The sequence below is a fragment of the Mesoplodon bidens genome (assembly GCF_964165515.1).
Source record: "Mesoplodon bidens genome assembly, chromosome: 5".
NCBI lineage: Eukaryota > Metazoa > Chordata > Mammalia > Artiodactyla > Ziphiidae > Mesoplodon > Mesoplodon bidens.
Window position 1 is genome coordinate 12,460,008 of NC_138161.1, and position 72,089 is coordinate 12,532,096.

Sequence of the window (72,089 nt, forward strand, 5' to 3'; positions counted from 1 at the left end):
GGGTCTTTGCAGACGTGATTAAATTAAGGATCTTGAGTTGGGTAAGTGAGCCCGGATAATTATCTGCGGCGGCCTTAAATGCAACGACAAGTGTCTCTATCAGAGAGAGTCAGAGGGAGACATACATGCAGAGGAAGAGCAGGTGATATGATTATGGGGCAGAGATTGGGCTGATGCTGCCGCAAGCCAAGGAATGCCGGTGTTTGGAAGAGGCAGGAACAGGTTGTCCCCTAGAAACTCTGAAGCCTTTTTCGACACATTAAATTCAGCCTAGTGATACTGATTTTGGACTTCTGAAGTCCAGAACTGTAAGAGAATAAGTTTCTGTTGCTTTAAGTCACAAATTTTGTGACACGTTATTATGGCAGCCACAGGAAACTGATATAAGGGTGGGATGGGATTCACTTATTCCTGGTTCACCTTTTACAGGGTAGCGGACGCTCTTTGGGATTTCAGATTTATGGGGAGGCCTCCTTTACGCCCCACCTTGAGTGAGCCCAGAGCTTTCTCTTCTGTCCCCTGAGTCCTTGTGAGGGGCTGAAATCTACAGGGTTTGTCAAATGCCCTCAAGGTGAAAGGTGGTACTTGACAAACTTCTCTAGGTTTCGGCCTCTGAATATTCCTTCCTTCCTTGCTAGGAAACATCTGAAGTGTTGTTTTTTAAACATAACATCCAGCATTTTAGTTGACTTCATCTGAGGGTCAGGGAACTTGCCATCCTGCAGGACAGGGAAGTCTAGATGTAGTTCCGAGACTGCTGACATCTTGGGGGCCAAATGGTAGACATGTCTCCTTCTTATTCATCGTGCAGAGACATGAGCAGATTTCATCATTAAAGAGGTGATCAAGAGACACACGGGGGCTTCCCTAGTGGCGCAGTGGTTGACAGTCCGCCTGCCGATGCAGGGGACACTGGTTTGTGCCCCGGTGTGGGAAGATCCCATATGCCGCGGAGCAGCTGGGCCCGTGAGCCATGGCCGCTGAGCCTGCGCGTCCGGAGCCTGTGCTCCGCAACGGGAGAGGCCACAAGTGAGAGGCCCGTGTACCGCAAAAAAAAAAAAAAAAAAAAAAAAAAAAAAGAGACACACGGAGTCATGAGGAGGATGGAATACGAGGGAGACCTCAGCAAACATCCATCCATCAGTGGTGGGAGTTGGGGATGTACGCTGGGGGAGGGCGGAGGCACTCAGACAGTGGACAGTGCATCTCTCAGTGTGGCTAGAGAGCCTGGTGGCTGAGATGCCTCTGATTCCACTCCCACAACACAAAACATGGGGCAGGCCAGGGCAGCACCTCGGGTCAGCTCCTGTGCCCGCCTGGGTGGGCTTTTAGGACTGGGAGATCCACATCCACTCTGTTTTGCTTTTGGAGGCCTGCTCGGGGTTTTAGTTGCAACCACTGGAAACTGACTCTGGCTGATAGAAGCAGGAAACGAGGGTCTCAACCTGACCTCGGGGAGCTCACAGAATCTCAGGAAGGGTTGGAGGAACAGCCTCGGGAGGACGCAGGCAGGAACAATGTCCAAATCAGACCTAGTCTGTTGCTGATGCTAGTTCTCCCTGGCTACTGGATGCTTCTGCCAGAACCCCTGCCTCTACTGCTGCCCTGCACCCACCTCCCCATCTTCCAACTGAAAGCTGGGCTGGAGCCCCGGTTATATGCCTATAGTCCAGCAGCAAGGGGGCTGGAAAAGAGCAGGTGGCATTTTGAGCCCTTAAAAAGGGCTGGAAATGAGCAGGTGGCATTTTGAGTCCCTTCACACTTGCCAAGACGGAGATTCCTCAAACATATGAAGAGGGGTTTAGGCAGGGACTGGATGAATAACGGGGTATCTCCTTTCCTTCTCTCCCAAGTCAGGTGCATCTACATGTGTACAACTTGACAGCCCTCTTGTCACGCCTCCTTCAGGGAGGAAGAGCTGAACTGGGGAAGAGAATTAATTTCTCCCTTGTCATAAGACTAGCCCCAGATTAGAAACAGGGGCGCTAAGAACCCAAAACACGGTGATCTCTCCCTCACATTATTGAAAGAAATTTAAAAATACTGAACGGCTCAACAAACTTCTGATCTTTTCCCCCATGTTGTCTCTATTAAAAAATGTCAAATTATTTCAAATAGTGGTTTTTCTATTCGGGGGACTTTTGATGGATCTGCTTTATTTGTCTGCTAGGACATTTGCTGCTGACTGAGGTTTGTGAAGTCCGTCATACCCATGAGATGATGTAGCTGGTAAGGCCAGCTACCGTTTATTGAGTGACTACTATGTGCTGGCACTGGGGTGGGCATTTTTCACCAAGTGTCCCTAACCCTTACATCCCCAGGTACAGATGAGGAAACTGAGAGGTTACAGGCTAGTAAGTGTCCGAGGTAGAATTCAAAGCCCAGGGCCTTCTGTTCTCTGAAGCTTCCCAGATGTTGTCAGGTCCCCGCACCTGGCACAGCCCCTGGTTGACAGCAGGCAGGGACTGAGGAACATCCCCTGAATCAATGAATATTAAAGATGGCACACGAGAGCCTGGTTGAATCTGACAATCACACAGATGTAGTGTCATTAAACGAACCCAAATGGATTAAACAGAGAATAAGACTTTAATTGAGCACCAGCACTCTCTATATATAATGTGTCCACATAGAAAAATAAATCCAGTCCAAGTGTCCCTGAGAATCCACAAAGTCTGCGCTCTGTACATGTACAGTGTTTGCTGAGGGTTACTTTTGAGTCGAGGCCATTTTTCACATCAGTCTATCGGCACTCTGGTCAGGTTTTACAGCATCTTGGTTTTTATTCCTCATTTTAAATATTTTTGTTTCTCACCATTTAAAACTTGTTTTTTGTTTTGTTTGTTGGGCCGTGTGGCTTGTGGGATCTTAGTTCCCCGACCGGGGATTGAACCGAGGCCCCAGCAGTGAGAGTACCGAATCCTAACTACTGGACCGCCAGGGAATTCCCTGGAACTTTTTTATACTGAGTGAGAAAACGAGGCTGAAAATCACACCTTCAGTGGCTAACTATTTTTTCAAATCATTAAGGCCTTTATAAGGTGGCTAGTTCCCAAGATGGAGGATTTGTGCCAAGTGAGCCTTTAAAATCCAGCTCCTTGGTGGTGTGGACGTTGTCCCAGCGTCTGAGGTTCTCAATTTGGGGGTTACTCAGCTGGTCTCAGCCCTTGTTTGTCGGTTGCTCTGATCACCCTCAGAGGCAGGTGTGAGAAGGAGGGGGTCGCTGGGCCCGGCTGAGTGTGCTTCCTCCTTGGAGACCAGCTCAGAGGATCCCTGCCCAGACAAGGTCCGGAGGCTGCAGCCTGCCCCAAGGTTCGGCTTGTGGCTTTCAGACACTTCTGTGATGACGCTCAGTTTGTCAAAAACTTCATTCTCATCAGACAGTGGGAAGGAGAATAAGAGAAGTGTGCTGTGATGAGGGTGGTTCAGAAACTGCAGGAGAAAAAGAAGAGTTACTTAGCAAATTTCTGCATTTCTTTTTCTGGGCTCAGTTTTATACAGAACTCCTGGCTGGAAAACGCTGTTTTAAAAAAATGTGGCAATAACAGTATGACACTTCCTCAAAAAATTAAAAATAGAATTACCATATGATCCAGCAATTCCATTTCTGGGTATACACCCATAAGAACTGAAAGCAGGGGCTCAGAGATATATACATATACCCGTCTTCAGAGCAACATTACTCACAACAGACAACGATGGGAGCAGTCCAAGGGCCCATCCATGGAGGACTGGATGAACAGAATGTGGTCTAGCCATACAATGGGATATTTTCTGCCCCAAAATGTAATGAAGTTGATACATGTTACAACATGGGTGAACCTTACGCTAAGTGAAATATGCCAGACAGAAAAGGACAAATGGTGCATGATTCCACTTACACGAGGTACCTCGACTAGGCAAATTCACAGACAGAAAGTGATGGTGGTGGCCGGGGCCTGGGGGAGAAGGCAGATGGGGAGGTTTGTTTATCGGATACCGTTTCTGTCTTGCAAGATGAAAGGAGTCCTGTGACTGGAAGGTGGTGATGGTTGTACAACAATGTTAGTGTACTTAATACCACTGAACTGGACGCTTAGAAGTGGGTAAGGTGGTAAATTTTATGTTATGTGTATTTTACCACAATTTAACAAACGCGACAATAAACCTGCATCTCATTTGCTAAGTGATTACAGGTCCCCCTCTGAGAGTTCCTCTAGTAAACCCGGAGGGAGACTTTTAGGATGATCCTGCTGCTGTGGGGCTGACACAGCCTGGGCATCCTTGCCTCTAGGAAGCAGGGATGCTGTGAGCACGGGGTAGATGTGTCTTGGAATAACAGCTAGTCTCCTGTGCGTCCTCAGGCTGAGTTGGGGGCCCGCTTTGGTGCTCCCCAGCAGCCTGTGTGTCCCTCTGTTTCAGCCCTCAGCTCCATGGCGTCCAGTGTGGCAGCCACCAGCCACTTGAACCCTGGCTGGTCTGGATCTACGTGTGCTGGAGGTGTGAAACACATACCTGATTTTGAAGACTTCGTATGAAAAAGAGAATGTAGATATTTCAACAACTGAAAAATATAATTGAGTGCATGTTGAAATATTTGGGTTGCATAAAATGTGTTATTAATATTCATTTCCTCTGTTCCTTTTTACTTTAAAAATAACTGTGGCTACTAGCAAATTTAAAATCTATGTGCTTTGTTTCCTTCTAGCCCGTTTTACGAACGATGACTCCTCATGGTGTGTCCCTCCCAGCAGATGGGCTAGTTACAGACAGGAACCAGAGTCTAACCATCCCTGTCGCTCCAACACTTCAGCCATGAAGATGCCCATGTATGTTTCCTGAAATATCTGCTGAGTGCATGTTCTCCACTTTTCATCCTTGTAGGTTCACCCAGGCTCTTAATCTTCAGGACAAGGTGCAGAAACATTCCTTAAAGCGTGGCATTTTTAACTTCTTCCCCTCAGTTGGTTTCACCTTTAAGGGATCAGTTAAGCCTTCGGAAAGTAATTTTCATACCTCAGCCCTCTGAGACGACTAAATTCTACCCTCCCCCACCCCCATCAGCCCACTGAAGGGAAAGGCAGGGGTCAGAGGAATTTCGCCCAGATCCGTTGTGCAAAGGCGGTAGCTGGGGGGAGGAGGGACCTCCCCGAATGCTCCTGATCCAGCGGAGCCATGGGAACAGACTGGAAGCTACCCTTGACTCTCCTGGGAGACAGGAGAGGAGAGAACAAAGCAAGATGCGCTAAATGTCAAGAAAGCGCAGAGCAGGCTGGTGGCAGGCTCAGGGTATCCGTGGTGGGCAAACCTCCCTATGGCTTTTTCAACTAAAAGTCTCCATCCCCAGCAAATCTCCCTCAACTCAAAATTAGCCTCTGGGCCACGGTTAATGAATTCTCTGCATTTTGAGTCAAACTGGGGAATTTCATGATCTGAGGACCCTGAGCTGCTCATGGCTTCCTGGCACTTCCTTCGCCCTCACTCCGCTGGCCCCTCTCCAGCCTCCCCCGCCCACCCATATTTCTCACTGGTCCACAGTCAAGCCTGCCAAGTCTTCTAGCCTTGGAGGCCAGAGCTCCTGCCAACTGACCCCTTAATTAAACTCGTCTCTGGCTTCGATTGGCCTGATACCACACTGTTGTCCCATCTGTCCTTTCCTGTCTGATGAGTCCCTTTGATGGTGAAGCCAGAAGCAAAAAAGCAGGTACACAGTTCCGCTTCCTCTTGGCTCTCCGTTTACAGAACACCTCCGATGCAGAGCAAAGGGTCCGCCCTTGTTTGTTCTTCCTGCTGCGAACAGGCTTCTCAGAAGTGCACCTCTAGAAGACGCGCGTCTCATCCTGCTGCTGCAGTCTTGCTGGCACTCTCCTTAGAAGGTTCTGGCCCCTCTGAGTCTCTTGCCTACAGTCACACGGTCCACGTTCTATCTGTGTCAGGAGCTGTGCTGCCCACACTTGTTCACTGGAGCTGAAACAGCTCCCAGCCAAGTCCCCGTCCAGGAACTGCCCTCCGCAGAAGGGAGCTGCCTCGTACGAGTCCTTCCCAGGGGCAGCCCGGACAATGGACTGGCCGGTGTGGGAACAAAGGCCCGACATCAGCTACCACGACACCACGTTAACAGGCCCAGGAAAGCAAGAAGCGGCGAGGCCTCCCTAAGACACGCACTTCAGAGGGTGGGGAACTCACCCTGGGAAGAGTCAGGGACCTGTCACGTCAGTTTTAGGGATCCCACGGAACAGGGAATGCCAGGACATCCTCTCCAAAGGAAGGGACCGTCATTGTGTCTTTCCCGCCACCCCTACCAGGGAAGCACGATGCGAGGTGGGCCTCTTTGGGTTCTGGGGTGGGGGGGCCAACACGTTCCACACCAGGAATATGGTTCCTGGTGTGAGTGATACAGAAGGCCGCCGGCTCTGAGGGGGGCCTGGAGCAGGAAGGGGCCCCAGAGAGGGTACGGGCTTTGGAGCAAGCCGTCCTAGCCACACCTCACGCCGGCTGATGCCGGGGTACAAAGGCCCGGCCTCACCTCCCAGTGACATCTCAGCTGAACCCAGTGAGAACATGAAGAGGCCGTGAGACCCGGCAGATCCTTGGAGGGTCTGCGGTGGGAAAAGGGGGTGAGTGGAGTTTATGGCGAATCCCAAGAGGAGCGTCACTGTGTGATCGCTACAGTTCTGAGGCCAGGTTGGCCACCTGCAGCCGAGAATTATACCCTGTTTGAAAAGAGCTCTAGGAGTATTGGCCATGGGGACTTGGGAGAGACAGAACCTTGGGCCACAGGACCCCAGGTGACCGTGCCACCTACAAGTGACCCTCACGAGGCCTGTCAGACCCACCAGGTCCTGAGGTGGGGTCAGAGGGCACACGTGCAGGCGGCCCGGCCTCCCCTGCTGCACCAGCACACCTTCCTCTGTTCACACCATGACCGCGCCGGGGGACGGGGCCTCATGACCAGGAGAAGTGGGAAGAGGCCAAACGTGGCTCACAGGGAGGTCAGCGTGGCACATGGGCACAAACCAAAAATGGCCCACAGCTGCACTGGAGCCCCAACTGGGGGCCCTGAATGGCCGTGGGGGGAAAGCTCCCAAGAGGCAAAGCTCCGGGCTGTGCATCTGGTCATCCCCTTTGTGTGGAAAGAAAAGTGGCCCAAGATCAGGTACTCATGGAATCTGAGGCAGGGGCCGATGGCGAGGCTGGTGGTCAGGGGCCAGAGGAAGGGAGACTGGAAGGCCAGCACAGGGGAGTCTGGAAAGAGGCGCGTGGATGGACTATGGGAGCAGCTCCAAGTGGGGAGGTCTCTGGACCACATATGAACTCCGAGACCCAGAGCGGGGCCCTCTGCCAGTGGAGCTCTGTCAGGCCTCAGCAGTGCCGGCCATGGCCCTGCAGGATAGGGACAGCCAATCATTCCCGAAACAGGTGTCAACTCCAGTCAGAGCGCACTGGTGCCCCTTCCAGAGTCTATGCCTCAGAAGGTGACTTTATTTGGAGGTAGGTCCTTACAGAGGTAATCACGTTAACGGAGCTCGTTAGGGTGGGCCCTGATCTGATCTGAGGAGATTTGGACACAGATGGGAGAACGCCATGTGAAGATGAAGGCAGAGATGGGGGGGGGATGCTTCCACAAACTAAGGAACCAAAGGTTGCCAGCAGCCACCAGCAGCCTGGGGAACGACCTGGAACGGCTTCTCCCTCACAGCCCTTGGAAGGAACTGACCCTGCCGACACCTGCATCTTGGACTTCCAGCTTCCAGGACCTTGAGGCAATATGTGTCTGTGGTTTAAGTCGCCTAGCGTGTGGTACTCTGTTACGGTGGCCCGTGCTGACAACACAGACCTCACATTACATCATGTCAGGCCATGGGACCCAATGACAGCAGAGGAGGCCAGGAGTGCAATACCCTGATGGTATCGCATGCTGGGCCACCCACCCAGTGTCTGACAGCCTGGAAGGACGACAGCTGGCCGCTGAAGGTAGGGGGGTTGGGGGGGGATTGGGGAGTGGCGCCAGCTTGGAGACAGTGTTCTGGGAGGACCGGGCATCGTCCTCCAGCACCAGGCATGCACTGAGAATCAATGACAGTATGTGACAGTGTGTCCCCAAGAAGTAGAGTACAGGGGTTCAGGGACCTAGGGGTAGAAGTAGGAATGGCCCGCCTGCCATGACTCCTGCTGACCCACTTGGGGAACTGGTATCCATGCAATCTTAGGCTCCGTGAGCTCAGAGCGGGGGGCAGCAAGCTATGGCCCAGGGGCCGAAACCATGTTTCTTTGTATGGCTCAGGAGTTAAGCACGGTTTTAGAGTTGTAAGTGATGCCATTTAAGTGGTTACATAAGTATCTACATAATATCTCAAAGCCTAAAACAGTTACTATCCCAGTGGGGGACGTTTCCACCAGGAGACACAGTAGGGATCCCATGGAACTTTAAGTGACAGCTGCCACCTCGTCATGCCAGGATCCTTGTGCCAAGACACTAGCCAGCAAGGAAAGGAGTCGCCACACGGGTCATCAGGAGGAGAAAAGGCTGCTGCTATATGATGGGGGCACCCAGCTGGGTAATGGGGCATCTCATGGTATTGGGACTTCCCCGACCCAATTCTGATGGCAAGTGGATAAGCACAAGCGCCCAGATCTCTGGTGTCCTGTGACCAGGGGCTCAGTCCTCGCAGAGCGGAGGGTCTGAGTCGCCCCATCAGGTCAGTAGCCTATGTCAGCAGCGGCTGGTCAGGGGAGAGGGGCCTCTAGAAGGGAGAGCCGAGCAGAGGGTGTTACTTGTGCCCGTGGGACCAGCTGCAGTGATGGGGCTGGACCTTGTTCCGTTAACCTTACTCTTGTACCTTCCCCGGGGGAAGAGATCGACTTAGCTCCTCGAGAAGCTGCGCCCGTGGGTCCCGGTGGTTTACGGGGTGGGCTGGAGTGGACGCTGCAATGCGCCACCCACATGTCCTTCAGCAAGGAGGAACTTGCTCCCCTGGCTGCTGGGAGTGGGGCTGCCTCCCCGCCGAGTGTCTCCCCCAAGGTTCCCGGGGCTGAAGGAGCTGCCACATCTAGTTACACCTCCTTCCTGGGGGCGCCCACACCCAGCCCAAGGGTAATGTGGGCCCACAGGCCCTCTAGCCTCAGCCCTGGCCATCTCTAAAGAGCCACTCCAGCTCCAGAGCCCCTGCAGGACTGGCATCGTATCCCTCATCCCATCCTGCTGCACTCTCTCCCGTAGAGGTGTTACTCCCAAGGTTACCTCCACTAAGACTTCTGAATGCAAATCTCCATTTTAGAGTCTGTTTCTTGGGGAATGAGACCAAAGACAGGATCATTTGGGGCTGAGCCTGGCATATTTTCATTTCTAAGTGTGAGAGTATAGCCAGGATGATTTCATTTCTTAAGGCCACTTCCGTCCTACAGTCTCTATCCAGGTACATCCTTTCTTCTTCCCAAATCTTTTGAAAATAGCTTTCTTGAAAAAAAAAAAAAAACCTGCTTTCCTAAAGTCTCAGACATACATCCCATAATTCCAGTCGCTCTCAGATATCCCACAACTGAAACCGCTCCTGCCCCTCCTCCCATCCTCTGCCCATGGCTGTTCGCTGGCACTCAGCCTACAGTTTTCCCTCTCTCATCTTTTCTGCTCCGAGCTCTGCTTTATCTCTTCCTGTCCCAGGACCATCACCTTTGCTCCCTGATGACTTGGGGCTCGGGGCAGGGAAGGTCGGAGAAGGAACAACGTCCAGGTTGGAGGGCGGGATTCGGAAAACAAACCTTTACCCCCTCCCCTGGGCTGTTCCATGAGCTCAGACTTCCCTGAAGTGGCACCAGGGATGGGAGCAGTGTGCAAGGTGCGTGTCATTCTCCAGGAAACCACGCTGTGCTGAGTTAGGCGGCCCTGACTTAGAAGGACAACTTCCGGTCAGCGTTTTCGAATCCACACCTGGCTCCATCCTGCTACCTACCTCTTTCAGGTGCTGTGGAAGAGAATTCCTCGGGGGGATGGCATGCTTGGCCTTCTTGTAAACGCACCGCAGCAAGACGAAGCAGCCAGTGAGCATCAGGAGGGTGGTGCACACCGAGGCTCCCAGGACCCCGGCCACGATCCAGGAGGGGGCGATTTCTGCCAGGACAAGGGGCTGGGTCATGTTCTTGTCAGGCACAGACTGGCTGACAGTGACCGTAACACTATTTTCACCATCACAATCCAGTGGTAACCCCTGACCGTTGGGGGGACCCACACATTTGTCTCGGAAGGCATGAGGAGGAAACCCAGCAGCTGTTCGAGGATCCAGAGGTTTCCAAGTCTCACCCTTTCCTGTCTTCCTCCAAGTTGGGTTTCTGGCATGATTGCTGATACACACAAAAAGCAGCAGCCGCAAGAACTCTGATCCACTTTATCTACTCACAGGGTAGCAATCAGCTCCCTGGTGGGGATAAAGCTCTTCTGCCTTGAAGCAGAAAACAGGACTCCCTGGGCCCCAGAGCCCCAGTGAAACACAGGCGTTACAGCGTTCTGAACTGAGAACTGCACAGATGACCCCACCTGATCCCCTGCACTCAGAGACCTCCCCAACAGCTAGTGTGGTCGCCAGCAGCCTAAGGCTGAGCTCTGGGGCCACCCAGCACCCCCTTGAGCTCCTCTCTGGAAAAACTCAAGGCTTCCAAAAGAATTCACCTTTGTTCAGCCAACTCTTGACCTTCCTCGCTTAGTACATTTTCACAAAAAGCTCGGGACTGTAAATCTTTCCTCTGTCCCTCTGGGACCTACGTGTATCTCCTACAACCAAGGAGCGTCTTTCTCAAGGACCTGAAAGCCATTTCTCTGAAATGTCATCATCGGGAAGGAGCGAGCCCCCGTCTAAGAGTTCCAGTGGGACCTACCCTGACATGGTTGGTGACACTATGATGAAGCCCTGGGGGACAGTGCCTGGGTCTCTTTGGGTCTCCAACCCAGACATTTTAGCATCTTAGACAAGGACATTCCACAGGCACACCTGGTTGATGTTGACAAAATTCAAAGGATGCTTTTGTGACTCACCAAGAGGGGGAAATGGGGAAGGAGAGCAGACACTGTTTTACACAGGCTGTGAATTGTGGGAGAATCTAGTGACCAACACCCTCTCTATAAGGCTTTCTAACTTGTTTCAGTCTGTCTGATCATGCTGTCAGGTGGACTCCCTTTCTGTTTCACTCACAGGGAAATCGTGCCTTTGCTTACCTATGGGATTAATCTGTAGGCAGTGGGCTTAGATGTTCCTTCCTTCCTGTCATTGACTAGCTGAGCAACTTTGGGCAAGTTACTTCACCTCTCTGGACCTTCATCTTCCGTCTCTGAAAGGGGAGAAGAGCCTTTCAATGCTCTCACTGAAAACTTGTGAGGTTTAAATGAGAGAACTATGTTTAAAAAAACATAAAATGATGTTTGACAAAAGCAGATTCTCGGTGGGCTATACTTTTCCTTTCCTTTTTTTAAAAAAAATATTTATTTATTTATCTTCGTTGCTGCACGCGGGTTTTCTCTAGTTGCGGCAAGCGGGGACTACTCTTCCTTGCGGTGCGCAGGCTTCTTATTGTGGTGGTTTTTCTTGCTGCGGAGCATGGGCTCTAGGCACGCGGGCTTCAGTAGTTGTGGCACGTGGGCTCCAGTAGTTGTGGCACGTGGGCTCAGTAGTTGTGGCACGTGGGCTTAGTTGCTCCGTGGCATGTGAGATCTTCCCGGACCAGGGACCGAACCCGTGTCCCCTGCATTGGCAGGTGGATTCTTAACCACTGAGCCACCAGGGAAGCCCTACTTTTCCTTGTCTTTTAAAAAATGTTTGGATTTTGTCAGTTAATGGGTGCTCACTTAAGAGTCATGAAATATTTGAAATAGTTCTCTTTTTGGTCAAAGTGTGTGCCTCATGCCATGTTTCATGACATAAACCTTAAGGAATATTTAAATGTATGATTTTAATAATGTCCTTATTAATAACGGTAATGACACCTAACCCATATTGCGGGCTCACTCTGTGCCTGGCGCTGTCCTGCGTGACACACTTTGATTCCCCTCATTTTGCAGACGAGGCGGCCAAGGCACCAGGCAGTTCAGGATGTGCCCCACACCACTCGTTATGTTGGGAGTTCACAGCAGGGAAGGACGGGACACAGGACAACCGGGCATGTACTCAGGCTTGGGGAAAGCAGTTGGCAGGTGTTTAGAGGAGAGAGGGATGATTCCAAGGTCAGGGATTCTAGTGATTCAAGCTGGATGGGGATTCCCAAAGCACAGAATTCTGATTCAAGCACAAATGATTCATGAAAGGAATAAAAAGATAAGCTCTTGTTATTTAACGGTGCTGTTGAGAGGCTTAGCCACCGCAGGAGGAACACAGGCAGGTCGGCTCAGCCTCAGATAGAGGCGTGGCACTGGACAGGGAACTACAGAAAAAGAAAGGAGACGGACAGAGAATTCCCTCCAGAGAGACAGCAAGACTTTCCATCTTCTACATGGCTCTGCATTCCTGAGAATATTTGCTTAATATGATTGTAGAACAGCTTCGGGTGGCTGAAAAGATCACGTGCCTGGGTGAGGTGAAAGATTCCTAGATTCAGGCAAGTAATTTGTGCGTTTACAAAACGAGGGAGGGCTTCCCTGGTGGCGCAGTGGTTGAGAGTCCGCCGGCCGATGCAGGGGACACGGGTTCGTGCCCCGGCCCGGGAAGATCCCACATGCCGCGGAGCGGCTGGGCCCGTGAGCCATGGCCGCGGAGCCTGCGCGTCCACAGCGTGTGCTCCGCAACGGGAGAGGCCACAGCAGTGAGAGGCCCGCGTACCGCAAAAAAAAAAAAAAAAAAAAAAAGAGGGAAAAATACCCAACAACAAGATTCAGGAAACTCCAGGCTGGAAAGCTTGATGTGATATCCAGAAAAAAATACAAACATTCTGGAATGGATGGTTAAGTGGCTAATTACAAATACTTAAGAAAGATAAGGACAATAACAAAAAATAAGAACATGAGGACACCGAGAAGAAATTAGCTCCAAGTGGCTGCCTTTCCTTTTTTGGACAGGGTTACTTGTTGGTAAATTATGGCACATTATGGGCTGGTTTTTCCCAAGCTGTTTTCCTTGGAATGCTCATCCTCAAAAAAGATGTTGAAAGATCAAATATGCTAAAAATGCTAATATATAGGGTGACTTTTCTGAGAGAGAAATGCGGCGTACCATCATTTCCAAGCACATCTGACTACCGGGCTCTTGTTTTGAGACATATCCCATAATCACTCATGGGACACAGTTGTGACAATGCTGCACTTGGCACTGGGTGTCAATTTCAGCTGATATTTGCCAAAGTCTTTCATGGTGACTTTGTGGACAGTAAAACAAAATAGCTTACATAATAATCCACTATATTCAGATGGATTGGTGACCAGTAAGCAACTAGTTAAGCGGTCTAGAGGAAGGTATATCCTAGACACACCAACAGTTTAAACAACAAACGGGTAAGGATCCTGAACCTCCTACCAGCACACCAGTTGATGAGACAAAGCAAAACAGGGAGAGAGATATGTTCAAGGACAAAAACCAACATTCACGAAGAACGTGATGAGCTGAAATGATGAATCACTGTGATAACAGCACTGCATTTGCCTCAGAACTGCAGTGACACACAAGATGAAAAGTTTTGCTCTCTCTCTGGAGGGCATTCTTTATTACTCTCCTTTGTATTTCTGTAGCCCCCAGATCAGCATCTTGCTTCCAGGAGGGCCTCCGTACATGAAAATGGTCAGGAGCGGACCTGCATGTATGCATCCTTTTGTGGTCTGAGCTGGTGGAACCTCTGGACATCCTTAAGTAACAAAAAGGCCCCAAAAGGCCTGACGTTGGTACGCAGACACCTAGGCCACAAGTTTTTATCATTCTGGACGCCCATGCAAGGCATCCGTACAAAATCACTCAGTGTCTAGGCCAACTGGTGCCCTCCCCCTCCCTCTTTTCCTCCTTCCCTTCCTCCTTCTCCATGTTTTTTTTTTTTTTTAAGAAACACCAGGCGTAGAGGCACTCTGCTAGACACTGGGGTACACATCATATGTGGGGGACTGCGTTGAGGTCCTGAATTCACGAGGAACCCTAAAACCGGCTTGCTGAGCTCAGTGAAGGGGTTTCCAAACCCCTCCCCTCATGCGCCTGAAGGAACTGGAGATGCGCAGCCTCGGAAGGAAAGGCTTCTGGCGGGGGGTGGGGTGGGGTGTCAGGGCTCGACCTTGGCTGGGTGGGCTTGGGAGGACTTGCTTCAGGGAGCCCAAGAGGATAGAACGAGCACACTGGAGGCGGACGCGTGGAGGGAGGCCTCAGCTCCCTGGACGGGAGGATCGCCCATCAGTCCCTTTGGTCTAGGAGTGAAAGAGCTGCCTCAGAAGGTGGGGTCTCCTTCCCAGCGTGAGGCGGTCAGTCGCGGCTGAACTGGGTGGGAGTTGGAGCTGGATGATGATCTCTAAGGAGCCTTCCGGCCGCCCTCACACTCCCGGGGAGTCTCTAAAGCTACTTAAGATGCTCAGAGGAGGAACCTCCCTGGAGGTCCAGGGGTCAGGACTCCGCGCTTCCACTTTAGGGGGCGTGGGTTCGATCCCTGGTCGGGGGACTAAGGTGCCACAAGCTGCATGGTGCCCTCCCTTCAGAAGAAAGATGCTCAGAGGACACAGAACTGCAGACGGTGCATCTCGAGACTCACCGTCAGCGGCTGTTTGCTCACAGACAGGCTCACTCCACTCCCCAGTTTTGTTCCGATCAGGAAGAAACCCTCGAACTTGAACGCAGTAAGTTGTCTGTGACTCAAGATTTCGGAGGACCTCGAAGTCATACTGACCAGTAAGTGGAAACTAGTAACAGAGACAAAAATAAGAACGTGCCTCAGCAGTGAAGGGATGTCATCTTTTCTTCTCCCCCACCCCACCCCACTTACTGGTTATAATCTCTCCTTCAGGCTCAAAATAGGAGGAGGAAGGAAGCAGGCGCTCCTCTTGGGTCGTCTCAGGGGCCCCGGAGACCATTCTGAGGTCGGGGTGGGCAGGGCAAGGACTGACCACGGTCCTGCCAAACCACTTCATGCCCTGAATTCTCCAGTTTAAATGACACGCAAGCCATCCCGCTTCCTTTCTTTTTAAAAAAATAAACCAGTTGTATGGGTTGAATTTTGCCCCTCCCAAATTTGATGTTGAAGTCCTAACCCCTAGTACCTTCGGAAGTGACTTGGTTGGATAGAGGGTCTTTACAGATGTAATCAAGGTAAATGAGGTCATTAGTGTGGGCCCCAATCCAATACGACTGGTGTCCTTATAAGGAGAAAATTTAGACACAGACGTGCACACAGAATGCCACGTAAGGGTGAAGGCAGGGATTGGGGTGATGCCTCTATATACTAAGGACCCAAAGATTGCCAGCGCCCACCGGAAGCTGGGCGAGAGGCCTGGAACACATCCTTCCTCATGGTCCTTAGAGGGAACCAGTCCTGCTGACACTTTGATCTTGGACTTCCAGCCTCTAGAACCTTGAGACAATACATTTCTGTTGTTTCATCCACCCAGTACTTTGTTAAAGCAGCCCTGGCAAATGTACACACCAGTCATCTACAGTAAGACTCAGTGTGATTTTCTGGCGAATGAACACACAAGTCATCTGCAGTAAGGCTCAGTGTGATTTTCTAAGTCCAGAGCATGTTCCTGACAAGGCTGCCTGGGGGGTCTCCTCTGAATCACTTCTCCGTTCACGAACCTGAGCTGCCCGCCCCCAAGCGGATCCACTCCCCTTGAGGGCACACCCCTCAGCCTAACTGTGGTGGGGGCATCCCAGACTCATCTTAGTTTAATTTAAATATATCATAATTGATGATGTATTTCTGAATTTGAGAAACCAAAATAGTTTACAGCAAAATAAAGGGAATTAAAAGAGTACATACTGCCTGTATTTCCAGCATGGTTACAATTTCCTCACTGGAGGGCCTTATGAAAAATCTGTTACCTGAATAGGATCTGCAATAGAAAGTGAGCACAGACTCTGTTTTTACTTTAGTAATTGGTTACTTTTCTTTGGGGGCTGGGCCTGATGACAGCTTGATTCCTTTATTGTGTAAGAAGCGAAGCTCACTGAAGGCCAGAATTGGATTTTACCAACTGAAAACATGAAGAGTACAGTATGAATTCTAATCATTAAAAGCAGAAATAAAAAACAAAAAACACCTGGCTTTCATTTCCAGGAACCCAATACTTCTAAAACCTTACATTTTTTTCAAGGCTAAACTCAGAGGCTGACACATCAGAAGCATACATGGAAGAGGGTGGCATGGATGTGAGGGCTTTTCTAGCCTTTTTTCACTTCTGGACAATTTCTGATTTTTTCTCACTTTCTCCCATCAGGAAGAAAGAATTTCTAAAAGCTTTTAATGCTCTTAGCTCGGCGACCTAATATGGCACTCTCTCAGAGACACCTGCATTCTAAAAGGGAACCACTTAATCTTATTTCTTTCAGGCTGCTGTAACAATACCAATGACTGGATGGTTTATCAACATTTATTTCCCACAGTTTTGGAGGCTGGGAAGTCCAAGATCAAGGCAGTGGCAGATCTGGTGTCTGAGGAGGACCTGCTTCCTGGTCCATAGCTGGGTCTTCTCAGGAGTCCTCACATGGTGGAAGGGGCAAGGGAGCTCTCTGGGGCCTCCTTTATAAGGGCACTAATCCCATTCATGAGGGCTCCACCTGTATGACCTAATCACCTCCCAAAGGCTCCACCTCCTACTACCATCACATTGGGGATTAGGTTTCAGAGTATGAATTTGCAGGGGAGTGTGGGTGGGGTGGGGAGAGGGGGAAGGGAACACAAACGCTGAGTCTATAGCACCTATAAACTGGTAAAAGTGACCCTGCAGGCACAGTGAGGGAGGCACTGGGGAGCAGGCAGCCTTTCCAACACTCTGTGTGTCACACCAAAGTCTTCCACACTGCAGGCAGAGTGAAGGCACAAATGTGTAACCATATGCCTGTCCTGAGGGCACATTCTAGATAAGAAGCTAAAGAGATAAACTGGGTTTTGAATTTCATGCCTGGAGCAGGAGGCACTCAGGCCTGGTAACTGTGGAATCTGATCCTTGACCACAGTAGGCTGCTAGCTCCAGGAGTTATCTTTGCACCCCAGACTTTAGCAGGGACACTTGCATTTGATAAGTGACCATAAAACTTTCTGTGTTGCTTCCTAGGCACACAAATCCTGGGGTCTTGACTGTAAGCAAAATCATCTATTCTGTGAAGAAGGCAGATACCCTGCGTCAGTTAACGAAGCATTTTTAAAAACTGAAGTATAGTTGATATACAATATCTTATTGGTTTCCGGTGTGCAACATAGTGATCTGACATTTATATATGTTAGGAATTGATCACAACAGAGCATTTTTTTGGGGGGGGGGAAATTAACTTGAGATTTTGGGGGGGCTACATAGTACGTAGATGTACATTTAATTACATCATTCCTCAGACAATACACACGGGTGACCCTTTCTTCCCAAACGCTTGAGAATCAGTGATAAAATCAACATTTAATGCAGAGGAGATAACATACTCATAACTTAACTTACATAAAATATACGTAAGTTAGTTTAGGACCACAGATAGCATTCAACTCAGAAGCACTAAGTGTAAGAGTTAAACAAAGATGAATGAAAATAGCCTTAACACATCTACACAAGGGGACGGGAACCTCACGTATTGACCACACCCATTGTTCAGGTAATGGGACAAGCTTACTTTTTTCATTATGTCATTAAATTCCTCAACAATCCTATAAAGTAGGTTATTATCCCCACTATATTAATGAAGTGGATTATATGCCCATTTTGCAGACCTGAGAAGCTGAGGTCAAGAATGTGACTAGAGGGGCCTCCCTGGTGGCGCAGTGGTTGGGAGTCCGCCTGCCGATGCAGGGGATACGGGTTCGTGTCCCGGTCTGGGAGGATCCCATATGCCGCGGAGCGGCTGGGCCCGTGAGCCATGGCCGCTGGGCCTGCGCATCCGGAGCCTGTGCTCCGCAGCGGGAGAGGCCACAACGGTGAGAGGCCCGCGTACCGCAAAAAGAAAAAAAAAAAAAAAGAATGTGACTAGAGGGCTTCCCTGGTGGCACAGTGGTTAAGCCTGCTGTTGCAGAGGACACGGGTTCATGCCCCGGTCCGGGAAGATCCCACATGCCGCGGAGCGGCTGGGCCCGTGAGCCATGGCCGCTGAGCCTGCGCTTCTGGAGCCTGTGCTCCGCAACGGGAGAGGCCACAACAGTGAGAGGCCTGCGTACCGCCAAAAAAAAAAAAGAATGTGACTAGAGTCACACAATGGCGGGGGCAATGTTCCAACAAGATCTTTCTGCTCCCAGCCCATGTTGTGAAAGGCACTGTCCCCGGAAGAGGAGGAAAGCAACGGGGAAAAGTGGGGTCAGTCCAGTAAAATGTGACATCCACCATTCATCCAGGGCTGGGGCTGCCCTGGACACGGACTTGACTATTCTGTGGTGTACTGGGGCCTCATGCCATGTAACAGTAGACGTTCACTGATCACCTGACTCCGCTGACTCCAAGTTCTGGCAGCCAACAGCTGAGTCAGCTCCGCCTTCTCAGGCAACTTCCCTTTGGGGAGAGAAAGGCCTGAGCTCCTGCACCAGCACCCAGGAAGTCTGCTCTGTGCATTGCCCTTGTGGACTGGGAAGCGTGACCTGACATACCGGCCATCCCCCACAAGGGGAAGCTTCTGGAGCTCAAAGGACCAGGCCTGAGATCCTCTGGACCAGCGGTCCCCAACCTTTTTGGTACCAGGCACCGATTTCGTGGAAGACAATTTTTCCAAGGACCGGGGGCGGGGGGGGTGGTTTTGGGATGATTCAAGCCCATTACATTTATTGTGCAGTTTATTTCTATTATTATTACATCAGCTCCACCTCAGATCATCAGGCATTAGATCCTGGGGGTTGGGGACCCCTGCTCTGGACCATAAGGTGCTGCCACCTGGCAAAGCCTCCCTCTGACCGACACTGAGCAAAGGAGAGGGAGCTTACATCTGCAATGCATGTGATTTGCCATGCTTACCTTTTCATCTGAGCCATTTTTCCAATATTGCACATGATAAGTCCATGAGTTATAAATATTCCTCATGCTCCATGTTTCAGGTTCATTCTTAATTTTCGGGGCTAAGAAACGCATATGTAAAGAATTAGCAAGTGCTTCTACTTGGATGCTGGGAGGTCCGATAATGGCTAAGTATGAGAACAAAGCAAAATGACAATCAAAATTCACATGTTAAAAACATCAACATTTACTCTTCATAACTGGGCAGACCAACTGGGCTACTGAAGTACTCTGCCCTGTGATACACTGCTGAGGTGACGCTGACAGACGTGGCTAAGGAGGATTCTTGGATTTTGTTTCTTAAAAAAAATAATAATCTTTTAATCTTTGCCTTCATTAATCGGGTTTAGTCCGTTTATGTTTACTGTGATTTGATATATTTGGAATTATTCCAACTATATTACTTTGTGTTTTCTGTAAAGAGTCCCTTCCTTTTTTTTTTTTTTTTTTTTTTAATGGCTTATTCCTCTCCTCTTTTTTTCTTTCTGTTGGGTTGAATTTTCTTTATTTCCATTGCTGGGTTGGAAGCAACAGATGGTATTTCTATTTTTAGTGTTGAACCTATATAATTAAACCACTTTCCAGAAAATACATTTTCCAACAAAGTCTGAAACTAGATCTTCCCAGACCAGGGCTTGAACCCATGTCCCCTCCAGTGGCAGGCGGATTCTTAACCACTGCGCCACCAGGGAAGTCCTGGGCAATCCTTCTAATGCATCTCTCGATCTGCTCTTTGGAGGGCTGCACTTGAGTTTAGTTCATGAGGTTCTTATGCTCCTTATTCTCTCAATTGCTATCTGGTGGTTTAATTAGTTTTCAATTCCTGATGTTCTAATGATGTTCATTTCGTGACCTCTGGTGGGTCCCCATGACCTTCCAGCTCTAACCCGGGAATATTTTTTTCAGTGCCGACCAGCCAGCCTGACCCAACCCATCTGCCATCAGCTGTATCCGTCCCTCTGTCCTTCATCCTGGGCCAGCTGGTCTTTCTGTCTCTACACCTGCCTAAAGTCAGTCTTTATTCTTCTGCTGATTGTATAACATTTCTTTAAGTCATGATTCCAAACTGACTTCCTCCTCCAAAATTTAACACACAAATCCTTCTAGTTTTTCTCATTAACAGCACTGGCCCCAATTCGTTTTTACCCTCGAGGCATTAAAGTCATCAAATTTATATTTAATTATCTTATTGCTTTATGCCTATCCTGTCCTATCTCTCCCACAAACTTCTTTAAGGCCACAGCCCTCTTTATTACATTCCCTAAGCTCCTTGTGCAAGGCCATCCACTTGGTGGGCACTCAAAGAATTCTTGCTGACGGGCCAACCAAGGGGGAAATAATCAAGGCAAGATGATGACATAACAACAAAATAAAAACCAAGATGGCTTACTGTCATCCACAGGACAGAAGGTGATGTTTATCCAGTCTGAATGCTCATCTTCAAATTGAGCCCTGACCCTCAAGGTGTGGTCACCATACTTGGAAAGACTTGAGAAATCACATTCCGTCAAGACAGTACTTGTGCATATATCTTGGAATTTTCTATAACTACAAAATCAGAAGAAATCATGAGAGTTCTAACCTCGGTTGCTCTGAGGCTGACTGGTGCTTTATTCTTCTGCTACCAAAGGATAATGGAGGATCATGTGAGAAGAATAAAGCAAATTCTTTACTGTCAATTTCAAAGAATACTATGTATCATTCATACGAGCATTTTCCAAATTGTGCTCCATGGAACCTTAATGATCCTTGAGGTATCATAAGACATTTCAAAAATAATCCATCCCACAGTCAAACAATTTGGGGCAAAAACTGGGTGAGACATGAATAGGTGTCTGTCTTCACAACAGAACTGCTCAGAGACTTTCATATCCTAATAAAACGTGTCTTTCCAAAAAGGGGTTGAGTATTCAACATATTTGACCAAGAAAGCTGCCTTCTTTGACTATGTATTTCTGAAACTTGTGGGGCATGGTTTGTGCAATGTTGATATTCACAGATTAGCCAAAATAAGTGTATCACAATGATTTCAAATAATGTCTTGTAAGTGACTATTGTTCAGTTATGCTGGAAAAATTATAAAATTCGTTGACCTCAGATCTCCAGCCCTGGCACCAACCCCTGAAGGGAGGGTGGCAGAAACATGAAGTGGAAGGAAAGGAATGTTTGAGAATACCTACCAGGTGTGTGTAACTTAATGTCACAACAGCCAGAGGAGCTATAATTAGCTCCCGCTGATGTAAGGAAATCCAGGCTCTGGTCTTGCAAAAAGTAAGAATTTTGTCTGACCGGCACCTTCCTGTCTTTGTGCCAAAACCAATCTGGCTACCCTAAGAGGTAACAATGAAGGTGATGGTGATAAAAATAATAACAGCCAACACTTGTCAAGCAGGTAGGTGTCAGGTAGGGCACTGATTTCGCAGTATTATCTCACTGAATTTTCACAACCCCAGGAGGGCGGAACTGACGTCACTCCTATTTTATAGATGAGGCACAGGCGTAGAGAGCCTAAGAAACTCCCCCATGGGACTTGGGTCTGCTTGACTTCAGAGCCCATTGCCTCAGGCACCACTCCACAGTCCACTGCATTCTTAGGAGGCAGAGATAATTGGGCTTATTCTATTTCACTGTCTGCTTTTTTCCTTAATACACCACAAACATTTCTCTAATCAATCAACTCTTTGTGGCTGCCTAACATCCCATCATTGGGGAAATCCAAGGGTCATTTCATGAAGGGGGTTTTCTCACATGTGGCCATTTCTTTCCATGCATTTAAACTAATGCATGAATTGGGTGGAACACAGAGTATTGCAAGAGTTGTTCTGCAATAACTTCCCTTTCACTAGGTCATTTTTATTGCATCTACAGATAGTTTTCTTCCCATTAAGTATCTAATAGGATCTATTCCCCATATTTACATCTAATTGTTTTAGATGTTTCCATATTAAAATCACCAAGCCATCCTCTGAAGTTCCCTCCACCACCGGCCAGCCCTACCCAATGTACACATACAACAAGAGTTTGTGCTATGCAACTGCTCAGGTTAAATTCGAATCAAACCTTTTCCAGAGCCACAGAAGGGTAATCAGATTTTTCAGATCAAGTTTCTTCCACACCCAGCGCGTGTTTTGTTTTCCCCAGCACAGGCCACGCTTGGTCTGCACGTCTATGCTGAGGAGACCTGGAACCCAGGTATCCGTTCTTGGTTATTGGGGGCTCGCATCTCAAAGACAAACACCTAAAACCAAACACCTCTACTGCAATGGCAAAGAAGCAAAGAACAGAACAACAAGAAATAAACCACAGGGGAGAGGGACAGACAGAGAGGGAAGTTCATTTTCCACAGTGAAATCCCTAGAGCTGTCAAGACAGAGTGGAGAAGACACAGAGACGAAATTATAAAACCAGTCAGTGCTAGAAACTACATCGCAGGAGAAAAATAAATCTCAGAATGATGCTTATTAATTAAGTCCTTGGGGAAACTGACAAAACTGGAATATGGACTTAAAGGACTGTATCATTGGTGAAGCTACCAAATCTTGATAACTGTACCACAGTGATGTCAAAGGTTATCCTTGCTCTTATGAAGTACACAATGAAATGTTAAGGGGCAAAAGTAAGAAAATGTGGCGAACCTTAAAAATTGGTGAATATAGGCTCTTTGGAAGTTCTTTGTATTATACTTGAAATTTTGAAATGTTTTGTTTCCTGGGAATCATTTCGAACTAAAGAGTTTTTTTTTTTTTTTTTTTTTTTTTTTTTTGCGGTACGCGGGCCTCTCACCGCTGTGGACCCTCCCGCTGCGGAGCACAGGCTCCGGACGCGCAGGCTCAGCGGCCATGGCTCACGGGCGCAGCCACTCCGTGGCATGTGGGATCCTCCCGGACCGGGGCACGAACCCGCGTCCCCTGCATCGGTAGGCGGACTCCCAACCACTGCGCCACCAGGGAAGCCCCGAACTAAGAAGTTTTAAAAAAATGTAAACGAGGATTATCTTATTCATCTTTCTCCTTCTTCTCTGACTTAGCAGGCCTTGGATATGTTTGTAAAATAAAGGCCGGGTGGGAGGAGTGTGGGATCCATGGCATCTGAGACCCCCAATTCCTCCCTCCTCACTGAAGGAGTTGTCTGCCTTTGACAAAGTTTCTGAGTCACACGAGAAGCAGGTGTGCGGCTCACAGGCCTTTGGCTTCCTGTTGCTGTCTGCACTTGACACAAAGGTGCGTCATCTGCACTCCAGCCTGTGCTGTACAGTGGCAGGCTGCCAAGGGAGGGCTGGCACGGGGAAAAAACAACAGGCCGGGCAGGTCCTGGGAGGTCAGAGCACCACTGAGGCAATCGTGGTTGGTGATACCCTTCCTTCATAAGCGTCTGCTGTCTTCAGAGGACACAGCCAACAGCCAGCAGCTGTCTTACAATCAATTTCAGAGTAACTGAGTGCCCACTATGCAAATGATCTGCACCCCGCAGCACTGGGGTGTGCAGTTTGTAACCTACCTGAGGGGGTCGGTGGTAAGCAAGCAAGGGGCTTCCTGCCTGCTTTGAATACCTCCGTTTTCTTGGATAGCTTCCACTGTTGACTTCTAGCAATACTACTCTAAGAACTGGAAGATGGTCACCACTGGCATTTGTCTCTTAAAAAACATGAATAGTGACAAGCCCGATATGTTCGCATTGCGGTAGGCTGCCACAGTGGCCGGTGACACTCACCACCTACGTGATAAAATGTCTGTCACACCATGAACCATCACAAGAAAAAGGAAAAAGGATTTTACTTGTCTGTTTTCAGAGAACAGAGCTTTCACAAGAATTTCTGGGACAGAAAGAAGAAGGCCAGGAGAGGCTCCCCCTGGACTGTCAAGGTCACTGGGGTAACAGCAGCCAGACTGTCTCCTTGGTCTGGCCCAAGCTGGGTGACCAGCCCAGCCAAAGCCACCATCCTCTGCCGAGAGCACCCCAGGCTTACCTCTGGTACTGAGCTGTGAAAGTCAGATTCCCCTTGGGAAAAGCAGGCGATTCCCACTGTAGAATGTTCCTGAAATTAACTGAATTCATTCTGACGTTTTCAGGAGGTGGCACCGTTCCTAGTGCTGTAAAAATAAAGGGGAAAATGTTGGCAACTCTCTTCCTCTAAAAGGCTGTCCAACAAAATAACCATATCCAATACTCAGGTCTTCCCTATGGCTCCAAGTCTTCAAATGGGCATGTGGGTGAAGGAGAGACATGCTTTAGCTGTGCTGAGGAGTCTGGATTGTATCCGAAGAGAAGAAATTGCTAAGGGGAGGAGGATAGTTAAGAGTGAAGTGGGGATGGCTGAAGGTGACCTGGATTTGGGTGGTGGTAGAAAGGTGTGAAGGGATGGGGAGATGGATTTTAGATATATTTCCAGAGGTATAAGACCTAGGCTTCCTGATACATTTGGTGTGAAGAAGTAGATGTTAATATCCATTCCTGGCTTAAGCACCTGATGGCCTGACTGGGGCTGGGGACAGGGAAATCAAGAGTCCCAGTTTGGAATTTGCATTAGGTTTGAGATGCTGAAGGCTTCGTAAGTCGGTATATCAGAGACAGCTGGATGAATGAGCCTGGGGCACAGAATATAGATTTGGGCTAGAGACAGAAATCGTTGTTAAACTTTTTAATAGAAAATGCCAAACATACACAAAAGTACAGAGAAGAGTATATTAAACCGCCACCGGCCCATCACCCAACTAATGCCAACAGATATAAATTTGTGAGTCATGAGCCCATAGCTGGTATTTAATGCTAGAGTTCTGCTGATACCCCCCAAAAGGGATAGTGTAGGGGAAGGAGAGGAGAGGGCTCGGGCATGAACTTGGCTGTATGGAGATCTGGTAGAGCGGGGGAGGAGCCCAGATAGAAACAGGCTGGTAGGTAGGAGGGAAACCGGAGAGCAAGGTACCCTGGAAGGCCAGGGATGAGCTCATCAGAAAGGAAGAAAGGATACATAGTGCTGTTTGAACCTGGGCTGGCAATTTAGAGCAGGACAGGAAGGGTTTCACTGGATTTAGAACTCAGAAACCATAGAGCTGCAGAGTTGAGGGGCAGAATTCAGATCTTGAGGTGCTGGGGACTTAGTGGGAGGCCCTGACAGCCCGCCCAGGCACTTAGTCACTTTGAGTGCGCCTCTGGGGTCCGCTCAGGGGTCGTCTTTGGGGCCATCGCTGCCCGACGTCGTAGCCGGGCCCCCTGGTTCCCGAGCGCACCTCGGGTCGGGACGCAGCGCCACGGCGGGGCCGGGTCTCCGCGCAGGCAGCCCGGCTTGGGAAGCGCGCTGGGCGCGTGATTGAGCCGACACTCCGGAGAATGCCCGGCGTCCCCTCCCAGCAGACCCCTCACCTGACACCAGGAGGCAGCCGCCCAGCCAGCTCCGGAGGCTCTGCGCCATGGTCGCGCATGGAGCCCGGGAGGGCGCTCGGGAGGCCGCGGGCAGCCGCCGGGCAGCGGGGTACGCGGCCCTACGCCCGCTTCCGCGCCAGCGTAGGGGAGCTCCGGCCTCCCCGCCCCGAGGCTGCTTCCGGGAGCCGGCGGGGCGGGGCGACACGAAGCCCCGCCCCTGCCTCGGACCCCGCCCCCGCGCGCCTGTCTCGAGAGGCCGCTCTCACCCGATCTGCAGGGGCAGGGGCAGAGGTGGAAGGGCGTTTTCCTCCTCCGGGCGAGTGGAAAACAGATTGTAAAACAGATTGCAAAACTGTACGTGCCGTGTCCCCATTACATCAAATGCGTGCTTTGAAAGGAGCCGCAAGTTAAATAAATACACTCCAACGCCAACCCTCCATCCAGGTGATATCTGGATGGTGGTGGTTTACACCATGCAGTATTCCCCAAGTTTTCTCCAGAGAACGGGCACGGCCTCTGTAATCCCCTCTCCCCTCAAATAAACTGATTTTAAAGCACTCCATTAGCAAATCCAGTTGAGAGGGCCTTCTTTACCGTAACTCCCCCCTCCCCCCAGGGATAAGCAAAAACACAAAGCCAAGTCATTTCTTTGGCAATAATCGTTTCTCTCACAACACTGCCGAGAAAGCCCTGATTTCCTCTTTTTCAGCTTTGTAGTGGTGAGGTTGGAAAACCCAGAGCAGGGTAAGTACCAGGGGGTGTAAGACACTGCCTGACGTCTGTCGCTAAAACACCTCACGTGAACTTGAACGCAGGGAGGGAGAATGTGCCTTTGGCACCCACAGGCCACTGCACAGAGTTGGAGAGAGTTTTGTGCAACCTAGAGATGCCAGCAGAACCACACATCCTCTGCATATATCTCCTGTCTAATAAGAAACAACTCTGAAGACATTCCCAAGTTTATATTAAAAAGCGTGTTTTCTTTTTTTTATCAACCTCCAACCATTGTACAAAATTAAATCTTAAAATATGACACAGAGATTCTATCCCTCTCCCTTATGCAAACGTTTCTGTATTAGTCACCCGCCCCACACTTGGTGTGTCTGTCTTCCTCACTCAGATTGAGGAGGGTTGTGCAAGGGGCTGAGAGTTGAATTTTCAAGAGTGTAAGCAACAGAATATCATCTGGGAGGTGCCCAAGACTTGGCTGGACCTTCCCTACTTCTTTTTTTTGACATCTAATAGGCAACTTTATTTTTTTATTATTATTTTTTACATCTTTATTGGAGTATAATTGCTTTACAATGGTGTGTTAGTTTCTGCTTTATAACAAAGTGAATCAGTTATACATATACATACGTTCCCATATCACTTCCCTCTTGCATCACCCTCCCTCCCACGCTCCCTATCCCACCCCTCCAGGCGGTCACAAAGCACCGAGCTGATCCCCCTGTGCTATGCGGCTGCTTCCCACTAACTATGTCCATGCCTCTCTCTCGCTTTGTCACAGTTTACCCTCCCCCTTCCCCATATCCTCAAGTCCATTCTCAAATAGGTCTGTGTCTTTATTCCTGTCTTACCCCTAGGTTCTTCATGAGTTTTTTTTTTCTTAAATTCCATATATATGTGTTAGCATACGGAATTTGCCTTTCTCTTTCTTACTTCACTCTGTATGACAGACTCTAGGTCCATCCACCTCATTACAAATAGCTCAATTTCGTTTCTTTTTAAGGCTGAGTAATATTCCATCGTATATATGTGCCACATCTTCTTTATCCATTCATCCGATGATGGACACTTAGGTTGTTTCCATTTCTGGGCTATTGTAAATAGAGCTGCAATGAACATTGTGGTACATGACTCTTTTTGAATTATGGTTTCCTCAGGGTATATGCCCAGTAGTGGGATTGCTGGGTCATATGGACCTTCCCTACTTCTAACCCAACCTGAAGCGTGTGCTTCTGTTTCCTGGTGTGTGCCCCTCCTTTCTCTCCTGCAGCCCAGTCTCCCTCCTCTTTTTTTGCTGCTTTCCAGCTCTTCCCTGGAGCCTGTGGAAAACAATGCTGACTGCTCCTGCTATAAACCCTGCTCTTTACGCTGGGAAACATGATGCAGAAACATTAGACACCCATGAGAATAAAGGGAATGGGCAGGGCCTTTTCCCTTCAAAGCAAATCACTTTGAACTGGTAAACAACACAATGAATGATAACAGAATACTCTGTTTCCCACCTCCCCTTCCCCCAGACTGGGAATTTGCACAGATGATGTCACCAGTCTCCTAATCCTTCCCTCGGAGAACACTTGGAGACCCCAAAGGAGCAAGTGCGGGTGCTGGGAGGGACAGCACCGGAGGTAGCAGGCGTCTAAGTTAATTAAATATTTCTTGATTCATTCATCTCATTACATAACCATCCCCCATGTCAATATCCGACTTGGAAGTGTCACTTTTACCAAAAGGAGCATCTTCAGGCCACGGGTACTCCGCAGAGGGGCCGGGGAAGGGCAGTTGTGTCCTTTCTCCACTGGCCACCAGAAGAAGGTTCAATTCTGTCTCGTCAGGGTCCTCTAGCACAACTGTCTCTTCTGGACCAGATGGTAACACTGGAGTGACTTCTGAGTCGTCGTTGTCCTCAGGGGCCCTCACGCACACAGAGTTCAAATCCACATTGAAGACAATTCTCTCCCCTGACTCCTCCGCGGGGCTGCTGTCCTCCTCGGAAAAGGTGTCCTGCAGCAGGTTCCCTCTCCCCTGGTAGCCCCTGCTTGTGCATTCTGACTGCCAGGGGCTGGGCCCTGGTGCCCTCAGGGCCTCAGCATCAGCCTCGGGCTCGGGCAGGTCACGCTCCTCAGCAGCCGGGTCACTGCAGTCTTCCAAGGTGGCCGAGGACACAGAGGCGGGACACAGCCTGCCCGTTAGTCCGTGCGTGGTGTAACCACCTGCGTTTATTCGGGGGGCTGCTTCATTATCGCTGTCACTTTCATCATCATAATTATAATTCCACACTTTCTTCTTTCTGTTGATGTGAATGACCTCCACAGTAGCCACTTTTTCCAACGGAGGCAGCCCGGGAAATACCCAGACTGACAATGTATAAAAATTCTTTAAAAAAAAAAAAAAAAAAACAGAGGGTATCAATTCTGAGTGTTTGTTCTTTACTTTTTGACATCATAAAACTTAATGAGGTTTAGCTACACAGTGATGGGGAAGGTGGTGATGAGGATGATGACAACAACAACAACAAAAATAATGGCTAATGGTTACATAGCGCTTACTATGTGCAGGGCACTGCTTTTAGGAATCTACACGTTATAATTCATTTTACCCTCACAACCGCTCTGTGAAGTAGGCTTACTATTCTTATCCCCACTTTACAGATGAGAAAATGAGGCAGAGAGGTTAAGAAACTTGCCCAGGTTTCACAAGTTTCAGGAATACTAAGTGGTGGAGGCTGGGTTTCAAATTAGGAGGTTGCCTGCAGCAGAGACTGGTCCACTCCTTCCTACTGCTGTTTCCATGCTGCTTCTTGCTTGTCAGGGGGAATCTATCCATTTAGTCTGGATAGATTTCAGCCCTGGATTGCTGACATTCTTAAGCGTATCAAGGAACTGTGAGTAAGGAGAGATTCTAGGGAGCCGATTCCACTGGGGTCAAAGCCCTCTGGACTGGAGGACCTTAAAGAGGCAGGTGACCCCTAAAGGGTCAGAGATGAGAAGAGCAGGGAGACTGCAGCTTGCTCTGATCCAGCACCTCCAGGACACAGAAGGTGAGGTGGGCTAAGGAGACTGGCTACAATGGGGTCATGCTGAGGAGGGTGGTCACGAGATTCCTTTCACAGACCTGGAATCATCAATGACATCCTCCTCCTCTCTATTCTCTTGCTCAGGCTGCCCAATTTGACAAGCCTACTCTTCCCTGACTCTATCCAGACCTAGCCTTGGGATGAATTGTTCCATTGGGTTGTTCATCATTTTTCTTATTGATTTATGGGGGCTCTATATATAATCTATAATCTAGATGCCAATTATTTGTTGATTATTTATGCTACATGTAATTTTCCCCAGTCTCTGGTTTAACATTTTACTCTCTTTATGATAACATTTCATGGAAAGAAGTTCTCAATTTTAATGTAAGAAGATGTATCACTTTTCTTTCTTCATGGTTTCTGCTGAATCTTCCTTGCCCCAAAGTAAGAATCTCCTTTATTGCCTTCTAAAACTTTTAACAGTTTTGCCTTTCACATTACAGTCTTTAATAAGCCTGAAATTGATGTTTGTGTATGGTGTGAGGTAGGGATCCAATTTCATTTCCCCCCATATAGATAACATTTATTGACCTGTCAATCCTTTCCCCATTGCAATTCCTACTTGTCATTAGTCATGTTTCCACATATGTGGGTCTGTCTCTGGGATCTCCATTTGACTAGATCTTTGTTAATGTTTTTCAATAAGGTTAGATAATTTTCTCCACAATGGGCTTCTGACATCTTCTGTTAGATATCTTCCTTGTTTTTAAAGTATTTTTATTACCATTGTAATGATATTATAAAAACAGTGTGTTTTCATTTAAATCGCATTATTCCATTTAACTGTATGATTCCAAGTTCAGAACCAGGTAAAACTAATCTATGCTGTTAGTAATCAGGAAAGTGGTTATCCTGAATATGGGCAGTGACTAATAGGTAGGAGAGACTTCTGGGGAGGCTGGTCATGTTTTCTTTCTTGATCTGGGTGTGAGTTATGTGGGTACATTGAGTTTGTGAAAATTCACAGAGCTTTTTGCTATGATTTGTGTACTTAATTTCTTGGATGTTGAAAAGCAACTTATATAAAAATATATTTGTTTTTTAAGTGATTGTTGCTAGTGTATAAAAATGCAAGCATTTTTATATTGATTATTTTGTGTGTAACACATTGCTAAACCTATTAGTCCTCATACTTCGTCTCTAGATTCTGAATTTCTTACTTAGCCAGTCATATCATCTATAAATTATCATTGTCTCTTCCCCCATGTTTCAGACTTTAAGCTCCATAAGGGCACATTTTTTTCTTTGCTTTATTCACATCTAGATCCCCAGCACCTATAACATGTGGACACACAGTAAATACACAACACATATTTGTTAAATGCAAAAGAGGAGAAGGAGGGGGAGGGGAGGGGGATGGGAGAGAGAGAAAAGACAATGTTTAAAATTTTTAACATCTGTTCTTGATTAAACATACATACACAAACATACTAGACCTAGGGTGTTCTGTTTTACTATTCCTAGAGTTTTTACTTAAACACAGAGTAACAATTTTTAATGGAGAAATACCAGGCAGACACAAGATAACAATACCTCCTGTCATTACTTGGGGTTAACACAATAACAGGTATAAATATAATTGGCATATAATTTGGGTGCATTTTAAGGATGGGGAGAGCCCCAGGGAGACTGGGAGGAGGGTTAGTAATGAGTTTAGGTAATTCAGGCAGAAGACTACCTAGGAGGTGATAGGTGTGGTGCTAGAGGCCTTTATATCTCAAGGCTGCATGAGAAATATGAATTGGAGTGGGATTTACCTAAGACCTCAAGGCCAAAGCAGTACATGGCCAACAGAAGAGTTGGAGTAAAGGCTGAGAGTAAACTTGAAACTGAACACTAACATAAAAGATTCAAAGTATACATTGTTAAAGATACAAAGATAAAAGTTACACTGATAGATAAAAACCAACCATTCTTGCAATACAGGGATCATAGTGTGGATGAAATCCAACACAGAGCAATTTACTTCTCATAAGCTACAACCAAATGCCATCTAGGTTCAAATACTAATTGTAATTAAAAACTCCAAAAGCACCCCTCCCCCCAAACAATCCCTCCCCCAACCCAACCTGAATAAGAACAAGAAAAAGAAGCACACATCATCCATAACAAAGAATGAAATAATGCTATTTGCAAAAACTTGAATGGACCTAGAGTTTATCATATTAAGTGAAGAAAGTCAGAGAGAAAGACAAATATCATATGCTATCACTTATTTGTGGAATCTAAAAAACATGATACAAATGAACTTATTTACAAAACAGAAATAGATTCATAGACATAGAAAACAAACTTATGTTTACCAAAAGGGAAAAGGGACAGGGGTGGGAAGAGATAAATTAGGAATTTGGGATTAATATAAACATACTACTATGTATAAAGTAGGTAAACAACAAGGACCTACTGTATAGCACAGGGAACTATATTCAATATCTTGTAATAACCTATAATGGAAAAGAATCTGAAAAAGAATATATATATATTCTTCCTGTACACTTGAATCACTTTCTGTACACTTGAAACTAACACAACATTGTAAATAAACTATACTTCAATTAAAAAAATTTTAAAGAAACAAAAGAATTAAAAAATAAAAAGAGGGGCTTCCCTGGTGGCACAGTGGTTGAGAGTCCGCCTGCCGATGCAGGGGACGCGGGTTCGTGCCCCGGTCCGGGAAGATCCCACATGCCGCGGAGCCGCTGGGCCTGTGAGCCATGGCCACTGAGCCTGCGCGTCCTGAGCCTGCGCTCCGCAGCGGGAGAGGCTGCAACAGTGAGAGGCCCGCATACCGCAAAAAAAAAAAAAAAACCCAAAAAATAAAAAAAACACTACACTTTTATCACCTGTGGAGGGATATTTATTTGTGGCTGTTAAAAAAATTAGAAGAAGAAGAAGGTGAATGAGTTCAAACACAGAAAAATAAGATATTTCTGATAATTTTCTAATGTAGAAGGAAAGTGACACAGTAGGGAAAATGAAAAATGATGGGCAAAGTACTTGAGTCAAAGCACATGAGGAGGCTTTAGAAATATGTAAGATCAATACCCAGACCTGGCTGAGTGCTAAAGGCTCTGAGCAGGAAGAATATGTCTCAGGAAGCAGAGAGAAAATATGAAGACAAAATGGCTGGTTTCACTAACAATGAACACAAATAAGAGCAACTCTGGGGGACAGTTATCCTGCGATAAATGAACAAAAGTAGAAAAAATGATTAATTAATGCCAGCAGAGCTTTGGAGAAAGGTGTCCATCTCTATGTTGACACTAGCATTATAAATTAATTCTTTATATTTTTATATAAGATAAATTCACTTTGTGTATCTATTCCATGGAAGTAATCCAAACTAAAAAGACAACCTGTATAAAAATGTTCATTGCATTGTTCATAATGGCCAAAGACAGACATGAAAGGAAAAGAAATCAATCCAAATGCCCTACAGTTGAGAAATGATTAAGGGAAAAAGGAGACATTAATAACAATGGAAAACTATGTTGATGATTGGAAATCATATGTGGACAAAGTATAAAAAGAAAGCAGAAAATTCAAAATAGAGGTTTATAGGGATGGAAAAGAATCCAGAGTGATAAAACACCTTGATGTTTTGAGACAATGGGGTTTTCTTCTGTGTAAATATTTAAGCATGTAATAAAAATTCTTAAGTTAAAATGAAAAATAAAGACAGGAATTAACAAAAAAATACCTACCAAAACTTTGGGGAAATCATTTCTTAAGCATATGTAACCGATCCGTTTCAGCATCATTACAATGCTTATGATGACAGCAGCTATTAAAAACAGAGTAATTATTCCTCCTATTGTGGCAGATTCTGATGACTCTGTTGATGAAAAATTAAATGGCTTTATTTCAAAATAAATCCAATGAACAATTGCGTTTGGGAATAAATGTACATTGATCTGGCGGTGGAGGGGTTTATCAAGGGGGCAAAAGTTGGAAAAACTATTGTTAAATACCAAAGAATGGAAAGTAATCCAAGTATACATTTTAAAAAATTGATAAAAATTCATTTTTAAAAGTAAAATTTCTTCCAGTTGATAATTATGCTCTATAACTGCACTGTCCAATATGGTAGCCACTAGCCACATGTGACCATTCAAGTGTAAATTACCAAAATAAAAAAAAAAAAGCTTTCTGAGTCACACTAGTCAGGTCTCCAATGCTCAACAGGCACAGTTAGCATGCATGACAGGCAGGGAGGAGTGGAAAGGGGGAGTTTGTCTGAAGAAAACAACTGCATCACTCTGAAGCTGGACTTTGGCCACGCCAGGAGCCAAGAACTTGCTTTGTCCTGTTATGAGTTCTCCTTTAGTTTCTTGTCAAAATTACCTTTGGAAAATTTCAATTTTCTGAATGAAAAGAGCTTTCTTCCATAAGTCCAACTGGACTGAGAAGAAATCAATAGTTACATAACTAAGGCTCTCTTAAATTTCCAGAAAGACTTTTCTTAATATTAATCCTATAGCCACAGCCTCAGGCAAAACAAATACAGGAGAGGAAAAAGTAAAGATGGCTCATATATTTTTAAAGTCTTGCAAAAGGTTAAAGAATGAACAGAAAGAAACTCAGTGAAGGTCTGCTCCCTCAGATGGCAGAAGATTCACAAACCCCTTTCATTCCCATCAAGAATGAATGGGTCATCTTCAAAAAATCTACAAACAATACATGCTGGAGAGGGTGTGGAGAAAAGGGGACCCTCATTTACTGTTGATGGGAATGTAAATTGGTAAGACCATTATGGAGAACACTATGGTGGTTCCTTACAAAACTAAAAACAGAGCTACCATATGATCCAGCAATCCCACTCCTGGGCATATATCCAGAGAAAACCATGACTAGAAAAGACACATGCACCCAATGTCCACTGCAGCACAATTTACAATACCCAGGACATGGAAATAACCTAAATGTCCATCAACAGACGAATGGATAAAGAAGATGTGGTACATATATACAATGGGATATTACTCAACCAAAAAAAAAAAAAGAACAAAATAATGCCATTTGCAGCAACACGGATGGATCTAGAGATTGTCATACTGAGTGAAGTAAGTCAGGGAGAGAAAGACAAATACCATATGCTTATATGTAGAATCTAAAAAAATGGTACAAATGAACTTATCTACAAAACAGAAACAGAGTCACAGATGTAAGAAAGAAACTCATGGTTACTGGAGGGAAGCGGGGGGGGGAATAAACTGGGAGATTGGGATTGACATATACACACTACTGTATATAAAATAGGTAACTAATAAGGACCTGCTGTATAGCACAGTGAACTCTACTCAATACTCTGTAATGACCTATATTGGAAAAGAATCTAAAAAAGGGTGGATATGTGGATATGTACAACTGATTCACCTTGCTGGACACGTGAAACTAACACAACATTGTAAATCAACTATATTCCAATTAAAAGAACAAGACTGAATGAAGGCATGTCATATCAATGGCAGTTCTAGAATCAGATGTAGCCATAAAGGCACACCTTTATAATACAAAATTCTTACACGTATACAGCTCACATTCCTGAAGAGGATTCTGTGAACCAAAGTGATTTCTTTGGAGAAGCAATGTCATGGAATTCTGACCCATGTGTCCACCCCTCCTCCTGCCCCCATGAGTCACTTGAACTAGAATTTTGGTTTTGGCTCTGCTTCTAGGGAATGTAAACAAGACACCACCCTATTTAAAAGAGACCTACCACCCTCTACCTGAAATGGCCCCCCTCCCTGCACCCTTTCTGCTTAATTTTTCTCCATAGTACTTACCATCACTTAACACACTATATATTTTATTTTTTAATCTTGTTTCTCTGTCTCCCAATATAAGCTCTATAAGCTCAGGAATTTTTATCTGTTTTGTTCACTGCTGTATCCCCAGTATCTAGAAAAGAATCTGGCACATAGTAGACCCCTGATAGATATTTGCCAAATGGGGAATTCCTGGTGGTCCAGTGGTTGGAACTCTGCGCTTCTACTGCAGGGGGCACGGGTTCTATCTCTGGTCGGGGAACAGAGATCCCGCAAGCTGTGCATGCATGTGGCACGGCCAAAAAAAATTTTTTTTTTGTCAAACGGACAAGCACAGCTTTCCCTCAGGACCTTACTGAAAAGAGCCAACCAATTGGTTTAATGTTTGACAAAGGGGAGACATTTCTCCAGCTCTCTGGACTAAATGCCCCCATATCAATACTGCCTTAAGATACCAGTGTTCACCACTGAGTCCCAGTAAGTTAACTCTGGTCCCAGGTCATCCTTCAGGAATTCCCCACCTGGTCCCTGAGTTTGGCTAGTTGAGGGTGGCTCACACGGCCAGTTTGGATAGTGAGAGGGGCCACGTTATATGAACCTACTTGGTTCCTGAAGTTTCAGACAAGAATTGCGACATGAAATATTCGGATAGTGAGGCATACCTGTACTTTAACTGTCTCACGTAATGATAAAAATAATGGAGGTCGACAATAGGCAAGATGATGTGTTCACACCAAGGAAACATGAAGTGGTGGGACAGTATGCTGCTGCACGACCATTTCTTAGTGGGTGAAACAGAGAAAAGTCAGGGGAGATACTGAACCATCACAGAACAAGGATATCAACTTCCAAAGAAGCGGTGCCTTTAGTCAGGCTTGGACTCACTTAAGTGCAGACTGAGTTTCAGCAAACCACTGTCTGTCATGTCATATTACTGGGTTTTTTATTGCTGTGATATTGTGATTTATAAGAAGAAGTACATATGTGGTCTTTGTCCCCAGTTCTGAAACCCTTAGAATTTCCTAAGTGATTAGAGCAAAGAAAGTGAAAGGAGCATTTTTCGTTATTCATAACAAGCCCCTCTCAACCTCACTTGGTTTACATTAAGGAGGTGATTTTTGGAAAGCCCCAGAGGATGGGCGCTGGTTGCCAGGGGAACCAACCCTGTGATTTAGAGAGTTGGAACTTTCAGCCCCACCCCTTGACCTCTGGGGAGGGGAGAAGTGGGAGGTTGAAGTAATTGCCAATGGCCAAGGATTTAATCTGTCTTGTCTACATAAGCCTCCTTAAAAACCCTAAAGGATGGGGTTTGGAGAACTTCCAAACCTTGCCCTATGCATCTCTTCCTCCTGGCTATTCCCGAGTTGCAACCTTTTATAATAAACAGGAATCTAGTAAGTAAACTGTTTCCCTGAGTTCTGTGAGCCATTCTAGCAAATTATCAAAGCCAAGGAGAAGATTGTGGGAATCTCCGATTTATAGCTTTTTGGTCAGAGTCCACGTGACAACGTGAACCTGCGACTGGCGTTCAAGTGGGGGAGGGGCAGTCTTGTGGGACTGAGCCCTTAACTTGTGGGATCTGATGCTTTCTCCAAGCAGATGGTGTTAGAATTGAGTTAAATTGTATGACGATGAGCTGATGTGGAAGAAGTGTTTGGTGTGGGAAAAAGCCCCCCACAGATTTGTAGTACAGAAGTATTCTGTTGAGCAGAGGAGAAATAATTTCTTCATTCAATTGGTTTCACAGTTCTGTTTGTTTATAAGATCATGGTATAGTAGTAGTAGTAATAATAATAATAATAATAATAATAATAATAATAATAATAATAATAATATCTGGCCTTTGTCCCTGGTTCTCGGCACAGAATTTCAAAAACCCTTGGAATTTCCTCAGTGATGGGAGTTCCTTTTGGGGACCATATCTGAGTTTATGTTAATGAGCTGAACTTCTGGAAATTCTGGTCCCACCCCTGACCTCTAGGGAGGGGAGAGGGGCTGGAGATTGAGTTAATCATGAATGGCCGATGATTTAATTAACCATGCCTACGTAATGAACCCAATAAAAACTCTGGACAGTGAGGCTTGGGGAAATTCTGGTTGGTGAACATATCAAAGTATAGGGAGGGTGGTGTATCCCAACTCTGCAAGAACAGAAGCTCCTGCGCTTGCAACCTTCCAGACTATGTACCTCTTCATCTGGCTGCTCATTTGTATGTTCTATAATAAAATGGTAAGAGTAAGCATAGTGTTTTCCTGAGTTCTATGAGTCATTCTAGCGAATTATTAAATCTGGGAACCTCTGAATTTGTAGCCAGGTTGGACAGAGGTGTGGGTAGCCTGGGGACCTAGGACTTGTATGGCGAGTTGTAGGCCTTGTAGGATTTGCTGGCATCTGTAGTGAAGGCAGTCTTGTGGGACTGAGCCCCTTAACCTGTGGGGCATGCGCTAACTCCCTGTAGTATCAGAAATGAATCGAATCTCTGGACACTTGGTTGATGTTGAGAATTGGTGTTAGAACACAGATATGTTCATTTGTTTGGGGTTTACATTTCTGTAGGCATGAAGAATCTATATGCAGTTTTAGGTTTGCCCATATTTAACTGACATTATATATATTATTTAAGCTAAAGTCATGAAATAAAATTGCCCTGTGTATCATTCCTTTAAAATTAGCCTGTGCATCACTTGATTCTGAGGAATACTGGAGAACAAAATCACACCGCCTGGAGTTACAGCAAACACCAGGCACCTTGATGTGCCAGGCACTGGTTAGTGAAGCTCACTTCAGACACAAATAAGCCATAGCACTTACAGTCACTTCCTTATAAATCTCATCTTATTTTATTTTTACTCTGGTAGATCAGAGCATTAAAGAAACTCTCACTGGGGTTGGGAAATTCAGAAAGGCTTCTTTGCGGGGGAGATTTTCACAGATTTTCACTTTTGGCAAAACAGTTGGAGACCTAGTGACTTCCTGAGAAAATAATCAGCAGTGGATGTTCCTAAGGCTGAAGGATTGTTCTCCCTGCAAATTCCTCCATTCGAAGGAAGGTTTGGGGAGCATGCTGTTTACTGTTCTGATGCCTTGGCCACAGAAGGGCTTTCAGCATTCAGCAGTGACTATCTCATCCACACTGGCAAGTTTCTCTTTCATCTATGAGCTACAGCCAACCTTCCTGAGAGCCAGGCCACATATATGAACCTTACCACATCCATCATTCTACCCTTTGATACCTCTGCAGGCAGTTGCTTCAGCAACCCAGCCTCCTCCAGCACTTGACTTGAATAATGGCCGGGCTAAGGGCACACAGAACTGAACTTGATCCTGACTCCCTGAAATAAAAGCATTTCCACTTCAGGAGGATTTCTGATGTTAAAAAGGAAGATAGCTGTTTGTCCCCATGGTATGGCAAGGTAAAAGTGACTCCACCACATGGTAGAGACTGATTGACAGAAAACATCTCTGTTATGTGCCTTTGTTGGAAGAAATGCCTTTAGTGCCCCACGACTTTCAGATTCTTTTCTTGAAACAGGTTTTCCCTCAGAGTAAAAGCAAAACATGAATTTTCAAAAACTGTCGTACCTGATTTCCATCCAGGTTGAAAGAGGGTACACTTTAAGGGAGATCTATTTATTTTTCTTGGATCTTTAGGCTCAAAATAAACAGATACACAGTAGTTTGTTTTTGGAATTAACTTGTCGATGACATAACTGAAATTTTCAGTGATGTTTCCATTTATTTTGGGTTTATGCTATAAAAATAAACAAAAAAATCAGTAAGACTTTAAGTGAGAATTTCATTTAGAGGCAAGCCTTAAGAGAGTCTTTGAAGATTTGTCTTCAAATCTTAAACAGGTATAGAAAAATCATAGGCTTGGCAAGCAAAAGTATTTTATAAGTTACTTGGGGCAAGCAATTTATCACAAAAGTACATGTACGTGTATACACACACATACATGCACACGCACACACACATGCACACATACATTTTTAAACCATGAAATCCAGTCTAGCAACTTCTTTTTACAAATGAGGAGGAAAAAGTCCCAATGAGGAATAAAGGTCTCCATGATGTCATGTTTGCAGTAAGATAATCTTGCAAAAATAAGATTATCCTATTTCATTAATGATACGTGTCTATACTTCAGAAACTGCTTTTATACATATTAACTCATTTGATTATCAAAAGAGTCTGCAAAGCAGGCATTATTCCCATTCTCCAGGTGAGGAAACTGCAGCTCAGAGCGGTTAAGTAACCTCCTCAAGGCCACACAGCTTATCTGTGGCAGAACTGAGGCTGATGTCTAGTTTCCCTGTCTTCTCCTTAAAAACGCTTTGCCTCTTCTTCCCCAGCTACTTCTGTTCCATTTTGGAATTAAAGAGATGATCTGAAGGTTCTTTCCTGAAGAATAACTTTTGTATAATGTCTTATAGTTTTCAAAGTACATCCTTCCCAGTAGTTTTTTTTTTTTTTTTTTTTTTTTTTTGCGGTGCGGGCCTCTCACTGTTGTGGCCTCTCCCGTTGCGGAGCACAGGCTCCGGATGCGCAGGCTCAGTGGCCATGGCTCACGGGCCCAGCCACTCCGTGGCAATGTGGGGTCTTCCCAGACCGGGGCACGAACCCATGTCCCCTGCATCGGCAGGCGGACTCTCAACCACTGCGCCACCAGGGAAGCCCACCAGTAGTTTTATAAATGAGGATTTCCACCAGCTCAAATACAGCCTTCTATAATAATATTTTTCTGCAAGTTTATATTTGAAAGGAGGAGGAATTATTTTTTAACACCCCGCCCCCGTAGCAAACTAAAAGCTCATGCCTGGAAAACAAGCAATGAAGAAGAAAAGGGACAGAAACCAGGAGTGTCATGGTGAGAGGGCTGTGCTCGAAGAGAAACTGCAAACCAGCAGTGGAGAGTCAGAACATCTGGGCTGCATCCCTGGCATAGTCACTGTGGTCATCGTGTGATCTCAAGCCTAAGTGGGCAATGCTTGCTGCCTGTTTCACCGGAAGCTCCCTCCCACTGTGACTCATACGCGTAGTCCCTGCTCCGAGCCAAGGCCACCCCCGTCTCGTGCTCATGAGATCCCGTCCACTCTCATCTCCTCCCCCAGACACTGCTCCCTGCCCTGCACCCCCCGGAACATTCCTTCTGCACACGAACATACTGTCATTTCTTCCATCTTAAAAAGTCCCTCCCTCGACCTCACTTTTCCCTCCAGCTACCACAGCATCTCTCTCCTTCCCTTTATAGAGAAACTACGGAGACCTCTTTCCTGAAGTCAGACCACACTGAAGCCCAGACCCTTCAGTTTGAGTTGTTCAAATCATTACAGATTTTTGGCAATGTATTCATTGCCAACTCAGTACTGTTTGGACCACTTACCTTCTTAACCATCCCCCCTGATTGTTCTTCAATTAATGCTAAGTAAAACTGTAATTCTTCCTCATTTAGTATCTTCAGAGCGACAGACTGAAATTTCACATTCACAGTGATGTGGTCTGTAAAACCAACAGTCTCAAACTCTGGTGGGTCCAACGGCAGGGCTTAGAAAACAAAACAAACCCCAAGGTCAGTAAATAAATAGCATAACCGTAATGATACCATTGTCATGATACAACCATACCTCTTTACAACTGTCTTTTAATTCCCCGTGGCCCTCGTTGAGGTGTGGGTTATATATATTTTTTATTGGTGAAAAACTGAGAACAATAAAAGTGAAGTGATTTGTTTACTATTACCACAAGAAATGGAAGACAGATTTGGGGATGAAAGTCAGTATTTCCCCAATGTTCAGGGTGTATTCTAAACACAAGAGTGAAAATGACTTCTTCTCATATAATAATAATAATAATAATAATAATAATAATAATACATAAACCTTGCAGAAATATCAGAAAATACAGATAGGATTGTCCCTGAATGTGGTTAATTCTCTTTTGTCCATGCTGTACATGTGCACATATATCCACACATATAAAAACTGAACTAGTGTACACACACACATACACACACACACATCTAAACTAAAATTAAGTCATTCTTACACTGTTTTGCATGGTATATGTTTTCACTTAATTTATTTCATAAACATATTAATGCATGTTTATCTACATCATTACCTGGCAAACTATGGCCCGTGGGTTAGATTTTGCACAGCCTGCAAGTTTGGAATGGTTGTTAGTTTTGAAAGGGTTGTGAACAAATGAAGGATATGTGACAGAGACCATACATGGCCCACAAAGTCCAAAGTGTTTCTTCTCTGGCCCTTTATAGAAAGTCGCTGACCCTGATTCTTCCTCATAATTTTTCACAGCTAATTCTATTCCACTAAGTGCTGTCCCATGATTTAACTGATTCACTCTTTTGAACATTTAGATTGGCTCTAAGTTTTCTGAATAGAATCTATACATCAGTGAGTATTCTTAGAGCTCAATCTTTGCATTTGGCTGTAATCATTTCTTTAGGACAAATTATTAGAGGAATTCTGGATTAGAGCAGGCACATGCTAAGCTTCTCAATACATACTGCCAGATACCTTCAGAAAGGCTGTGTCAAATCACGCTCCCTGCATTTCCTCTAAATCTGGGTATTTACATATTTTTAATATTTACCATTTTGAGTCTTGAAAAATGATATCTCATTACTATTTTAATATACATTCTTTAATGGTCTGAGTACCATGTTTTATAAGTTGGGCTATTTCTTTTCCCTGTGGACCCATACACAAATAGGCAATTCCACAATTCCAGAGACTCTCATAAGTATCTAAGTTTGCTAGAGCAGGATTCAGTTGTCATCTGAATGCGTGCTTTGCTAAGCACATATGTGCACATATACACCTACACAGCCTTTAACAGGGCCCTGAAGTCGAATCTTTCTCTTGGAAACAGGCTGCAGATCAGGACACTGAAGAAGTGATGGAGTCTAGCTGACAGCCACTGCCAGCTGCTCTGTAGCTGTTAACACAAGTGCCACAGGGAGCTGACTCCAGTTGTAGGGAAAGAAAGAGGGCAGACCCGCTCTTGGGATCCAGTCTTCTCTGAGTCTGGGCCCCGCGTGTGCACACACCTGGGCGTTCACACGTGCAAGAGCTACGGGGCTCTGATCTGGGGCAGGGGCTGAAGTGTTAGGAAAACATTGGCCCAGGGAGTTGTGACAGCCCTTACAGGCCATCTGAACCCCGTTCCCCACTTCCTGTCGGGCTGTGAAACAAAGCAAAAAGTAGCAGCTTCTACACACCAGAAACGAACACAACACTGTAAATCAACTATACTTCAATAAAAAATAAATTCAACAGAAAAACAGCAGCTACTACTGCCTGAATGCCTGCCTCGTACAGGCATGGATGCAAAGGACAGGTTAGCATTGCACTTTTTGGAGAAGAAAACGGAGGCTCAGAGAAGAAAAGTCACCCCTGCACGGTTACAGAGTTGGAAGTAGCAGGGCCAGGAGGTGAACCTTAGCCCTGCATCTAAGACACCTCTGTAGAACTTCCTACTTCACGGCAAAGCACATAACGATGATCTTGGTGATGATGATGAAGACAATAAAAAAGATCGACTCACTGTCCATTGCCAGGAAGAAAGAGCCCATACAACTGACCAGAGCTGCGTTCCCTCTGAATCCAACAACTTTGGGGATGTACATCTCTGTCATGTTTACCCACACATCTGTTAGGTCACAGAATGATCTTGTGATATTCGTACAGTCCCCAACGATCTTCATATCTTCTTGTTTACTTTGAAAGGCAAAGAAATGGTAAAAGAAAACTTCAGCATTTATGTGACGAGAATCCATTAACTGCAAACCCCACTTCCACATTCTTGTCTAGCTCTGCTCAAACGTCCCTGTGTTGTCATCTGCCCTCACCACCTTACTTCAAATGGCACACCTTACCCTGTGCCCCCCACCCCTCTCTCTTGATCCCTCTTTCCTGTCTCTATTTCTCTTCATACCATTTGCCACCGCCTGCCCCATTGTATCTTTGTTTACTGATATCTCTGCCTCCTTTCAGAATGTCTGCTCCAAGAGAGCAGGGATTTTGCTTCACGGTTTGACCCCTGGCATGTAGTAGGCGCTCAGTAAATATCTGCTCTATGAATGAACGAGCAAATGTTGGGCGTTCATGGCAGAGGCCCCAGATCTCCCTGCCCCTACAGGACAGTCATGAATGCCCCTCGCTGAGACCCCCTCTCTCTCGGGCTGAGGACCACGTGGTCCAGTCCTAAGTCAGCCTGTGCTATATGGGGACAACACAGACATCTGCTCCCTTAAGCTTCAGAAAGGTAGGTGGGTGATACATGTGACTGCCTAACGCAGGGAGAAACTTAACGACTTTAGCAGGTGCCGAAGAGAAACCCACAAGAGGCCCTCCAGTGGGTCAGTCAGCAGCAGCAAAGAGCTATAAGCCAGATAAACAGCCAACAAAAGGACACCCCGAAGGGCTACTGGATCAAAGTAATGGCTTAGGAGGGTGATTGTTAGACGTGGGAAGAAGACAGCCAAAGAGGGCTCCGTCCATTAGGTCATGAGTCCCTCAGCAGCCCCTAAGTAGGAAGATTAGCACAGAGAGGCTGCACTCTGCGTTGGTTAGTGACCAAGCCAGACTTTGGACCTGGGCCTGTCTTAGTCTGGGCCAGGCAGCTTTCTGATGTGCCACATGCCTCCCTGAGTAAAGGAAAGTAAACACAACCCATCAATATGGTCACCAGATCTTTGGACTTCTGTCCTCAGAAAATGCAGCACTTTTCAACACCCAGGCTTACTGAATCAGAGAAATAACTGTGAAAAACAGAAACAATCATTATTTCGCTTCTGAGGCTTTGACATGGAGAAATTAGCTTTGGTTCTAAATGCAAGCTTTGTCAAAAATAACTTTGGGTTGTTAAAGTATTCAGTGTAATTAAAAATGGATGGGTCTTTTGTCTTTAGACTTTTAAAGCTCTGATTAAAAACCGAAATTGAGAAGGGGCGAAAGAGGGGGAGAGAGAGAAAAGCTCTATCACAAGTAAGATCATCTCTTCCCCACTCCCCACATTATAGAAAGATAATATATTTAGCAAGAGAAAAATGAAATGTCAAACCAACCTCATGATGGTGTACCATAATGTATAGTGAGTTGGTACAATTGAATGGTTTTTTAATTTCCACGATAAGATTGACTGCAAATTTCGTAATGTCATCTTTAAAGTGCAAGATTCATCTGAAAAATCTAAAGGGAACAAGAGGAAAAAAAAAAAAAGAAAGAAAGAGAGATTGAAATCTGGAGCCCAGCGTTGTATCTTGGTCACTGTTCAAGCTGTCCCTTGGGATCTGGAGGCCGAGACTTCTAGCAGAGAAGCCCTCCCAAGAGCCCTGGGATCTTGGAAACACAGAAGGAACTGGTTTTGCTGGACACGAGAAATGAGCTAATACAATTAATAGATGAGCAACACGTCGTCAGGGTGGACCAGCTCAGGAAACAGGAACTCGGCACTGTGTAAACAGAATTTGGGCTCACCCAATTGTCACTGACTCTCAGCGGCTGTTTGGATCAAAACAATCTATGTCATCCTGGGCCACCCCATCCTCTCAAGTCGACCCTCGACCCCTCCTCCAGTCCCCCTAAGTGGCTTGGTCCACGGCAAGCTTTCCCTCCTCTGAATTCCCCACTGTGCTTATTCCCTATCACAGAGAGGAGAGGGAGAATGTGTGTCCAGATTGAATCTTCCATTTCATCCCCAAGCCTATGCTGAAGTGTTGATAGGTGCTATTAACAAACCCATTTTACAGACTGTGAAATTGGGAAGTTGAGTTATGTAATGTTAGGTAGCTGGGAAGTAGCAGCAGCGAAGGAGACTTCACAGCTACATTTGTCAAACCCTGCCCTATATGGTTAAAGTTTCAAAAAGCATCTAAGTTTCCTATGGTTAGGACCTGGGCCTTTGCTTTTTGGTTGCCAAATCTTCATCCCCCAGGGCTCATCACAAGGCTTGGATACATATTTAATGCAGAGTGATGTTTTGTGGACAGGTTTATATGCAGGTAAGAAATTTAGTTTAAAAAAATGTGTTTTCCCTTATCTGGTACCAGGTACCAGGTACCAGGTGGAAGAACGCAAATGAATGGGAAATTATGTCTGGATGACTTTTTGTTTGGCCCAGTCTGTGTCTCCTCATTCTTCTATTAGTGAGAATATTAAGAGGCGAATATTCTTTTAAGGGGTTTAAAGATTAACTCTAGTGTTAATTTCTTATAATAGTTTTATGAGACAAATGTGAAAACCAGTATTGGCTAAATTCTCCTTTCACAGGGAAAGTTTCGTGTTTTTTTTGTTTTGTTTTGTTTTGCGGTACGTGGGCCTCTCACTGTTGTGGCCTCTCCCGTTGCGGAGCACAGGCTCCGGACGCGCAGGCTCAGCGGCCATGGCGCACAGGCCCAGCCGCTCCGCGGCGTGTGGGATCTTCCCGGACCGGGGCACGAACCCGTGTCCCCTGCATCGGCAGGCGGACTCTCAACCACTGTTGAGAGGGAGGCCCAGGGGGAAAGTATTTGAGGAAAAAGATTCAAACAAAATGGCAACAGATCTGGGATCAGGAAGCAAATTTCCCACACTTTTGACTTCTAAATGGTCACGCCAACACTCTGACCCTTACACAAAATTTTGTCAAGTCAAGAAAAATCTCTTACCAGTCAAAACATACGAGATACCAAACATGAGGCTGATGTGCACTGGGAAGAAGAAAAACATGTTAGACAAGCGACAACACTTTCACCAGGTTCAACTGAGGGTTGCTACTCTGAGTCTGGGATTCTTCCTCACAGATGTATTTATATTGGATTGAGACTTTTCTTGCGCTAAAGAAAAAAGCTCAAGTAAACAGTTCTTAGAGAGCTGACTTTGGTATCAGCAGCTCATTGTCTAAGGATGTTTCGTCCTGACTGGATCCAAAATAAGATGTTTGGAAGCTGATACTAGTCATGAGGGTTGGCTGGTTGAGGGACTGTCCTGAGAAGCAGTCATCTGTCTGGAACAATTCTCAGAATATGAATAAGCATGCTGCTAATTAAAAAACTTCCAAGGTAAAGATATTTACCAGGGTTGGTGGAAGAAGAAAGGTCTTGGTGATGGGAAGTGGGGATTCTCATTCGTTTCCTGGATGTCACCACGACTTGGCAAGTCGGGGGGCGGCTTAGGGGCATTTTTAGTAGGTGGGGGACCAGGGCTGTCATATACTCTCCAATGCATGGCACTTGTCTGGGGAGAAGTGTCCCACTCATGGATACCTTACTGATAAACTATGGAACAGATGACACAGGGATACTGAAATAGAATCAAAAGAATGGTAAAGAAAAGGCACAAATGAATAGGGCTATGGAAAAAGAAATCAATAATAAATGAAGTGTGGAAACCAAAGTTCAGGGATGACTTTTTGGTTTTGTGATGAGGAGGGAGATAAGGCGTCTGGCCTCTTTCCAAATGTAGGAGTACAGTGATAAACTCCACCCTGGATTAGAATGAGGGTATTAAGGGAAAGTACTCTTCAAATTACAGTGAGCCTCACCCCGTTCATTATTGAGCCTTAAGTCAATTATTATTTGTTTGTTTTCCTAAAACAACAGTAGGGCAGAAACCCATTGTGAATCAAACCATTAACGTTTGTTTCCTATCTACATTCCAACTGGCTCTTGACATTGGGCAGCTGATACTGGATCCTCAAGGCAGGGAAATCAATTGGCTACTCCCTAACAGGGTCCCTGGCAATGGAGCTATGAGAAAAGTAACACTTACCCATGGGATACAAATTAAGTGGTCCAACCGCTGAGACATTCTGGCTCAAAAGCATCTTTGTTATCTTATACGTCCTTTCTTTACTTCCACATCTGAAAAGCAATCAACATTAGGTGATCAAAATTCTGAAGTGTCTAATTAAACTGCAAAGATAATGGGCAAAGACAAGACAATGAAAGATCAGCAGGAAATTCCTGATTCCAGGCTTCCTCTGCCCTTCTGGGAGCTGGATCATGTACCCCATTACACCAGCAGCTTTACCTCAGCTTCTGGGACCAATTCCCTACCTAGGCAGGTAGAAATTTTAAGTTTGACTTTTGAACAGATAACACCAAAATTTTGGTTCCCAAATTTTAAACATATAAAAAAGTAAATAGTGAAAAGTCTTGCTTCCTTCAGAAAACTATATTTATTTGTTTTTTTGGTGAGTCCTTCAGAATTTCTTCATGCATAAGCAAAGACAAACATGTACTCTTATCCCCCCACCCTTTTTTTTTTTTTTACACAGAGATAGCATATACATTCCCTGTCCAATTCCTGCTTTTTCTACTTAAAAATATATTTGGGAGGTCTTTCTACATCAGCACCAAAGAGAATTTCCTTGTGTTTTTAAATAGTTGCATAGTCTACTCTATGGACATACCATGATTTATATAATCAGTCCCCACGGCGAACATTTGAGTGGCTTCCAACTGTTTCTGCAGTGGATAATCTTGGAAATGCCTTATTCTGCACATGTCAAGTCTAAGTGTGAGAAAGCTTCCTAGAAGTAGGATTGCTAGGCCAAAGGGTGTATCAGTCAGGGTCCCAGCAGGAAACAGCACATTTAAGTTAGGATCATTTGAGGAAGAGTTTAATCAAGGGACTATTTACAAATGTGTGAGCCAGATGCAGGCCAACCATAAGGAAGAGTGTAGTATCTGAAACTAACAACAGCAGGGGTTCTTATCATCCTGGGTTTGAGGTGCAGGGGGAAGATATCAACACTGGAATTTGGAAGGAGAGAATCCTGTCTGAGGAGCTAGGATGTAAGCCGACCCTAGGTGACTGTGCAGCGAGGGGGCTGACGGATAAACATTCCTCTCTGTCTTCTCTTACTTGGGGCTCCCCAGTGGCTGAACCCAATCAGAAGTCACAGGACAAGGCTGCGGGCAGCTGTACCCATACAAGACAGGATCCCAGGGCACAGTAAAGGGCGGGGAAGGTGGAGGCTGGGTTTGCATGGGGCAGACAGAAGAGACCTGGCACCAAGGGGCCATTTGTAATTTTTCTTGGTTTTTTTTTTGGCCGCACGGCGTGTGGCTTGTGGGATCTTAGTTCCCCGACCAGGAATCGAACCCGTGCCCTCTGCAATGAAAGCGCGGAGTCCTAACCACTGGACCACCGGGGAAGTCCTTGCATTTGTAATTTTGATAGAAACAGTCACACTCTTGCCGCTTGTGGCTGTACCAATGTACACAGCTGCCTGCGATGTGTGAGAATTTCTGCTTCCCCACAAAGGAAGAGCTTGTGGGGATGAATAATGATTATGATCATGATAACCATCAAGCTCTTGGATTTCTAAAAATCAAATTCATAAATGCAAAGTTGTCTTCGGACTAATATTCATTTTGTATTTCTCTTATTCTGGGTAAGATTGAGCATGTTTTCATATATGGAAGAGCTATTTCCTTTCTTAACTGTCTGTATCTTTGTCCATTTTTCTATTGAGTTGTTGCTTTTTTTTCTTATTGGTTTGAAGGAGCTTTTTAAGTATGAGGGAAACTGGCCCTTTGTGATATGGATCACATCTTTTTTTATTTTTCTCTGCCGTTGTCACTTTTCTCTGTCATTTGTCCTTTGATTTGCCTGTGCTATTTGTGTTTTTTAAACCATGCAGAAACTTCTGGGTTCTATGCTTTCAGATTTAAAGGTATTTTCTTTCTTAGCACCTGCATTTTGAGTTACAGTTAGAAAGTCTTCCTCCAAGGTGAGAAAGGAATTCTTCAAACATTTTAAGGAACCCCCAATCGGTCTCATTCTTTCTCTCCCTCAGAGCTTTTGTCTCCCTCCATCCAAGCAACTGGGTATTCTTCAGTCCCCCCAAAACACTGACGCAGCATCAGGCCCCGAGTCAAAATGAAAATGGGAGCATGTCTTGAAGTAGCAAACTCAAGAAGCAAACCAGACTCAGGAAGGTAGCAAGGAGGAAGAGAGGGTCGCCCCAGGCACACAGCCAGCCCAAGAAGCACTCTCTCATGCACAGGGATACTCAGGGCCAGTGCCACTCCCCACAGGTGCACACATGCACTTGCACCTGAAGGATGCTGGGAACCCTCTCCTGTTGCCACCCAGCACACCAGCCTGGGATGGGCTCTGGGAAAATCAAACCCTGAGTCTCCCCTTTCCAAGGACCTGCTATCCCAATCCACAGCGTGCTGGTGACGCTGAAGTGTCTTTAAACCTCTGCTCCTGGCTACGCTATGTACCTGAATCAAGGCTGACCTAGAAACTTAACCCACGATGGACCAGCTAGTCATGACCTGGGTGAGGCGGGCCGGGGACAGCTTCCAGTCTGCCTGGCCTACCCTCCCTGTTCACATGCCAGGTGGGCATCAGTGCAACATGGGAGTCTCCCACGATGCAACCCAGCTGCTGCCCCCATGAAAAGAGTGTCAACAGTCAAGGGGTGTAGAGAGAGAGGCCAGGCAGGGTCCCCATCCTGCAGAGAAGGGGCGAGTAAGACCCAAGTGTGAACCGAGACTCCAGGCCTGCCATGTGTTCCACTGTCCCACCAGATTTCACTACCAACACACAAGTTCAAAGATAAAATGATGAAGAATTTCAAGACAACCACAGGAGAGCAATCAACCAAGTGTGGCACTCTTCTACATGCAGGGTCCCTGGGGACTGTAGCCCTGGCTGCAGTGATGAGAGTAACCAGAGCTTCAGGAAGCCTGATCTGTTTGGAGTCGGGGAGAGTTTTAAGGAGCTTCATGAACAAATCCAGGCAGGATGCCAAGATGGGGAATTAGATTTTCCAAGCAAGCAAGAATCTAGTACCAGAAACCTAACTGGAAGTGGAGTATGAGTCACCAGGAACAAAGAGAGGAAGGAGGCGTCCCCTGGCCCAGCGTAGGAGAGCGGGACTTCTAATTGTGTAGTCGTGTGTGTGTACTTCTCAGCTGCTGAAGACGGGGAAGGTTTTGCAGATGCAGAACTAAGGCAAAGATGCGCTACCATCAGAACAAAACAGAGGGACCAGAGGCCACAGGACAGATGACCAGGTAACAGGGGAGTCACACGCAAAGTGGCATTCTACAACCCTGGTGTGCCCAGCACCTAGGGAATGTCCACAACCGTGCAGGCCCTCTGCTGAGGAGTAATGATGGGAGATAACATCACATCTCACAAAGATCTCTCTGTGGATGTTCTGAATGGATACAATATTATGGGATAAGTTGAGGTGCCTGGATAGCTCATGGGTGGTAGGTGGCAATTTTGACTTGGAATCTTTTGGATTTCTCTAGAAAACCCTGGGTGAGACCTGATAGTGTGATAGTCAAGAGGAATTTTTAATGTGTTTTTAGCTTGAATTCAAGTCTGCTGTTTTGTGTGCTATGAAATGCCAATTGTAATTCGGTGATTCTTCATTTGGATTAAATGCTCGTATTTGCATTTAGATCTGGCTTTTGCACAATATAAAGGAGAATGGTAAAATTCATGCTAGTAATTAAATTTATGTTTTTTTACTTAGAATGACCTTCAATAGAAAAAAAAGGGCAGGTTGAGAGACACCACTGAAGAAAAGAAAAAGCTTTATATTTTTGTACCTTTGGTGGTATTTTTCCTACTTTTTAATCCAATGGGGCCCTGAATTTTTTTTTTTTTTTTTTTTTTTTTGCGGTACGCGGGCCTCTCACTGTTGTGGCCTCTCCCGTTGCGGAGCACAGGCTCCGGATGCGCAGGCTCAGCGGCCATGGCCCACGGGCCCAGCCACTGCGCAGCATGTGGGATCTTCCTGGACCGGGGCACGAACCCGTGTCCCCTGCATCGGCAGGCGGACTCTCAACCACTGCGCCACCAGGGAAGCCCTGGGCCCTGCATTTTAATTTTGCTCCGGGCCTTGCACATTCTGCCACCAGCCCAGCCTGTAGTTCACTGCTGCCTGACAAGAAACCAAAGCCTTAGGTTGAATTCAAGGCTGCCACCAGCCTTTCCAGTGTTCCCACTACTGTCCCACACAAGTGCCGAGCTCTGGGCAACACACCACATCCTGCTCTGACACTCCCATCGCCACTCACCCTGCCCCCTCCCCGACTCCCCACCCAGCAATCCTTGCCATTGCTACCCAAACAAAAAACTACCCATTTTTAAGGCCCAGCTCAAAGAGATGCAACCTGGGCAAAGTGATTCTTCTCTGAATTTCAACTCCTCCTAAATAAACAGACAGCCAGACAACCCTCACGGAACTTGCTGCCCCCTATTCTCCTGCTAGAGAGCAGAATGCTGTCTTTTCTCCTACCCGGCACAGCCTGACACCTGGCGCATCTTTGCCAATCAATGAATGAATGGATTCAGAAAGACTCTACCAATAAAACTACATACTTCTCCTCCTGGAAATTAAACAAATAATAATACAAAAAAAAGCACAAAGAAGAAAGTAACAATCATCTTTATTTTTACCACCAAGCACCAACCATTGTTGACATCTTGGCATATTTGTTTCTAGTTTATGTCTTGTTTGGGTAAAAATACTTCTTACGTGCTCATTAAAAAAATTAAAAATAATGTATAAAAGTAAAATCCCAGCATCCTGATATTTCCATCATTAACATTAGGTGAACAGAATCCCAGAGATCTTTCCATGCATAGACACACACAACACACACACTCACACAGATGTTTCTGTCTAAATTTAATTTTACTTGGAACAAAACTGAAGCAAAGGCTGAAGAAACTGTTGACATTTAAATTATTTCCATAAGAAAGAATAGCTCCCTAAAATATCCCTCTAAAGTTAAAGAAAATTACAAAAGACATTAGGAAGTTGGAATATGATCTGTTCACAGCATTCTAACTGTTCGACCCTGTTTACCGATCCATGCTTCCAGAGAGAACTAGGACTTCCTTGGTGGTGCAGAGGGTGGGAATCAAGTCATTTCCTGCGACAAGCAGGTCAAACCTTATCACTGATACGCACATCACGAGGAAACGTTTTCTTTAGAGCAAATTTTGCTATGGCCTCCCTTTCACCCCTTTTATCTCCAAGCCAGAACCGTAGGGGGGAGGATACTTTGAAACCTGTCCAAGATGCAGGACAAGTGACGGAAGGCCTGTTGGTCTCAGCCGCCGGGGTCAGTTAGTGTGACACCTGGGGGCGGGGGGACTCCAGGCCTCTCGCTCGCTGCACCTGCGTCTGCACCTCCCACCTCGTTCCGCTCAGTTTCTAAGACTTTCTGCCAAACAAAAGCAAGGAAATCAAACAAACATTAAGAGAGAGAGAGAGAGACAGACAGACAGACGGGACATCCAGAGTTTCTCAAAGCCATCGCTAGCCACACAAGTGGGTTGATGGACCCAATTAACTGGGTTTAACTGGTTTCTCTGGTCAGGGTTGAAAGGCGAGCGTCGACTCGCACCCGGTTCCTCATTCCTTCCCGACCCTGGAGGGGGACCCACTCCTGTCCCCGCGACGCTGTCCCATCGCCCCGTCCTCCCTCCAGCTTCCAAGCGATGGGTCTGAAAGGACATAGGGCACTCCAGCTCCGGTTGCCCCTCCGTGACCCTCTCCCGCCCGGGAACAAGGGATGGCTAAAGTCAGTTTGCGCTCTTGGAGGGCGGGCGGAAAACCCCGGACCGGAGACCCGAGCCGGTAACCCAGTTTTGCAAGGCGCTGTGGCTCGAGAGGAGTTTGACTTTTGAACTTGACAGTGGCTCTCATCTCGCAGCGGCCCGCGACCCCGGTGTGGCAGGTGGTGGAGCCGCAGGGCTGGGCGCATGAAGACGGCTCCCAGGAGGGGCGATGAGCGCGGGACGGCCGGCCAGGGCCGAGGGCAGCGCGGCCGCGGGGGCCAGTCAGTGGACGCACTCCAACGACCCGCCGGGCCGCGGTGGGGGGGGGGGGCAGGGGGCGGCCCCCGGGAGAAGGGCGGCGGCAAAACAACCCCCGGCCCGGAGCGCCGGCGGGAGCCCGTGGAATCCGGGTGGGGGGAGAGACAGGAACCTGGAGAGGGATTCCGGGAAGCGGCTGCGGGGAGACGGCGTTCGCCCGGTCCCCGCCCCCTGTCCCCGCCACTCCAGTAGCCCCGCGTTACCTCGGCCGTTTGGCCTCGCCGTTGTCCTCGGGGTGCGAGCCTCGGGCGCACCCTCCGCAGCCCGGCTCCGCCGCCACCCCTCCGCACCCCTGGTCGGCGCTCGCTACCAGGATGTGCGCGGCTGGCGGCGCTTCGGCAGCGACGGCCGTCGTGGGGCAAAGGCGAGAGAAGTGGCGAGGTGGTGGCCCTCACCCTCCGCTCCGAGGATGCTCCGGATAGGTCCTCGGGGTCTCCTCCCCGAGAGGTGGAGCAAGTCTTTAGCGCGGGTGCGCGCGCCGAGCGCCGGCCCCCAGCGGAGAGCTGGTGCCCGGGAGGGGCGGGGACACCAGGTCTTGGTAATTTACCCAGATTTATTAAGACGGCGCCTTCCGCCGCCACCCCTCCTCCATGTAAGCTCCACTGGGGAAAAGAGAAAGGATTTTGGCTGTTGTGTTTACAGCAGTATCCTCAGGGGCTGGAACAGTGCCTGTCACTTAGAACAATGCCTGGCACATTTAATCCACTCAGTAAAAATGTGTTGAATGAATGAATGAACAAAAGACCGAACGGGCTCTCTGCTGCACCACCCCCTCTTTACTAGTTCCACAAACTGCTCAGATAATAATTCTCCAATCAATAAAACAGGGATAAAAATAACTATCATGAGTTGTAAAGGCTTGGTATAGTTCCAGGCTCAAGCAGAACTTTGTAAATATGGTAAATATTGGCTCCCTCCCCCTTCTCTGTGGGTCTTTCCTCTGTGTTCCTGGTTGCCCAGTCCTCCACTGATCAACGTCTTTGGGAGTAGGTAGAGAGGAAAGACAGTCTCTCATTATCTTGTTTACCTATCATTTATATCCCATCAATTTCCAAAATAGAACATGAGGTAGCTTTCAGTAAAATGTATGTAAATTTTAAAAAATGTATTTCTATTTATTTTTTGGCCGTGCCCAGGGGCATGCCAGATGCAGGATGCTAGTTTCCCAACCATGGTTGGAACCGTGCCCCCCACCCCCCCAGAAATGGAAGGGCGGATTCTTAACCACTGGACCACCAGGGAAGTCCCAAATGTATGTATATTTTAAACATTAAAGCTACTGAAATGTACATGTTAAAATCCGTTTGAAGGAGGAGAAGAAAAAGAAAAAACAACTAACCATCTAGGTAATTCTAACTGAGAATTCAGTTTCACTTTCAGTGTTCTGACAAGGGAGGAGTACGATGTTTCACACTTTCTGTAGATGTTAAAAAAGAACATTTTCATCCATCAAATTAACTAACATTTGCTGTTGCCCCTCTGTACAAAAGGCACAGAGATGATCATAAGAGGATGTCAGACTGCTTCACATGTTAACCCTTCGTCTCCAAGAGGAGCAGAATTCCCACCAGCCCCAGAAAACCTGACGGGAACTCATCATGGGGCCTTGGTGCTCACAAAAGACATTCGACATTGAAAATATTTTCAGCAGCAGTTTAAGAGAAGATGCAGAAATAGTCTCTGAAAGTGGAGGAAAGCCAATACAAAATTGCATGTACCTTTTTATAAAGACATATGCATACATTACAACTAAAAATATATCAAAATGTTAACTATGACTAATTGAAGATTGGGTGATTATATATGATTATTTTTTTCTTTTTACGTTCTACATTTTCTAGGTAAAAATTTTTACTTATACAATCAGGGAAAAGATTTGTTTAAAAACAAATGCTGGACTTCCCTGGGGGCGCAGAGGTTAAGAATCCACCTGCCAATGCAGGGGACATGGGTTCGAGCCCTGCTCTGGGAAGATCCCACATGCCGTGGAGCAACTAAGCCCGTGCGCCACAACTACTGAGCCTGTGCTCTAGAGCCTGTGTGCCACAACTACTGAGCCTGCGTCCCACAACTACTGAGCCCGCGTGCCACAACTACTGAAGCCCGCGCGCCTAGAGCCAATGCTCTGCAGCAAGAGAAGCCACCGCAATGAGAAGCCTGCGCACCTCAACAAAGAGTAGCCCCCGCTCTCTGCAACTAGAGAAAGCCCACGTGCAGCAACAAAGACCCAACACAGCCAAAAATTTTAAAAAAAACCAAAAAGCAAATGCTGTCCACCCCAAGACGTAGAGTTTAGAATTTGTCACTCCACTCTTCACAAGAGAAAAGCTGAACCAATGGTAAAATCAACTCTTCTTAGATCCATTAGTGAATTGAGGTCACAGGGCAAACTGCAGCCCCCAAAACTGGAGAGACGGGCAAATGCAGAGAATCAGTGGACAAGGAACAGAAGCCTCAGAAAACAGGAAAACAAACCGTGCTTGACTTACTGCTGGAGGCTGAGCATGGACTAGCTTGAGAGTTAAAAACTCCTGGGGGAAAATCGGCCCAGATGTAGAGCTGGCGGTGCCTGAAGGCGTGTCTCACGCGGAGCTGGGCGAGGTAGAGAGTAGGGGGCAGTGGTCGGGATGGTGGGAGAAGGAGGAGGGGGCGGCCAATCACTTAAAATTGGTGCCAAAGCAGGACCAGAAGCCTAAATTCCAGGAGGGTGAGAGAGTGCTGTGCTTCCATGGACCTCTTCTTTATGAAGCAAAGTGTGTAAAGGTGGCCATAAAGGATAAACAGGTGAAATACTTTATACATTACAGTGGTTGGAATAAAAATTGGGATGAATGTGTTCCAGAAAGCAGAGTACTCAAGTACGCGGACACCAATTTGCAGAAACAACAAGAACTTCAAAAAGCCAGTCAGGAGCAGTATGCAGGGGGGAAGGTGAGAGGGGCTGCCCCTGGAAAGGAGACTTCTGGTCTGCAACAGAAAAATGGTGACGTGAAAACAAAAAAGAACAAACAGAAAACACCTGGAAATGGAGATGGTGGTAGCACCAGTGAGACACCTCAGCCTCCCACAGAAAAGGGCCCGAGGAGACCCGACTGTTGAAAATGAGGAAATATTCATGAATAGAGTTGAAGTTAAAGATTCCTGAAGAACTAAAACCATGGCTTGTTGATGACTAGGACTTAATTACCCGGCAAAAACAGCTCTTTTATCTTCCTGCCAAGAAGAATGTGGATTCCATTCTAGAGGATTTTGCAAATTATGAGAAATCTTGAGGAAACACAGATAATGAGTATGCTGTTAATGAAACTGTGGCAGGGATAAAGGAATACTTCAATGCAGTGTTGGGCACCCAGCTACTCTACAAATTTGAGAGACCACAGTATGCTGAAATCCTCGCAGATCACCCTGCTACGCCTATGTCCCCGGTGTACGGAGTGCCACATCTACTGAGATTATTTGTATGTATTGGAACAGTGTTGGCCTATACACCTCTGGATGAGAAGAGCCTTGCTTTATTACTGAATTATCTTTATGATTTCCTAAAATACCTGGCAAAGAACTCTGCAACTTTGTTTAGTGCCAGGGATTATGAAGTGGCTTCTCCTGAGTACCCTTGGAAAGCTGTGTGAGATGCTTTTACTCACTCATGTTTGGATCTCTGTAAACACATTTTTGTTTCTTAGTGCTTCTCTTGTACAAATGATGTACTTTGGAAATGTTAGTGTATAAAAGAAGTGATGTTTGTTTTCTGTTTGATTTTAAACAGCAAATAAAAGGGGTTACAGCTCCTTTTTTCTTTTCTTTTCTTTTTTTTTTTTCATTTCTAAGTTGCTACCAGTGTATTCAATGATGGACAACAGGGAGACGTACTGTAGAGTGTTTTATTGCTTAGTTGACAAAGCTGCTTTTTTTTTTTTTTTTTTTTTTTTTTTTTTTGCGGTACGCGGGCCTCTCACTCTTGTGGCCTCTCCCGTTGCGGAGCACAGGCTCCGGACGCGCAGGCTCAGCGGCCATGACTCACGGGCCCAGCCGCTCCGCGGCATGTGGGATCTTCCCGGACCGGGGCACGAACCCGCGTCCCCCGCATCGGCAAGCGGACTCTCAACCACTGCGCCACCTGGGAAGCCCAACAAAGCTGCTTTTGAATGCTGGTGGTTTTACTCCTTTGACACTATGCGCTTTTATAATATGTGTTAATACTATATGACAAAACGCTCTGATTCCTAGTGCCTAAGGTTCAATTCAATGTGTATAACTGAACACATTCATTTGTGCTCCCCCTTTCTTTTATGGTGCTTACAGTAAAGACCCCATCCTTTGCAAGTCATCTATGTTGTTCCTTAGGCATTTTATCTTTGCTCAGATTGTCAGAGAATGGTGGCTTGTTTCACGGTTTTTGTATTTGTGTCTAATGCACATTTTAACATGATAGATGCAATACATTGTGTAGCTACCGTTTTCTGGAAAAGTCAGTCTTTTAGAAATTGTTTTTCAGATCTTCAATAAATTTTTTCTCTGCAGAGCGACATGAAGACAAAACAACAAGTGGTGAGCTGGAGGGTGCCTGGCTGGTCTGGGAGGGCCTTTCTCAGCTGAGGACATCTGGGCTGAGATCTGAGCCATGAGAAGTCTGAGGCCAAGAGTTCCTAGAGGGTGGGGCTACAAAGATAGTTACTAATTACGAAGGGGACCTGAGTAGCTTTACAGTGGCAAATACTGGCAGAGGTCGTCTTAACCAAGCAATGCAATCAGACACCATCAACGATGGAACAAAGTAAAATTCCACACCACTCAACAGGGAGCAATACCACATCTGTGACCCTCCTGTCAAATGTGCGTAACCAGAGAGAGGGACATTCTCCAAAATCTCTGGCCGCTAGTCTCCTAAAGTCACGGAGGTTAAGTTGTGACGGTCGAAGTCTGAGGAATCATTCAAGACTAAAGGAAACTAAAGAGACATGACAACTAAATGCAATCTGTGACTTTGAGACGGATCCTTTTAATCAGAGAGGGCATGACCAGTGACACTTGAAGAGGGTCAGAGGATTAGACGGTATTCATGTATCAAAGTTGAGTTACTGATTGTGAGGCTGTATCGTAGTTTATATAGAAGTGTGTTCTTGTTTGTAGGAAATAAACACAAAAGTTTTTAGGGGTGATGAGGGCACCAGAAAATGGTTCAGAGATAAAGGTCTCTGTACTGTAGTTCAACTTTTCTGTAACTGTGAGATTGTTTAAGAGTAAAATTTTATTGAAGATGTACCAAGAAGGAAGCAGCGAGGTAAGACAATTTTGGCTCTTTGTGGAAAGGTATGAGCTGGAATTATAAATTTGCACATCATCAGCATAGAGCTGAAATGTTAAATAATCAATTGTGTGGGGTCACCTAAAGAGCAGATGGAGAAGACAGATGAGGACCGGGCCCCTGGGTCTCACCAATGTTTAGATGGCCAGGAGGGAAGCAAGGCAAACAAAAAAACAAGCAAAAAAAAGTCATACATGGTCACTGTGGTTGGGAGGAAACCAAGAGGCTGGATGTCATGGAAGCTGAGAGAAGAGAATTTCTTGATCACTTCTGTTGAATGTGTTGAGGGGTTAAGTAAAACTATCTAGTGACCAGGGCTTTGCCACTCCGAGGCTGCCGGTAATCTCTTGATAAGAGCTGTCTCAGCGGAGCCCAGTTAGAGAAGAGGCTGAATAATGGCTCCCACAGATGTCTACCTCCTGATCCCCAGAATCTGTGACTATGTTAACTGATGTGGTAAAAGGGGCTTTGCAGATGTGATTAAAGATCTTGAGAAGGGCAGATTATCTTGGATTATTTGGGTGGGCTCAGGGTAATAATGAGGCCTATATAAAAGGGAGGCAGGAGGGTCAGAGTCAGAGAAAGAAGATGTGAGGACAGAAGGAGAGGCCAGACATTGGAAGATGCTTTCCTTGAAGACGGAGGATGGGAGCCGGGAGCCAGTGGATGCTGGTGGCCTTCAGAAGCTAGAAAAGGCCAAGGACATGGACCTTCCCCTACAGTCTCCAGAAGACACAGCACTGCTCTCATCTTGAGGTTAGGACTGGCCTCCAAAACTGTAAGATAATACATCTGTTTTAAGCGGCTGAGATTGTACTAATTTCTTACAGCAGCAGTAGCAAACCGACACAGGGAGAGAGGGTTAGGAACAAAACTGGGAGGTGAGAAAGGAGAGGAAACAACTTTGAAGACGTTTTGCCGTGACAGTCAGCAGAGGAAAGGGGTGGGAGCCAGGGTGGGCCGTGGGTATTCATGGGCCATTGAGGATTTTTAATTTTTAATTAATAGACTAAAATTTTTTTTTTTTTTTTTTTTTTTTTTTTTTGCGGTACGCGGGCCTCTCCCTGTTGTGGCCTCTCCTGTTGCGGAGCACAGGCTCCGGACGCGCAGGCTCAGCGGCCATGGCTCACGGGCCCAGCCGCTCCGCGGCATGTGGGATCTTCCCGGACCGGGGCACGAACCCGCGTCCCCTGCGTCGGCAGGCGGACTCTCAACCACTGCGCCGCCAGGGAAGCCCAATAGACAATTTTTAAAGGCAGTTTTAGATTTATAGAAAAATTGCGTGGAAAGTACAGAGAGTTCCCATCTTACCCCTCCCTCCAGTTTCCTCTATTAGTATCTTGTAATAGTGTGGTACATTTGTTACAACTGCTGAGCCAATGTGGATACACTGTTATTAACTAAAGTGCCTAGTTTACATTAGGGTTCACTCTTCATGCTGTACATTCTATGAGTTTTAACAAATGTATAATGTCATGTACTCACCATTACGGTATCACACAGAGTTAGTTTCTAAAAATGCTCTGTGCTGCATCTATTTGTTCCTCATTTTCTCCTCCTTAGCCCCTGGCAACCACTGATCTTTTTTACTATCTCTATACTTTTGCTTTTTCTAGCAGGACATACAGTTGGAATAATACAGTACATAGACATTTCAGACTGGCTTCTTTCCCTTAGCAATGTTCATTTAAGGTTTCTCCATGTCTTTTTGTAACTTGATAGTACCTTTCTTTTTAGTGCTGAGTAATATTCCATTGTATGGATGTACGACAATTTGTTTATCCATTCATCTATTGAAAGACATTTTGGTTGCTTCCAAGTTTTGGCCATTATGAATAAAGCTGCTATAAACATCCATGTTGGACTTCCCTGGTGGTGCAGTGATTAAGAATCTGCCTGCCAATGCAGGGGACACAGGTTCAATCACTGGTCCAGGAAGATCCCACATGTGGCGGAGCAACAAAGCTCGTGCACCACAACTACTGAGCCTGTGCTCTAGAGCCTGCGAGCTACAACTAGTGAGCCCATGTGCCACAACTACTGAAGCCTGCGTGCCTAAAGCCCGTGCTGTGCAACAAGAGAAGCCACCACAATGAGAAACCCACACACCGCAACGAAGAGTAGCCCCCGCTCGCCGCAACTAGAGAAAGACCGTGCACAGCAACGAAGACCCAACACGGCCAAACATAAATTAATTAATTAATTTAAAAAAATCCATGTGCAGGCTTTTGTGTGAACATTTTCAACTCACGGGTAAATGTCAAAGAGTGCAATTGCTGGATTATATTTTAAGAGTTATATTTAGTTTTGTAAGAAACTACCAAATGGTCTTCCAAAGTGGTCGCACCATTTTGCATTTCCATCAGCAAGGAATGAGAGTTCTCACTTCTTCACATCCTCACCAGCATTTGGTGCTGTCAGTGTTTTGCATTTTAGCCATTCTAATAGGTGTGTAGTGGTATCTCGTTGTTTTAAAGGATGGGTATTTTTAAGATGGGAGATTACTATGCATGTTCACCATCTATTGAGAATGGTCCTATAGAGAGTGGTAAATTGATCATGGGGAAGAGAGGAGATAAAGGCAAGAGTGAAATTGTTGAGATAAGAGAGGGGAATCCAGGAACACTGGAGGGGCTGGTCTTAGGTAGAGGGGATGTTTTGCCTTTTGTAACAGGAGAAAGGAAGGCAGAGAGAGGGTAGATTTGGAGGCAAAAGATAAGAGAGTGTTGGACAACTTTTGCTTTTTGCAGGAAGTAGGTGGCAAAGTCATCTGCTGAAAATAAGTGTATGGACAATACTCTCGTATATCAAAGACTTCATAATGGGAGGGGACCTGTGAAGGAATTCCTCTGGACTGAAGAGAGTATTGATAGGGGTTTGACCCTTCCCTTCATAAAATCCACACCCCTACACCTCTCTCCTCTCCTGGGGGTGGCCACATTAGGAGTCCAAGAACTGCCTCTGGTCTCAACTCTGGCATGAACAGTTCATTGGTCGAGTTTACTTCTGAGGTCAGAGGCTTAGCTCTAACTTGCACTTGGTGGCTCCAGGCTAAGATTCTAGGTGCTGTGCTCATGATAAGCTATGAGTGCTCCCTCAGACTTGCATGGGGGACAATGCTGGAGTCAGCTCCTCCCCTGAGTCTCTGACTGAGAAACCCCCAACTGCAGTTTGACCACATGTAGCCTCTCTTTGTGCAGCTGCCCTCCTTAGCCCAGGCATGTGGAGTAAAGAAGCAGCGAGGAGCTGCTTCTTTCAACTCAGCTGCAAGCTGTCTCTACTAATAGCGGTTCAGGGCATTGCAGCCTTTGCACCTCGTTCCCCTGTGCTCAATGAAGAGTGGCTGCCCCCATCACCCCAACCTCAGCTAAGGGACTAAGCCACAGGCACGTGACTCTTTCCCCACTTCTGATTCTCAGAATGACTCATTTCCTTCCTCTTTCCCCCGCTTTTTAAGCCAGCATTGCCCTTTACCTTGGCCCTACCCATACCCTCACCTTGTGGGGTATGTACCAGGGCCTTGTGGCCACTGCAATTGAATGCAGTCGAGATCATGCCCCAAGCTTGCTTGAGAAATGGGTGCCACCAGGGCTTGAAAGGAAAGAAAAAGAGAAATGAGGGGATTTGAGACAACTTTCTCATCTAGAACGTGTCTGATAGACCATGTGATTCCTGAAGTCTCTTGAGACTTTGTATTGTGGCAATGAATTAATTTTACATATACATTAATAAATATCATCTAGTGTGTGACTACATAAATGTAGGTTGATTTTTTAAAAAAAAACCCTAAACCCCATTGTTTTCTCTCGTGCCCCAAGTCTCCCAATGGCCCATGACCATCTGTTGGGAGACCTCTGTGCAGAGAAAGCTGTTGGACTCCCAGGAGACCCCGCTTTTCTACGGGAGTAGCCCAAAACGGCAGGTAGCTCATATGAGGCTGGCAAGGGCAGGTCAATGTCCTTGGGCTCACACCTAGGTCCCCGTGCGTCCCTGGGAAGCAACGACGCAGGGAGAATTCAGTCCGTGTCCACAGAGGGAAAGCTGTGAGCAACTCCAAGACAAACGCTATGAGCCCTCTTGATGGGATTAGTGCCCTCTTAAGAAGAGGGAGAGAGGACAGTTTGGGGCAGAGAGAGTTGGAAGTATGGGGGTCATTGAAGAAGTTTCCAGGAGGGAATTGGTTCTATGCACCCAGGGTGAAGATGATTTCGGCTGCAAGGAAGGATTTGGAGACCAGCAGTGTGCAAATGGCAACTGATGCTGTGAGAGCAGATAAGCTACTCCAGAGAGAGTAGGGAGTAGGGCCCAGGGAGGTGAGGACAGAGCCACAAGCAACCTCAACACGTACAGAACAGCAGAGGAAGATGAGCCTGTGGGTGAGACAGGAAAGGAGGGTCATGGAGATGACAGAAAAAGCAGGGAGCTGTTGCAGCGGCCAAGGGAAAAGGATGCACGGAGGAAGTGGTCCAGAGGCAAAGGGCACCGAAATGTCAGGAGAGTTAAGGGCTGAGCAGTTAGTTGCCTGTGACCTGGTGGAGCACACGTGTTGTCCAGTTGGGAGGGCGAAAGCATGGGCTGAGGACTGAGACCAAGAAGGTAGGGGACTTGTTCGCAGGAAGTTTTGCTGGGAAAGCGTGGGAGGGAGCTGGTGTTGCAAGTGTGGGGTGTAGGTCCTGCTTCATTCTTACCCTTTTTCTCCCGCAAGTGGGAGAGCCCTGAGCGTGTTTAAAGGCTGGTGTAAAGGACCTAGCAGCACTTGGGAGGTGCAGGCAACAGAAAACCAGGAAGCCTGAGGTCTGAGTGGGTGGAAGTGTCAGGTGATCTCCCCAGATATGTCCAGACGAGGCGTTTCTAAGAACAAATGCTAATTTCTACTTACATTTTGGAAGGTTTCCAGGGTGACGAGTTTGTCCTGAAGAAATCCGTCGCTGCCTCTTTGGTGCTATCTGGAACCCAAGGGCTTCGCCTGCCCTAGAGGGAATACAGTTTTCAATTCCATAATATGTTCTTTCATTTAAGAAGTACTTTTTTCTTCGTCATTTGTAATTAGACCTCAGGTACACAGAATAGAAATTATTAATCATAATCCTCAGTACATTACGTTCTCTCATCACTGGTCCATATTTGTCCTGCTTCAGATTAGTTATTTTATTTTATTTTTAGTATTTATTTATTTATTTATCCAGTTTTATTAAGTTCTAATTGACATACAGCACAGTATAAGTTAGTTATTTAAAATAATATAATAACATCTATGGACCCACTTACCCTCTTCCCTCCCCAATCTAGACCCCCCTAACAATAGCCTACATCTAACTCTTCAGCTCCCTGACCCTCTGCCTTCCCCAAGCTGGGGCATCCAGAATCCAGTCCACCATCTCGTTGTTTTCTTTTTTTATATCACTCCATTGCATCTATATGTAATCCTTTAAAAGCATTTTTAAAATTTGAGTTGTTTTTAATTGAGAGTCTTTTGGGACTATATTTTTTTCATATGACGTTAAATTTCTAAGGCTCATGCCCACTGTTGCAGGTGACTGCGTTCATTCCATTGGAAGCTATATAGTGTTCATCACATGAACAGAGCATTGTGGAAGGCAGACTTCTAAGAGGGCCATGAAGCTTCCTAGGCCCTGGTGTGCACACACATCATTTAATCAAACACTAGGTGCTGCTGTGATGGGATTTTACAGATATAATTGGGGTCCCAAATCAGATCTTAAGAAAGGGCACTGGACCACTCACAAGAGCCCTTTAAATCTGGGTCTGGAGTCAGAGATGGAAAGCTGCAGTGGAATTTGCAGAAGAAGACTGTCATGTTGTAGAGAGGGCCCTGTGACAGGTGGCTTCTAGAGGCTGAGAACAGCGCCTGCTGACAGCCAGCAAGAAAGTGGGGCCTCTGCACTACAACCACTAGGACCTGAATTTTGCCAACAACCAGGGAGCTTGGAAGTGGATGCCAGCCTCGGATGAGATGGCTGCCCTGTCCAACACCTTGATCCAGCCTGGTGAGACCCTGAGCAGAGAGCCCAGCCACGGTATGTCCTGATTACTGACCTACAGAACTTAGAGACAGTAAATGGGTATTGTTTTAAGCCACTACGTTTGTGGTAATTTGTTATTCATCAGGAGAAAATGAACCCAACCATAATCTATTTCCCCATTTTTCCTTGAGTATTTGTGTTGTTTCCAGGTTTTTATTATTGAGAGCAGTCCTGCTCTAAACATTCTTGTATACTTTTGCTGGTTTTACAAGTGCAAGAGTTTCAAGTATGTTTCTAAAAGAGAAACTGTGGATGTGAATTTCTAACTTTAGGAGGACATGCCAAACTTTCCTCCAATGCTCTTACATCAGTTTATACTCCTACCAGCAAATATGCAACTATTTTTGTTTATATTAGCTTCTATCTCAGTTGCATGTGGTTAGAAGATCTGGTTTGTGTGATATCTATTCTTTGAAATTTGTTTAGGGTTTCTCTGTGGCCTAGTATATGATCAGTTTTTGTAAATGTTTCATGTGTGCCTAACAAAATATTTTCTTTAAGGTTTGGGTGTGTAGCTCTATTTTTTTTTTTTAGATGATTAAATCTTTTACATTCTTGCAGATTTTTTTGTTGTTGGTTGTTTACTTGACCTATCATTGATTGAGAATGTTGTATTGAAATCTTCCACTGTGAAGGTGGGTATGATCAGTTTCTCCCTATATTTCTATCACTTTTTGTTTCACATATTCTTGGGGAATTATCATTTTTAGAGACCTTCCTCATGCTTAATAATACTTTTTGATTTATTTTGTATTGGATGACTGACCATAAATCCTGATTTGCCTCAGAAGTCTTGGTTTATTTCTCTTTTCCTGTTGTAATTCTTAATAATACCTTTTATTCTCAAAGGTGTGCTGGTTTATACAATAAATTATATATAGTTACCCTAATTTTAGATGATATTAATATTGGTACAAGAGCTATCTTTTGGCTAGTATTTGCCTGATATGTCTTTTTCCATGCTTTTGCTTTCAACCTTTGTGTGCTCTTATGTTGTATGTATATCTACTCATCTCTATTTCAGTTATTTCTGCGCTGATCTTTATTTTTTCCTTCCTTCTACTGACTTTGGGCTTTATTTGTTCTTCTTTTTCTAGTTCCTTTAGGTATAAAGTTAGATTGTTTATTTGAGATTTTTCTTGTTTCTTGAAGTAGGCCTGTATTGTTATGAACGTCTCTTTTAGAACTGTTTTGCTGCCAAAATCCCATAGATTTTGGTATGTTGTGTTTCCATTTTTGTTTGTCTCAAAGCATTTTTTTAAAAAATGAACCATGTTTATTTATCTGAAGTTTCTTATCTTTTTTTTTACCTTTTTTAAAAATTAGTTTCTTCTTTATAACAAAGTGAATCAGTCATACATATACATCTGTTCCCACATCCCTTCCCTCTTGCGTCTCCCTCCCTCCCACCCTCCCTATCCCACCCCTCCAGGCGGTCACAAAGCACCGAGCTGATCTCCCTGTGCTATGCGGCTGCTTCCCACTATCTATCTACCTTACGTTTGGTACTGTATATATGTCCATGCCTCTCTTTCGCTTTGTCACAGCTTACCCTTCCCCCTCCCCATATCCTCAAGTCCATTCTCAGTAGGTCTGTGTCTTTATTCCTGTTTTACCCTAGGTTCTTCATGACATTTTTTTTTCTTAAATTCCATATATATGTGTTAGCATACAGTATTTGTCTTTCTCTTTCTGACTTACTTCACTCTGTATGACAGACTCTAGGTCAATCCACCTCATTACATATAGCTCAGTTTTGTTTCTTTTTATGGCTGAGTAATATTCCATTGTATATATGTGCCACATCTTCTTTATCCATTCATCCGATGATGGACACTTAGGTTGTTTCCAGCTCCGGGCTATTGTGAATAGAGCTGCAATGAACATTTTGATACATGTCTCTTTTTGAATTATGGTTTTCTCAGGGTATATGCCTAGTAGTGGGATTGCTGGATCATATGGTAGATCTATGTTTAGTTTTTTAAGGAACCTCCATACTGTTCTCCATAGCGGCTGTACCAATTCACGTTCCCACCAGCAGTGCAAGAGTGTTCCCTTTTCTCCACACCCTCTCCAGCATTTATTGTTTCTAGATTTCTTGATGATGGCCATTCTGACTGGTGTGAGATGATATCTCATTGTAGTTTTGATTTGCATTTCTCTAATGATTAACGATGTTGAGCATTCTTTCATGTGTTTGTTGGCAGTCTGTATATCTTCTTTGGAGAAATGCCTATTTAAGTCTTCTGCCCATTTTTGGATTGGGTTGTTTGTTTTTTTGCTATTGAGCTGCATGAGCTGTTTATAAATTTTGGAGATTAATCCTTTGTCAGTTGCTTCATTTGCAAATATTTTCTCCCATTCTTAGGGTTGTCTTTTGGTCTTGTTTATGGTTTCCTTTGCTGTGCAAAAGCTTTGAAGTTTCATTAGGTCCCATTTGTTTATCTTTGTTTTTATTTCCATTTCTCTAGGAGGTGGGTCCAAAAGGATCTTGCTGTGATTTATGTCATAGAGTGTTCTGCCTATGTTTTCCTCTAAGAGTTTGATAGTTTCTGGCCTTACATTTAGGTCTTTAATCCATTTTGAGCTTATTTTTGTGTATGGTGTTAGGGAATGATCTAATCTCATACTTTTACATGTCCCTCTCCAGTTTTCCCAGCACCACTTATTGAAGAGGCTGTCCTTTCTCCACTGTACATTCCTGCCTCCTTTATCAAAGATAAGTTGACCATATGTGCGTGGGTTTACCTCTGGGCTTTCTATCCTGTTCCATTGATCTATCTTTCTGTTTTTGTGCCAGTACCACACTGTCTTGATTACTGTAGCTTTGTAGTATAGTCTGAAGTCAGGGAGCCTGATTCCTCCAGCTCCGTGTTTCGTTCTCAAGATTGCTTTGGCTATTCGGGGTCTTTTGTTTTTCCAAACAAATTTTGAAATTTTTTGTTCTAGTTCTGTGAAAAATGCCAGTGGTAGTTTGATAGGGATTGCATTGAGTCTGTAGATTGCTTTGGGTAGTAGAGTCATTGTCACAATATTGATTCTTCCAATCCAGGAGCATGGTATATCTCTCCATCTGTTTGTATCATCTTTCTTTCATTAGTGTCTTATAATTTTCTGCATACAGGTCTTTTGTCTCCTTAGGTAGGTTTATTCCTAGATATTTTATTCTTTTTGTTGCAATGGTAAATGGGAGTGTTTTCTTGATTTCACTTTCAGGTTTTTCATCATTAGTGTACAGGAATGCAAGAGAGTTCTGTGCATTAATTTTGTATCCTGCTACTTTACCAAATTCATTGATTAGCTCTAGTAATTTTCTGGTAGCATCTTTAGGATTCTCTATGTATAGTATCATGTCATCTGCATACAGTGACAGCTTTACTTCTTCTTTTCCAATTTGGATTCCTTTTATTTCCTTTTCTTCTCTGATTGCTGTGGCTAAAACTTCCAAAACTAAGTTGAATAAGAGTGGTGAGAGTGGGCAGCCTTGTCTTGTTCCTGATCTTAGTGGAAATGGTTTCAGTTTTTCAGCATTGAGGACGATGCTGGCTGTGGGTTTGTCATATATGGCCTTTATTATGTTGAGGAAAGTTCCCTCTATGCCTACTTTCTGCAGGGTTTTTATCATAAATGGGTGTTGAATTTTGTCGAATGCTTTCTCTGCATCTATTGAGATGATCATATGGTTTTTCTCCTTCAATTTGTTAATATGGTGTATCACATTGATTGATGTGCGTATACTGAAGAATCCTTGCATTCCTGGAATAAATCCCACTTGATCATGGTGTATGATCCTTTTAATGTGCTGTTGGATTCTGTTTGCTAGTATTTTGTTGAGGATTTTTGCATCTATGTTCATCAGTGATATTGGCTTGTTGTTTTCTTTCTTTGTGACATCCTTGCCTGGTTTTGGTATCAAGGTGATGGTGGCCTCGTAGAATGAGTTTGGGGGTGCTCCTCCCTCTGCTATATTTTGGAAGAGTTTGAGAAGAATAGGTGTTAGCTCTTCTCTAAATGTTTGATAGAATTCGCCTGTGAAGCCATCTGGTCCTGGGCTTTTGTTTGTTGGAAGATTTTTAATCACAGTTTCAATTTCAGTGCTTGTGATTGGTCTATTCATATTTTCTATTTCTTCCTGATTCAGTCTTGGCAGGTTGTGCATTTCTAAGAATTTGTCCATTTCTTTCAGGTTGTCCATTTTATTAGCATAGAGTTTCTTGTCGTAATCTCTCATGATCTTTTGTATTTCTGCAGTGTCAGTTGTTACTTCTCCTTTTTCATTTCTAATTCTATTGATTTGAGTCTTCTCCCTTTTTTTCTTGATGAGTCTAGTTAATGGTTTATCAATTTTGTTTATCTTCTCAAAGAACCAGCTTTCAGTTTTATTGATCTTTGCTATCGTTTCCTTCATTTCTTTTTCATTTATTTCTGATCTGATCTTTATGATTTCTTTCCTTCTGCTAACTTTGGGGGTTTTTTGTTCTTCTTTCTCTAATTGCTTTAGGTGCAGGGTCAGGTTGTTTACTCGAGATGTTTCCTGTTTCTTAAGGTGGGATTGTATTGCTATAAACCTCCCCCTTAGAACTGCTTTTGCTGCGTCCCATAGATTTTGGGTCGTAGTGTCTCCATTGTCATTTGTTTCTAGGTATTTCTTAATTTCCTCTTTGATTTCTTCAGTGATCACTTCGTTATTGTGTATTGTTTAGCCTCCATGTATTTGTATTTTTTACAGATCTTTTCCTGTAATTGATGTCTAGTCTCACAGCATTGTGGTCGGAAAAGATACTTGATACAATTTCAATTTTCTTAAATTTACCAAGGCTTGATTTGTGACCCAAGATATGATCTATCCTGGAGAATGTTCCATGAGCACTTGAGAAAAATGTGTATTCTGTTCTTTTTGGATGGAATGTCCTATAAATATCAATTAAGTCCATCTTGTTTAATGTATCATTTAAAGCTTGTGTTTCCCTATTTATTTTCATTTTGGATGATCTGTCCATTGGTGAAAGTGGGGTGTTAAAGTCCCCTACTATGAGTGTGTTACTGTCGATTTCCCCTTTTATGGCTGTTAGTATTTGCCTTATGTATTGAGGTGTTCCTATGTTGGGTGCATAAATATTTACAATTGTTATATCTTCTTCTTGGATCGATCCCTTGATCATTATGTAGTGTCCTTCTTTGTCTCTTCTAATAGTCTTTATTTTAAAGTCTATTTTGTCTGATATAAGAATTGCTACTCCAGCTTTCTTTTGATTTCCATTTGCATGGAATATCTTTTTCCATCCCCTTACTTTCAATCTGTATGTGTCTCTAGGTCTGAAGTGGGTCTCTTGTAGACAGCATATGTATGGGTCTTGTTTTTGTATCCATTCAGCCAATCTGTGTCTTTTGGTGGGAGCATTTAGTCCATTTACATTTAAGGTAATTATTGATATGTATGTTCCTATTCCCATTTTCTTAATTGTTTTGGGTTCGTTATTGTAGGTATTTTCCTTCTATTGTGTTTCTTGCCTAGAGAAGTTCCTTTAGCATTTGTTGTAAATCTGGTTTGGTGGGGCTGAACTCTCTCAGCTTTTGCTTGTCTGTAAATGTTTTAATTTCTCCATCAAATCTGAATGAGATCCTTGCTGGGTAGAGTAATCTTGGTTGCAGGTTTTTCTCCTTCATCACTTTAAGTATGTCCTGCCACTCCCTTCTGGCTTGTAGAGCTTCTGCTGAGAGATCAGCTGTTAACCTGATGGGGATTCCCTTGTGTGTTATTTGTTGTTTTTCCCTTGCTGCTTTTAATATGATTTCTTTGTGTTTAATTTTTGACAGTTTGATTAATATGTGTCTTGGCATATTTCTCCTTGGATTTATTCTGTATGGGACTCTCTGTGCCTCCTGGACTTGATTAACTATTTCCTTTCCCATATTATGGAAGTTTTCAACTATAATCTCTTCAAATATTTTCTCAGTCCCTTTCTTTTTCTCTTCTTCTTCTGGAACCCCTATAATTCGAATGTTGGTGCGTTTAATGTTGTCCCAGAGGTCTCTGAGACTCTCCTCTGTTCTTTTCATTCTTTTTTCTTTATTTTGCTCTGCATCAGTTATTTCCACTATCTTATCTTCCACCTCACTTATCCGTTCTTCTGCCTCAGTTATTCTGCTATTGATCCCATCTAGAGTATTTTTCATTTCATTTATTGTGTTTTTAATCGATGCTTGATTCATCTTTAGTTCTTCTAGATCCTTGTTAACTGTTTCTTGCATTTTGTCTATTCTATTTCCAAGATTTTGGATCTTGGAAATAGAATCTTGGATCAGCTTTACTATCATTATTCTGAATTCTTTTTCAGGTAGACTGCCTATTACCTCTTCATTTGTTAGGTCTGGTAGGTTTTTATCTTGCTCCCTCACCTGCTGTGTGTTTTTCTGTCTTCTCATTTTGCTTATGTTACTGTGTTTGGGGTCTCCTTTTTGCAGGCTGCAGGTTCGTAGTTCCCGTTGTTTTTGGTGTCTGTCTCCAGTGGCTAAGGTTGTTTCAGTAGGTTGTGTAGGCTTCCTGGTGGGGGGGACTAGTGCCTGTGTTCTGGTGGTTGAGGCTCGATCTTGTCTTTCTGGTGGACAGGTCCACGTCTGGTGGTGTGTTTTGGGGTGCCTGTGGCCTTATTATGTTTTTAGGCAGCCTCTCTGCTAATGGGTGGGGTTATGTTCCTGTCTTGCTAGCTGCTTGGCATAGGGTGACCAGCACTGTAGCTTGCTGGTCGTTGACTGAAGCCGGGTGCTGGTGTTGAGGTGGAGATCTCTGGGAGATTTTCGCCGCTTGATATTATGTGGAGCTGGGAGGTCTCTTGTGGACCCGTGTCCTGAAGTTGGCTCTCCCACTTCAGAGGCACAGTACTGACTCCTGGCTGCAGCACCAAGAGCTTTTCATCTACCCGGCTCAGAATAAAAGGGAGAAAAAGTAGAAAGAAAGAATTAGTAGAAGAAAGAAAGAGAGAGAGAAAGAAAGGAAGGAAGGAAGGAAGAAAGAAAGGAGGGAGGGAGGGAGGAAGGATGGAAAGAAAGAAAGAAAGGAGGGAGGGAGGGAGGAAGGATGGAAAGAAAGGAGGGAGGGAGGGAGGAAGGATGGAAAGAAAGAAAGAAAGAAAGGAGGGAGGGAGGGAGGAAGGATGGAAAGAAAGGAGGGAGGGAGGGAGGAAGGAAAGAAAAAGAAAGAGTGAATGGAAGAAGGGAGGGAGGGAGAGAGGAAGGAAAGAAAGAAAGACAGGAGGGAGGGAGGGAGGGAGGAAGGGAAGGTAGGAAAAAAAGAAAGAGGGAAGATAAAGTAAAATAGAATAAAGTATAAAATATAGTAGCATTATTAAAAATAAAAAAGTAATTATTGAAAAAAAATGGATGGATAGAACCCTGGGACCTATGGTGGAAGCAAAGCTATACAGAGAAAATCTCACACAGAAGCATACACATACACATTCACAAAAAGAGAATAGGGGGAGAAAAATCGAAAATCTTGCTCTCAAAGTCCACCTCCTCAATTTGGGATAATTCGTTGTAAAAAGAGGAAAAGGGGAAAAAGTCTGAAATCTTGCTCTCAAAGTCCACCTCCTCAATTTGGGATAATTCGTTGTAAAAAGAGGAAAAGGGGAAAAAATCTTAAATCTTGTCCTCAAAGTCCACCTCCTCAATTTGGGATGATTCGCTGTCCATTCATGCACTCCACAGACGCAGGGCACATCAAGCAGACCGTGGAGCTTTAATCCGCTGCCTCCGAGGCTGCACAGAAAGATTTCCCTGTCTCTGCTCTCACAGCTCCCAGGTCTCAGCCTTGGACCTGGCCCCGCCTCTGCGCGTAGGTCGC

At 45.4% G+C, this 72,089-nt stretch overlaps 1 protein-coding gene and 1 pseudogene across 2 annotated transcripts; one reads left to right on the forward strand and one right to left on the reverse strand.

Annotated features, from left to right (window-relative positions):
* Positions 1 to 2,570: 2,570 nt before the first annotated feature.
* On the reverse strand, positions 2,571 to 46,274 carry LOC308617292 (interleukin-10 receptor subunit beta-like). The gene is given in 13 exon segments (XM_081234228.1): positions 2,571 to 3,218; positions 3,220 to 3,432; positions 9,930 to 10,087; positions 14,677 to 14,824; positions 19,061 to 19,227; positions 20,490 to 20,647; positions 24,066 to 24,189; positions 38,616 to 38,784; positions 40,417 to 40,577; positions 42,600 to 42,772; positions 44,122 to 44,245; positions 45,703 to 45,744; positions 46,110 to 46,274. Coding segments are annotated over 13 exon segments (1,845 nt in total). The 5' UTR covers positions 46,246 to 46,274; the 3' UTR covers positions 2,571 to 3,146.
* Positions 46,275 to 55,536: 9,262 nt separating this feature from the next.
* On the forward strand, positions 55,537 to 56,526 carry LOC308617694 (mortality factor 4-like protein 1; annotated as a pseudogene). Its single transcript has one exon. The product of its transcript is annotated as a mortality factor 4-like protein 1 (transcript).
* Positions 56,527 to 72,089: the final 15,563 nt, after the last annotated feature.